Raw genomic sequence first — 70050 nt, 5'->3', positions numbered from 1 at the left:
GGTGTCTGTCAACTGGCTGCTCTCGGGAAGCAATTAACGGCGTACGGCTATAAATCACCGGACTGTCCGGTGGTGCACCGGACTGTCCGGTGAGCCATCAATCGGCCCGGCCAACTATCGGCCGCATAATCCGCGCGCGACGCGTGGCAAGAGCCAACGGTTAGAAGGGGCACCGGACTGTCCGGTGTGCACCGGACAGTGTCTGTGCGCCAACGGCTCAGAATCTGCAACGGTCGGCTTCGCCAAAGAAGGAAAGAAATCCGCACCGGACTGTCCGGTGCGTCAGGCGACAGAAGGCAAGAATTGCCTTCTTGAAATGCTCTCAACGGCTCCTAGCTGCCTTGGGGCTATAAAAGGGACCCCTAGGCGCATGGAGGACAACACCAAGCATTCCTTGAGCATTGTTGATCACTCACACTTCATTCTTGCGCACTTGTTCGACATTCTTAGTGATTTGAGCTCCGTTCTAGTGAGAACCTTGTGATACTCTCTTGAGCTCAAGTCTTGATCTTGTGTGTGCGTATTTGCTGTGGATTTGAGTGTGTTGCTTCCCTCCCTTACTCTAGTGCTTTATTGTGATTCTTATTGTAAGGGCGAGAGACTCCAAGTTGTGGAGATTCCTCGCAAACGGGAAAGAGAAAAGTAAAGAAGAACACCGTGGTATTCAAGTTGATCATTGGATCACTTTAGAGGAGTTGAGTGCAACTCTCGTCTGTTGGGACGCCACAACGTGGAGTAGGCAAGTTTTGTACTTGGCCGAACCACGGGATAAATCCTCGTGTCTCTTGTGCTTGTCCTTATTGTGTCTATTGTGCTTCACAAGAGCTCTCCTCTCTACTCACTTGATTTCATTGTTCTAACTCTTAATCAAGTTTGTGGTGTTAAGTTTTAAGTTTTACAGGATCACCTATTCACCCCCCCTTTAGGTGCTCTCAATTGGTATCAGAGCCGTTCTCTTCAAGTAAGGGACTAATCGCCCGAAGAGATGGATCCTAAGGGCAAGGGGATGGTGGTCAATGATAAGGAGGAGTCCTTCGTCAATGATCCAAAGGATGACAAGCCTACGGACTCAGGCTCGGGCCACAAAAGAAAAGACGGGAGGAAGAAGAAGACAAGGCGCATCAAGGAGATAGTCTACTACGACAGCGACGAATCTTCCTCTTCCCAAAAGGACGACAACAACGAGTACGAGAAAAAGAAGACGGTTAATTCCAACTTTTCCTTTGATTATTCTCGTATTCCGCAAAGTTCCAATGCTCACTTGATTTCCATTCCCCTCGGTAAACCTCCCCACTTTGATGGAAAGGATTACGGATTTTGGAGTCACAAAATGCGTAGTCACTTGTTCTCTCTCCATCCAAGTATATGGGAGATAGTAGAAAATGGAATGCACTTTGATAGTACGGATAGTCCCATGTTCATTAATGAGCAAATTCACAAAAATGCACAAGCTACTACTGTTCTTCTAGCTTCATTATGCAGGGGTGAATACCATAAGGTGAGCGGCTTGGACAACGCCAAGCAGATTTGGGACACCCTCAAAATCTCACATGAGGGGACGATGTCACCATGCTCACCAAGATGGAGTTGGTGGAGGGCAAACTTGGGAGATTCGCAATGATAAGGGGTGAGGAGGCAACCCAAACGTACAACCGGCTCAAGACCCTCGTCAACAAAATAAGGAGCTACGGAAGCACGCGATGGACGGACCACGACGTCGTCCGCCTAATGCTAAGGTCTTTTACTGTCCTTGATCCACATCTTGTGAACAATATTCGTGAGAATCCTAGGTACACCAAGATGACGCCCGAGGAGATACTTGGAAAGTTTGTAAGCGGGCGAATGATGATCAAGGAGGCTAGATACGTTGACGATGCGTTGAATGGCCCAATCCAAGAGCCTCAAACCATTGCTCTCAAAGCAACAAGGAGCAAGGAGGCGCTACCTAGCAAGGTGGCACAAGTTGAGGCGGCCGGGCTTAATGATGAAGAAATGGCACTCATTATTAAGCGTTTCAAGACGGCGCTAAAGGGTCGCAAGGAGCATCCAAACAAGACCAAGACGAAGGGGAAGCGCTCATGCTTCAAATGTGGTAAGATTGGTCATTTTATCGCTAACTGTCCCGATAATGATAGTGACCAGGAACAAGGGAACAAGAGGGAAAAGAAGAAAGCTTACAAGAAGGCTAAGGGCAAGGCACACCTTGGAAAGGAGTGGGACTCGGATTGTTCATCGTCCGACTCCGATAATGAAGGACTCGCCGCCACCGCCTTCAACAAGTCGGCCCTCTTCCCAAACGAGCATCACACCTGCCTCATGGCAAGGGAAAAGAAGGTAAGCACTCGTGATACTAGTACTTACGCTTCCTCAAGTGATGAAGAATCTAGCGATGATGAAATAGACTATTCATGTTTATTCAAGGGCCTAGATAGAACTAAGGTAGATAAGATTAATGAATTAATTGATGCCTTGAATGATAAAAATAGGTTGTTAGAAAAGCAAGAGGATCTTTTGTATGAAGAACATGATAAGTTTGTAGAGGCACAAAAATCCCTTGCTTTAGAAATTAAGAGAAATGAAATGCTTTCGTGTGAATTGTCTACATGTCATGACTCTATTTCTAGCTTAAAGAGCATAAATGATGATTTGAGTGCTAAGTTAGAAATAGCTAATAAATCAACATCTTGTGTAGAATATGTTGTAGTTTGCACTAGGTGTAAAGATTTTAATGTTGATGCTTGTAGTGAACACCTAGTTTCAATTTCTAAATTGAATGATGAAGTGGCTAGTCTTAATGCCCAACTTAAGACTAGCAAGAGTGAATTTGACAAACTAAAATTTGCAAGGGATGCCTACACGATTGGTAGACACCCCTCAATTAAGGATGGTCTTGGCTTCAAGAGGGAAGTCAAGAACTTAACAAGCCATAAGGCTTCCATCTCCACCAAGGAGAAAGGGAAAGCCCCTATGGCTAGTAGAGCTCTAAAGAACCATGCTTTCATGTATCATGATAGGAGACATTCTAGGAATGTTTATAGAAGTTATGATGCTTTTGATTCTCATGCCATGATTGCTTCTAGTTCTTCTATTATGCATGATAGAAATGTGGCTAGGAAAAATGTTGTTCATCATATGCCTAGAAGAAATATTGTTCATGTTCATAGGAAAGTAATAAATGAACCTTCTACAATTTATCATGCTTTAAATGCTTCCTTTGCTATTTGTAGAAAGGATAAGAAGGTGGTTGCTAGAAAATTAGGGGCAAAATGCAAGGGAGATAAAACTTGCATTTGGGTCCCTAAAACTTGCCAGAGCCAACCCATATTAGTCTTAGCAATTAAGCAAGTATCGAGTTCAGCTCTATTAAAATCAACTAAGTATAGCTGACCCTCAAGTACTCCCTTAAATGCTACCGAATCATCACTTCTTCTAAAGACAGTAATACCTATATCCGTAAAAAGACAGTTGTAACCCATTTTGCATAATTGAGAAACTGAAAGCAAGTTATAATCTAAAGAATCTACAAGAAAAACATTGGAAATAGAATGGTCAGGTGATATAGCTATTTTACCAAGTCCTTTGACCAAACCTTGATTTCCATCCCCGAATGTGATAGCTCGTTGGGGATCATCATTTTTCTCGTAGGAGGAGAACATCCTTTTCTCCTCTGTCATGTGGTTTGTGCATCCGCTATCAATGATCCAACTTGAGCCCCCAGACGCATAAACCTGCAAAACAATTTAGGCCTCGTTCTTAGGTACCCAAACAGTCTTGGGTCCTTTGATGTTAGAAACAAGTACCTTGGGTACCCAAACACAAGTCTTGGAGCCCTTGTGTTTGCCCCCAACATATTTGGCAACTACTTTGCCTGATTTGTTAGTTATCACATAAGAAGCATCAAAAGTCTTAAATGAAACATTAGGTTCATTTGATGCAGTAGGAGATTTCTTTTTAGGCATTTTAATGTGAGTGGAATGCCTAGAGCTAGATGCCTCATTCTTGTACATAAAAGCATGATGGAAAACAGAATGAGACTTTCTAGCATGAATTCTCCTAATTTTATGCTCTGGATAACCAACAGGATATAAAATATAGCCCTCGTTATCTTGAGCCATGAGAGCCTTACCCTTAACAAAATTAGACAATTTCTTAGGGGCATTAAGCTTGACATTGTCTCCATGTTGGAAGCCAATGCCAGGGCGTCTCCCATTATAAAGCATGCTTCTAGAAAATTTAAATTTTTCATTTTCTATCTCATGCTCTTCAATTTTAGCAGTTAGTTGAGCTATGTGATCATTTTGTTGTTTAATTAAAGCAAGGTGATCATGGATAGCATCAACATTTACATCTCTACATCTAGTACAAATAGAGACATGAATAACAGTAGATGTAGAGGGTTTGCAAGCATTTAATTCTTCAATCTCAGCATGTAAAATGGCATTCTCATTTCTAAGATTGGAAATAGCATAATTGCAAACATTTAAATATTTATCCTTAGAAATTAAGCTTGCATTCTCAGTTTTAAGGCTAGAAATTGATTCATTTAATTTATCAATCTTAGCAAATAAACTAGCATTTTCATTTCTAAGATTGTCAATTGAATCATGGCAAACTTTTGATTTCTCAACCTTAGCAATTAAACTAGTGTTCTCATCTCTAAGGTTGTAAATGGTGTCATGGCAAATGCTAAGCTCTTTAGTCAAGTTTTCATTTTTCTCAACTTCCTGAGCATAAACATTATTTACCTTAACATGCTTTTTATTTTCTTTAATAAGGAATTCCTCTTGACTATCCAAGAGTTCATCCTTCTCATGAATAACACCTATCAATTCATTTAGTTTTTCCTTTTGTTGCATGTTAAGGTTGGCAAAAAGACTAAGCAAATCATCCTCATCTTCACTAGAGCTACCCTCATCACTAGATGTTGTATATTTAGTGGAGGCTCTAGATTTTACCTTCTTCTTTTTGCCATCCTTTGCCATGAGACACCTGTGGCCGACGTTTGGTAAGAGGAGTCCCTTGTTGACGGCGATGTTGGCGGCATCCTCGTCGGAGGAGGAGTCAGTGGAGCTCTCGTCGGAGTCCCATTCCCGACACACGTGGGCATCGCCGCCCTTCTTCTTGTAGTATTTCTTCTTTTCCTTTCTCTTTCCCTTCTTATCGTCGCCTCTGTCACTATCACTAGACATAGGACATTTAGCAATGAAATGACCGGGCTTACCACACTTGTAGCACACTTTCTTGGAGCGGGGTTTGTAATCCTTCCCCTCCTTTGCTTGAGGATTTGGCGGAAGCTCTTGATTATGAGCGTCAGGCGTCGATGGGGAGCCTACTTGATGTAGACTCTTCTTTCTTTTCTTCCGTCGCTTTGAATGCGACGGGTTGCACCTCGGGCATGGAGGTGCCGCCTTGCTCGACGATTTGTTTGGAGCCTTTGATCATCAACTCAAAGCTCACAAACTTTACTATCACTTCCTCGAGAGACATTAGCTTATATCTAGGATCACCACGTATTAATTGAATTTGAGTAGGATTGCGAAATACGAGGGATCTTAGAATAACCTTGACCATCTCATGGTCATCCCACTTGGTGCTCCCGAGGTTGCGCACTTGGTTGACCAAGGTCTTGAGCCGGTTGTACATGGCTTGTGGCTCCTCTCCTTGGTTGAGGATGAATCGACCGAGCTCTCCCTCATTCGTCTCCCGTTTGGTGATCTTGGTCACCTCGTCCCCTTCGTGCGCCATTTTGAGGACGTTCCAAATTTGTTTGGTCGTCTTTAATCCTTGCACCTTATTATACTCCTCTCGACACAAGGAGGCGAGGAGTATAGTTGTGGCTTGGGAGTTAAAGTGCCAAATTTGGTCGGCCTCGTCCGAATCGTAGTACTTGTCCCCTACCTTCGGTACCTGCGCTCCAAACTCAACAATATTCCATATGCTTTTGTGGAGTGAGGTTAGGTGATGCCTCATTTTATCACTCCACATACAATAATCCTCACCATCAAAAAATGGTGGTTTGCCTAGGGGAACGGAAAGTAATGGAGTGCGTTTTGAAATGCGAGAATAGCGGAGGGGCATCTTACTATACTTCTTGCGCTCATGACGCTTAGAAGTGACAGACGCCGATTCAGAGCCGGAGGTGGAGGGTGACGAAGTGTCGGTCTCGTAGTAGACCACTTTCTTCATCTTCTTCTTCTTGTCACCTCTCCGTTGTGACTTGATGGAGGAAGAGGATTCCTCCTTGTGCTTGTGTCCGGACTCCCTTGAATGGGTTCTCCCCGAGCGTGTGGACTTGTCACCGCCGGTCATGATCTCCCTCTTGGCGTGATCTCCCGACATCACTTCGAGTGGTTAGACTCTAATGAAGCACCGAACTCTGATACCAGTTGAAAGTCACCTAGAGGGGGGTGGATAGGAGGAAACTGAAATTTACAAACTTAAAGCACAACTACAAGCCGGGGTTAGCGTTAGAAATAAATCCGAGTCCGAAAGAGAGGGGAAAACGAATCAACCAAAGAAATAGAGCGGATGACACGGTGATTTGTTTTACCGAGATTCGGTTCCAATGAACCTAGTCCCCGTTGAGGTGGTCACAAAGACCGGGTCTCTTTCAACCCTTTCCCTCTCTCAAACGGTCACCTAGATCGAGTGAGCTTTCTCCTTAATCAAACGGGTCACTTAGATCCCACAAAGACCACCACACAATTGGTGTATCTTGCTTTGATTACAAGTGCTTGAAGAACAAGAATGGGGAAGAAGAAAGCGATCCAAGAACAAGAGCTCAAAGAACACGAGCAAAACTCTCTCTCTAGTCACTAGGTGTTTGGAGTGTATTTGGGACTTGGAGAGTCTTTGATTCTTTTGAATTGTGTCTTGTATTGATTGCACTAGCTCTTGTATTGAATGAGATGTCTGAAAAACTTGGATGCTTGGAGTGGAGGTGGTTGGGGGTATTTATAGCCCCAACCACCAATTCAACAGTTGGGGAGGCTGGCTGTCGATGGGCGCACCGGACATTCCGGTGCGCCACCGGACACTGTCCGGTGCGCCAGCCACGTCACCCAACCGTTAGGGTTCTGACGGTTTCGACCGTTGGATCTCTGACATCTTGGGGCACCGGACAGTCCGGTGTCGCACCGGACAGACACTGTTCACTGTCCGGTGCGCCTTCTGGCGGCTGCTCTGACTCTACGCGAACTATCCTCGCATTGTATCTCTTTTGCAGGTGTTCGTTGGAGTGGACCGTTGCGCTAGAGCCGTTGCTTCGGTGGCACACCGGACAGTCCGGTGAATTATAGCGGAGCGGCTTTCCAGAAATCAGAAGGTGGTAAGTTTGAAGTCATACGACCCTGGGCACCGGACACTGTCCGGTGACACACCGGACAGTCCGGTGCGCCAGACCAAAGTACTCTTCGGGTTTTTTTGCTCATTTCTTTTGAACCCTAACTTGTATATTTTTATTGATTTGTATTGAACCTTTAGCACCTGTAGAATATATAATCTAGAGCAAACTAGTTAGTCCAATTATTTGTGTTGGACATTTCAACCACCAAAATCATTTAGGAAAAGGTTTTACCCTATTTCCCTTTCACATATTCTCCATTCTATGCCGAGATTATCAATCGGCTCAACTGTCTCCTCCAAATAATGCTCCACTCCCTTACCTCCTAGGAGTACACGCACTCTTCTGGACCAGCTTAGATAATTCTTACTACCTTCTAACTTCACATCATTAGGCACAAGTTCCAACTTCAACTCAGACGTACCTATATTGGCCTTAGCACCAATCAGCCCTAACCCCATGAGCTCCTGGATCATACTTGTCATTTCGCTCATCATCTCACTCTTTATAATCTCTCCTGAACCATTACCATCAATTTCTGTCTTCTTTGCAACCTCTTCTGTACTTATTTTCATAGAAGCACACCAATCAGCAGTCACTGAGCCTCTAGCTTCTCCACCAGACGCGAACCACAAACAGAAGCTTGCCCACTGGGCTCACACAGAAATCCTTGCAGCTGGGATTAATATGCCTGCCAGGACGGCTGTATTTTATTCTCTCAGCAAAAGAAGAATAGATGCTGCTCGCCCTCTCCTTCCAGCACGACCTGCCAGCAACCGGCGCGGGCGCAGGCAGCAGCTGAGGAGCAGCAGGAAGGGATTGGCGGCGGCTGGGCGGATGCGGCCGAGCAGCAGCCGGCAGCGGGCAACCAGCAGCAGCCGGCGCGGGCGCAGCTGCGGGCCACGCTGTAGAAGGCAGCCGTGTCAGCTGACGGGCGGCGGTGCCGATCGAGATCCTGCGGGCCAAGGCGGCAGTCCACCAGGCACCAGACGGCATACGCAGGTCCCCGGCAACGGCGCCAGGCGGCGTTCTCCCTCACACGCAGTGACGGCGGCGGCGGTACGAGAGGCCAACCCTAGCTCTGCATACCATGTTGTTTGTGGTGTGTTTCTCACACACAACCCCTTTGTAAGGAAAATGGACCCCGGCCATTTGGCTAATTGAGTTTTGGTGTTTTGATGATCAACACAATCCGTGAACTAATAAGTTTCTCTAGTATTTATGATTGTAGTCACAGGATGCACAAATAACTTGGACTAAGGAATTGAGGAAAGCAACACCTCAAAAGAAGACATTAAGAAGATCCAAGAAAAGTCCAAGTGTGCTGCTGCGGACTGTCTGTGCGAAGGCGCATCGGACTGTCCGGTGGCACACCGGACTGTCCGGTGCCCACACGCCGGACTGTCCGGTGCACTAGGGAACTCCAGCCCAACGGCTAGTTCCAGGTGGCACTCGGAGAAAGACCACCGCACTGTTCGGTGCACGTAACGACTAGCTGTCAGAACTAGCCGTTGGCTGCACACTGTTGGCACACAGTTGGCTCGCCGGTGGTACACAGTTGGCTCACCGTTGGCACACTGTTGGCACACCGGACTGTCCGGTGTGTCAGAACTAGCCGTTGGCTGCACACCGTTGGCACACAGTTGGCGCACCGTTGGCACACAGTTGGCGCACCGTTGGCACACATTTGGCGCACTGTTGGCTGACAGGACTGTCCGGTGTGCCACCCTTGCAGCAGCCTGCTTTTCAACGGCTAGTTGAGTTGGGGCCTATATATACTTCACCCAATCAGCCATTTGAAGGTGTGGGAGCCCAAGCAACATACCAAGGCATATTGTAGACATTTCCAAGTGCTCAAACACCCAAGTGCTTAATAGAATCACTCGGTGATTAGCGTAGGTGCTTTGCGAAGTGCTTAGGCTAGTTAGACCGCTTTAGCACTTGCTCTAGGTGAACCCTAGATTGTTGAGTGGGTTTAGATAAACCTCACAACCCTTTGGCTCTTGCGTGAGCCATTGTAATTGTACCAAGTGGGGCGAGAGTCTTGCGAGACCGTGACAACCGCGTTTGTGTCACGGCCGCCACCGTGTACCGGAGGGAACGAGGCCCACGGCGTTTCGGCCGGAAGCTCGATAGTGGAGACGGCGGGGAGCGTCTGAGAGGAGCCGGAAGCGGAGCACCACTTGCGTGTGGAGAAGGCCCGTGGCTCTCTACGGAGTTACTCGATCGAGGTGCTTGGCCCTCGCGTGGGCTTCCCTTCGCGTAGGGGCACCAACGAGGATTAGTCGGGACCTTGCACGGTTCCGGATACCTCGGTAAAAATACTGGCGTCATCCACGAGAGTTTGCTTCTCTACTTTGCTCTTTAAGTTTCCGCATTTATATTAAGCTTTTAAGTTTCAATCTTGTATTCATACATATCTAGTGTAGATTGAAACTTAGCCTTTGCGGTAGAGATAGCAACACTTAGACAAAACCTAGTTTGCACATTCTAGTTTGACTATTTGCATAGGTTTTGCTCTAGGGATTTAATTGTGGCCTAGTTTAGCGAAAGTTTTAGAAGTTCGAATTCACCCCCCCCCCCCCCTCTTAGGCGTCACCCGTTTCCTACAAGTGGTATCAGAGGCGGTTTGGCTCATTTGAAACGCTTTAGCTTCACCGCTAAAAGAGTCGACGCTTTTTGGAGGAAGGGATGGATACCCATAGGCCACCACACTTCGACGGCACTAACTTCCCATATTATAGTGCTAGAATGGCTTGTTACCTAGAGGCTGTTGATCTAGGTGTTTGGAGAGTCACTCGTGACGGGATGAAACCCCTCAAGAATCCCGAGAAACCCACCACGAGTGAGGAAAAAGAAATTCATTTAAATGCTAGAGCCAAAAAATGCTTGTATGAATCTCTTAGCATGGATATTTTTAATCAAGTATTTACCTTAAAAACTGCTAATGAGATTTGGCTAAAATTGCATGAGCTCCATGACGGCACATCCAATGTCCGTGAGCAAAAACATTGCCTTGTCTTAAATGAGTATAATTCTTTTGCTATGAAAGATGATGAGCTTGTTAGAGACATGTATTCTCGTTTGAATCTAATTATCAATGAGCTCAATTCGATTGGCATTAATAAGCTAGGTGATGCGGACATTGTGAGAAAAATTATCTCCCTGCTACCACAACAAAGATATGGGAGCATCATCACCATCCTTCACAACATGGAGGACTTGAGCAACATGACCCCGACCATTGTGATTGGGAAAATCGCGGCTTTTGAGATGTCGCGAAAAATGAGTCGGGGAGAGGAGCCAACATCCTCAAGACCATATGCTTTTGCATGTGATGAAAGGAAGGGCAAAACGAAGGCTCCCACTCCAAGTTCCTCAAGCGAAGAAGAGGAAGAAGAAGAAAGGGATGATGATGAAGATAATCAGCCATGCACATCATCCTCCGAGGACGAAGAAACAATCCGACGCATCGGAAAGGTAATGAGGATGATCCGCAAGATTAATCTAATGGGTGTGCCCCTGCAGGTCGAGGATCTTCTCTTTAACATTGACAGGAAAAAGCAAAGGAAGAGAGGATGCTTCGCATGTGGGGAGAAGGGCCACTTCAGGGACAACTGTCCAAATATGACCAAACCCAAAAAAGAGAGGAGCAAAGGCAAGGCACTAACAAGTATTAGAACTTGGGATGATTCTTCAAGTGAAGATGAACCTCCAAGGACGCGTAGCCACCGGTCCTCATCACGCTCATCACGGTCATCACACAAATGTCTTATGGCAAGAGGTAACAAAAGCATTCCATCCTCTAGTGATGAAAGTAGTAGTGATGATGAAGGTGAGGGAAAGCCCTCTGTAGATGAGCTTGCAGAAGCCATAGAATTTTTCCAGGATGTTTGCACTAAGCAAAAAGCTCAACTTAAAACTTTGAAAAATAAGTTGATTAGCTCCCAAAATGATTATAAAGGTTTGCTAGAAAAATTTGAAACTTTTGCAAACTTAAATAGTGAGCTGTCAACTAAAATTGAGCTATTAGAATCTAGTGCTCCATCCACTACTACCGATGATAGCCTTGTTAAAAAGAATGAAAAACTTAAGGCTAAGTTAGATAGCTCCCAAGAAGCTATTGAAAATTTGCTAGAGAAAATGGAAATTCTTAGCATACACAATAATGAGCTAACTACTAAGCTAGAAAACATTGGTAGCACCCCAGCAGCATCTTTAGTTGAAATACCTGAAATAATTAAGAAAGATGCTTATACTTCCTGCTTTGATTATTTGATGATTCTAACTCCTGCAACCAAGTCGTTGTTGAGAATATTGTTGTAGAGAAATGTTCGGATGGGGTTGCAAAGGAAAATGAACAATTAAAGCAAGAAGTGGCTCGCCTTGGAAAGGCTTTGTATGACAAGAAAGGCAAAGCCAAACAAATCCGACCTCCACAGGATAACACCACTGCGGGAGTGAACAAGCCTGTAGAGGGAGAAACTGTGATTTGTAGGCTATGCCACATGGAAGGCCACAAGTCTTTCCAATGCAAGGTGATGACCGGGGATAATCGAAGGCAAAAGATCAAGCAAAAGCCATCAAGCAAAATCTCCAGCACCTACATCAAAAAGGTGAACAAAAAGGATGCTACACCATATTTGATCAAGAAGAAAAAGAATGGAAAGGTGATAGCAATCAAGGCCAACAAGCAAGGCAACAAAGGAAAGGGGGCCAAACACATCTGGGTGCCAAAGGAAATAATTACAACCATGAAAAGCACCAAGAAGGTTTGGATCCCGAAAGGGAAGTGAGTAGACCAAAGGAGGAACGGGAAATTTGGAGACTTGGCAAAATTGGGATGTATATCATGGGATACATCATATTGGATCAAGTTTATTGCCAAGTGGGTTAGTGAAAAATTTGGACCCAAATTTCCCACCCATGACTAAGGTAACTAGATTTATTGTATTTCTTGTTCTTTAGATATGCGTATCTAGTTTGTATCTAGTTTACCTTTCATGCCTAGTATTACATTTGGTATTTACTGTTGTTTAAAATCATGCATACTAGGTAAATCTCATGGTAGGATTGCTTGCTTTCAATTCATACACTTAAACAAAACTACATGGCTTAAAATGTTTACTTAAGCACGACATATAGCTTTTATATTGAAAGGGAAATGTGCCTTTGGGCCATTTCTAAGTATTTTGGTAATTGAGTGCCAACACAAGTGCTTAAGTGTAAATCTATGCCCACGGATGAACAAAATGCAAATCAACAGTAAAGGTATGTTTCTAAGCCTTGGTACATTGTTTTGAAGACTAATGTATTGTGTCTAAGTGCTTGAAACAGGAGAAAACGAATAAGAGAAGAGTTGGCTGTGTACAGCCAAAAGACTGTTTCGGTCTGGGGCACCGGACTGTCCGGTGGTGCACCGGACAGTGTCCGGTGCGCCAGGCTGCCTCGGGCGAAGACGCTGCTCTCGGGAATTTGCCGACGGCGTACGGCTAAAATTCACCGGACTGTCCGGTGTGCACCGGACTGTCCGGTGAGCCAACGGTCGGCCGAGCCAACCGTCGGCCGCGGAATCTGCGCGCGACACGTGGCCTGGCCAACGGTCGGAAGGGGGCACCGGACTGTCCGGTGTGCACCGGACATGTCCGGTGCGCCATCGGCTCCCAGATCTCCAACGGTCTGCAACGGTCGACTGAGCTGTTTATGGAAACAAATCGGGCACCGGACAGTGTCCGGTGTGCACCGGACTGTCCGGTGCGCCCGACGACAGAAGGCAAGGATGGCCTTCCAGATTTGTTCTCAACGGCTCCTAGCTGCCTTGGGGCTATAAAAGGGACCCCTAGGCGCATGGAGGAGGACACCAAGCATTCCTACAACCTTTCTAAGCACCAAGACATTGATCTAGCGCATTCGATTCATTGTGATAGCATATAGAGCTCTTGTGGAGTTGTGTACTCCTTGAGTTGTGTTGCGAGCTCTTATTGCTGCTTGTGTGCGTGTTGCTCTGATCTTTTGAAGTCTTGTGTGCGTTGCTCATTCCCTCCCTTGCTCCGTGATTCTCTGTGAACATCTTTTGTAAGGGCGAGAGGCTCCAAGCTGTGGAGATTCCTCGCAAACGGGATTGAGAAAAGAAAAAGAAGAACACCGTGGTATTCAAGTTGATCATTGGATCACTTGAGAGGAGTTGAGTGCAACTCTCGTCCATTGGGACGCCACAACGTGGAGTAGGCAAGTTTTGTACTTGGCCGAACCACGGGATAACCACTGTGTCATCTCTGTGATTGCTTTCTTGTGGTTATTGTGTTTTGGCTCCTCTCTAGCCACTTGGCAATTATTGTGCTAACGCTTAATCAAAGTTTTTGTGGCTATAAGTTTAAGTTTTACAGGATCACCTATTCACCCCCCCCCCCTCTAGGTGCTCTCAATTGGTATCGGAGCCGTTCTCTTCAAGAAAGGGACTAACCGCCCGAAGAGATGGATCCTAAAGGGAAGGGAATCGTGATCAACGATAAGGAGAAGGAGTCCTTCGTCAACGAGCCCAAAGGTGACAAGCCTAACGACTCTGGCTCGGGTCATAGACGGAAGGAAGGGAAGAAGAAGAAGACAAGGCGCATCAAGGAGATCGTCTACTACGACGACAGTGATGAGTCTACTTCTTCCCAAAAGGACGACGACCACAACGACTACGAGCAAAGGAAACCGGTTAATTCTAACTTTTCCTTTGACTACTCTCGCATTCTGCAAAGTTCAAATTCACATTTGCTTTCCATTCCACTCGGCAAGCCCCCACACTTTGATGGAGAGGACTACGGATTTTGGAGCCACAAAATGCGTAGTCACCTATTCTCTCTCCATCCTAGTATATGGGAGATTGTAGATAGTGGAATGCACTTTAATAGTTCGGATAGTACTATATTCATTAATGAGCAAATCCATAAGAATGCACAAGCTACTATTGTTCTTCTAGCTTCATTGTGCAGGGATGAATATAACAAAGTGAGTGGCTTGGATAACGCCAAGCAAATCTGGGATACCCTCAAGATCTCTCATGAGGGGAATGACGCTACCTTGCTCACCAAAATGGAGTTGGTGGAGGGAGAGCTTGGACGGTTCGCGATGATAAGGGGCGAGGAGCCAACTCAAACATACAACCGGCTCAAGACCCTTATCAACAAAATAAGGAGCTACGGAAGCACGCGATGGACGGACCACGACGTCGTCCGACTAATGCTAAGGTCCTTTACCGTTCTTGATCCTCATTTGGTGAATAATATTCGTGAGAATCCCAGGTACACCAAAATGTCGCCCGAAGAAGTCTTAGGAAAATTCGTCAGCGGGCGAATGATGATCAAGGAGGCAAGGTACGTGGACGACGCCTTGAATGGACCGATCGACGAACCACAACCTTTTGCTCTCAAAGCAACAAGAAGCAAGGAGGCGCTACCTAGCAAGGTGGCACAAATTGAGGCGGTCGGACTTAATGATGAAGAGATGGCTCTCATCATCAAACGCTTCAAGATGGTGCTAAAGGGTCACAAGGGGCAGCCAAGCAAGACCAAGACGAAAGGGAAGCGCTCATGCTTCAAGTGCGGTAAGATTGGTCATTTTATCGCTAACTGCCCCGATAATGATAGTGACCAGGAAAAGGGAAACAAGAGGGAAAAGAAGAAGAATTACAAGAAGGCAAAGGGCGAGGCGCATCTAGGCAAAGAGTGGGACTCGGACTGCTCCTCTTCCGACTCCGACAATGAAGGACTCGCCGCCACCGCCTTCAACAAATCAACCCTCTTCCCAAACGAGCGTCACACATGCCTTATGGCAAGGAGAAGAAGGTATGTACTCGGAACTCTACCTATGCTTCTTCAAGTGAGGACGAATCTAGTGATGAGGATGAAGTAGATTACTCATGTTTGTTTAAGGGCCTAGATAGAACCAAGGTAGACAAAATTAATGAATTGATTGATGCCCTGAATGAGAAAAACATACTTTTAGAAAAGCAAGAGGATTTGTTGTATGAAGAACATGATAAATTTGTAGAAGCTCAAAGATCTCATGCTCTAGAAGTTAAAAGAAATGAAATGCTTTCTTGTGAATTATCTTCTTGCCATGATACAATTTCTAAATTAAGGAGCATTAATGATGATTTGAATGCTAAGTTAGAGATTGCTAGTAAATCCACCTCTTGTGTAGAAAATGTTGCAGCATGCACTAGGTGTAAAGATATTAACATTGATGCTTATAGTGAACACCTAGCTTGCATTTCTAAATTAAACGAAGAGGTAGCTAATCTTAATGCTCAACTTAAGACTAGCAAGAGTAATTTTGATAAACTAAAATTTGCTAGGGATGCCTACACGGTTGGTAGACACCCCTCAATTAAGGATGGGCTTGGCTTCAAGAGAGAAGTCAAGAACTTGACAAGCCATAAGGCTCCTATCTCCGCCAAGGAGAAAGGGAAGGCTCCTATGGCTAGTAGCACTAAAAAGAACCATGCTTTTTTGTATCATGATAGAAGACAAACTAGAAGTGCTTATAGGGGTTATAATGCTTATGATGATTTTGATGCTCATGTCATGGTTGCTTCTAGTTCTTCTTATGTGCATAATAGAAATATGCCTAGGAAAAATATACATCATATGCCTAGGAAGAATATTGTTAATGTTCCTAGAAAAGTTATGAATGGTCCTTCTACAATTTACTGTGCTTTGAATGCTTCCTTTGCTATTTGTAGAAAGGATAGAAAAGTGATTGCTAGGAAATTAGGGGCAAAATGCAAGGGAGACAAAACTTGCATTTGGGTCCCTAAGGATATTTGTGCTAACCTTGTAGGACCCAACATGAGTTGGGTACCTAAGACCCAAGCCTAAATTTGCCTTGCAGGTTTATGCATCCGGGGGTTCAAGCTGGATTATCGACAGCGGATGCACAAACCATATGACGGGGGAGAAGAAGATGTTCACCTCCTACGTCAAGAATAAGGATTCCCAAGATTCAATTATATTCGGTGATGGGAATCAAGGCAAGGTAAAAGGGTTAGGTAAAATTGCAATTTCTAATGAGCACTCTATTTCAAATGTGTTTTTAGTAGAGTCTCTTGGATATAATTTGCTATCTGTTAGTCAATTATGCAACATGGGGTATAACTGTCTATTTACGAATGTAGATGTGTCTGTCTTTAGAAGAAGTGATAGTTCACTAGCTTTTAAGGGTGTATTAGACGGCAAACTTTATTTAGTCGATTTTGCAAAAGAAGAGGCCGGTCTAGATGCATGCTTAATAGCTAAGACTAGCATGGGCTGGCTGTGGCATCGCCGCTTAGCACATGTGGGGATGAAGAACCTTCACAAGCTTCTAAAGGGAGAACACGTTATAGGTTTGACTAACGTTAAATTCGAAAAAGATAGACCTTGTGCAGCTTGTCAAGCAGGTAAACAAGTGGGAGGAGCACATCACAGCAAGAATGTGATGACCACTTCAAGACCCCTAGAGCTGCTGCATATGGACCTCTTCGGACCCGTCGCCTATCTGAGCATAGGAGGGAGTAAGTATGGTCTAGTTATTGTTGATGACTTTTCCCGCTTCACTTGGGTGTTCTTTTTGCAGGATAAGTCTGAAACCCAAGGGACCCTCAAGCGCTTCCTCAGGAGAGCTCAAAATGAGTTTGAGCTCAAGGTGAAGAAGATAAGGAGCGACAACGGGTCCGAGTTCAAGAACCTTCAAGTGGAGGAGTTCCTTGAAGAGGAAGGGATCAAGCACGAGTTCTCCGCTCCCTACACACCACAACAAAATGGTGTGGTAGAGAGGAAGAACAGGACGCTCATCGACATGGCGAGGACGATGCTAGGAGAGTTCAAGACCCCCGAGTACTTTTGGACGGAAGCCGTGAACACGGCTTGCCACGCCATCAACAGGGTCTACCTACATCGCCTCCTCAAGAAGATGTCGTATGAGCTACTAACCGGTAACAAACCCAATGTATCCTACTTTCGTGTATTTGGGAGCAAGTGCTACATTCTAGTGAAGAAAGGTAGAAATTCCAAATTTGCTCCCAAAGCTGTAGAAGGGTTTTTGTTAGGTTATGACTCAAATACAAAGGCGTATAGAGTCTTCAACAAATCATCGGGTTTGGTTGAAGTCTCTAGCGACGTTGTATTTGATGAGACTAATGGCTCTCCAAGAGAGCAAGTTGTTGATCTTGATGATGTAGATGAAGAAGATGTTCCGACGGCCGCTATACGAACCATGGCGATTGGAGACGTTCGGCCACAGGAGCAAGATGAACGAGATCAACCTTCTTCCTCAACTATGGTGCATTCCCCAACTCAAGACGATGAACAGGTTCATCAACAGGAGGCGTGTGATCAAGGGGGAGCACAAGATGATTATGTGATGGAGGAAGAAGCGGAACCGGCACCTCCAACCCAAGGTCGAGCGATGATTCAAAGGGATCATCCCGTCGACCAAATTCTGGGTGACATTAGCAAGGGAGTAACTACTCGGTCTCGATTAGTTAATTTTTGTGAACATTACTCCTTTGTCTCTTCTATTGAGCCTTTCAGGGTAGAAGAGGCCTTGCTAGATCCGGACTGGGTGTTGGCCATGCAAGAGGAGCTCAATAACTTCAAGAGGAATGAAGTTTGGACGCTGGTGCCTCGTCCTAAGCAAAATGTTGTGGGAACCAAGTGGGTGTTCCGCAACAAACAGGACGAGCACGGAGTGGTGACAAGGAACAAGGCTCGACTTGTGGCAAAAGGTTATGCCCAAGTCGCAGGTTTGGACTTTGAGGAGACTTTTGCTCCTGTGGCTAGGCTAGAATCAATTCGTATCTTGCTAGCATATGCCGCTCATCATTCTTTCAGGTTGTACCAAATGGATGTGAAGAGCGCTTTCCTCAACGGGCCAATCAAGGAGGAGGTGTACGTGGAGCAACCCCCTGGCTTCGAGGATGAACGGTACCCCGACCATGTGTGTAAGCTCTCTAAGGCGCTCTATGGACTTAAGCAAGCCCCAAGAGCATGGTATGAATGCCTTAGAGACTTTCTAATTGTTAATGCTTTCAAGGTTGGGAAAGCCGATCCAACTCTTTTTACAAAGACATGTGATGGTGATTTGTTTGTGTGCCAAATTTATGTCGATGACATAATATTTGGTTCTACTAACCAAAAGTCTTGTGAAGAGTTTAGCAGGGTGATGACGCAGAAATTCGAGATGTCGATGATGGGCGAGTTGAACTACTTCCTTGGGTTCCAAGTGAAGCAACTCAAGGACGGCACCTTCATCTCCCAAACGAAGTACACGCAAGATCTGCTTAAGCGGTTTGGGATGAAGGACGCCAAGCCCGCAAAGACTCCAATGGGAACCGACGGACACACCGACCTCAACAAAGGAGGTAAGTCCGTTGATCAAAAAGCATACCGGTCCATGATAGGTTCATTACTTTACTTATGTGCTAGTAGACCGGATATTATGCTTAGCGTATGCATGTGTGCTAGATTTCAATCCGATCCTAAGGAGTGTCACTTAGTGGCAGTGAAGCGAATCCTTAGATATTTAGTTGCTACGCCTTGCTTCGGGCTCTGGTATCCAAAGGGGTCTACCTTTGACTTGATTGGATATTCAGATTCCGACTATGCTGGATGTAAGGTCGATAGGAAGAGTACATCGGGGACGTGCCAATTCTTAGGAAGGTCCCTGGTGTCTTGGAACTCTAAGAAACAAACCTCCGTTGCCCTATCCACCGCTGAGACCGAGTATGTTGCCGCAGGACAGTGTTGCGCGCAACTACTTTGGATGAGGCAAACCCTCCGGGACTTTGGCTACAATCTGAGCAAAGTCCCACTCCTATGTGACAATGAGAGTGCTATCCGCATGGCGGAAAATCCTGTTGAGCACAGCCGCACAAAACACATTGACATCCGGCATCACTTTTTGAGAGACCACCAGCAAAAGGGGGATATCGAAGTGTTTCATGTTAGCACCGAGAACCAGCTAGCCGATATCTTTACCAAGCCTCTAGATGAGAAGACCTTTTGCAGGCTGCGTAGTGAGCTAAATGTCTTAGATTCGCGGAACTTGGATTGAATTGTAGCATACATGTGTTTATGCCTTTGATCATGTTCCTTCTGCATTTTGTTGCTTATTGTGGTGCTCAAGTTGTACAAACACTCCCTGGACCTCACAAGTTCGTTGCAAAGTGATGCACATGTTTAGGGGGAGGTGTGTTACAACTTGACCCTTTTGAGACTAACCATATGCTTGAGTTTGCTTGATTTAGTCTCGAAGGAAAATTGAAAGGGAAAAGGTGGACTTGGACCATGAAAGACTTCCACTGCACTCCGATAAGAGGGTAACTTATTCCAAGTCCATCTTGTGATCTCTTGTTGCTATTTGATCTTAATTGAAGATTTTGGTGAGGCAATGGGGTTAAAAGGCCAAAGTTGATCCCGTTTTGGTGCTTGATGCCAAAGGGGGAGAAAATAAAGGCCAAAGCAATAAATGGATCAGCTACCACTTGAGAAATTTTGAAAATAGTAGAATAGAGTTTTTTGGTTTGTCAAAACTCTCTTGTTGTCTCTTTTGTCAAAAGTTGGCTTCTTGTGGGGAGAAATGTTGATTATGGGAAAAAGGGGGAGTTTTTGAAATCTTTGATCAATCTCTGTTGGAATGACTCTCTTTATGCTTCAACATGTGTGTTTGACTGAGAGATAGAGATTTGAGTTTGATTTGCAAAAACAAACCAAGTGGTGGCAAAGCATGATCCATATATGCCAAAATTGAATAAAACTCAAATTTATTTTATTTGAAGTGATTTTGTACTTGTTCTAGTTGCTTTATGTTGTGTTGGCATAAATCACCAAAAAGGGGGAGATTGAAAGGGAAATGTGCCTTTGGGCCATTTCTAAGTATTTTGGTAATTGAGTGCCAACACAAGTGCTTAAGTGTAAATCTATGCCCACGGATGAACAAAATGCAAATCAACAGTAAAGGTATGTTTCTAAGCCTTGGTACATTGTTTTGAAGACTAATGTATTGTGTCTAAGTGCTTGAAACAGGAGAAAACGAATAAGAGAAGAGTTGGCTGTACAGCCAAAAGGCTGTTTCGGTCTGGGGCACCGGACTGTCCGGTGGTGCACCGGACAGTGTCCGGTGCGCCAGGCTGCCTCGGGCGAAGACGCTGCTCTCGGGAATTTGCCGACGGCGTACGGCTAAAATTCACCGGACTGTCTGGTGTGCACCGGACTGTCCGGTGAGCCAACGGTCGGCCGAGCCAACCGTCGGCCGCGGAATCTGCGCGCGACACGTGGCCTGGCCAACGGTCGGAAGGGGGCACCGGACTGTTCGGTGTGCACCGGACATGTCCGGTGCGCCATCGGCTCCCAGATCTCCAACGGTCTGCAACGGTCGACTGAGCTGTTTATGGAAACAAATCGGGCACCGGACAGTGTCCGGTGTGCACCGGACTGTCCGGTGCGCCCGACGACAGAAGGCAAGGATGGCCTTCCAGATTTGTTCTCAACGGCTCCTAGCTGCCTTGGGGCTATAAAAGGGACCCCTAGGCGCATGGAGGAGGACACCAAGCATTCCTACAACCTTTCTAAGCACCAAGACATTGATCTAGCGCATTCGATTCATTGTGATAGCATATAGAGCTCTTGTGGAGTTGTGTACTCCTTGAGTTGTGTTGCGAGCTCTTATTGCTGCTTGTGTGCGTGTTGCTCTGATCTTTTGAAGTCTTGTGTGCGTTGCTCATTCCCTCCCTTGCTCCGTGATTCTCTGTGAACATCTTTTGTAAGGGCGAGAGGCTCCAAGCTGTGGAGATTCCTCGCAAACGGGATTGAGAAAAGAAAAAGAAGAACACCGTGGTATTCAAGTTGATCATTGGATCACTTGAGAGGAGTTGAGTGCAACTCTCGTCCATTGGGACGCCACAACGTGGAGTAGGCAAGTTTTGTACTTGGCCGAACCACGGGATAACCACTGTGTCATCTCTGTGATTGCTTTCTTGTGGTTATTGTGTTTTGGCTCCTCTCTAGCCACTTGGCAATTATTGTGCTAACGCTTAATCAAAGTTTTTGTGGCTATAAGTTTAAGTTTTACAGGATCACCTATTCACCCCCCCCCCTCTAGGTGCTCTCATATATCACTCCATAGTAAATGATGCATCAATTGAAAATTTTGATCTCTACAAGTTGTATCATTTAACTTATATGTGCCAAAGCACGGATTATAGATAGTTTGCCCCTCTTGATATCAAATCAAAGTGCATGTCCCCTACAAGTATTCAAAACTTGTATGCACACTTTTAGGGGGAGATTACTCTATAATCTAAGACTTTGAGACTTACACCTTTTCAAGTCTATTTCATGTGATAGTCTCATTGTAAGAAAAATGAAGTCCCCGGAGAAAGACAACAATCTTCCACTGCAAAATCTCCAAGAACTCTCAAGTATCATTTACATGTCTTCTCCAATATTTGATTAGACTAAATTTTCATATCATATACTTCCATGTTGCTAAAAATGCATAAGTAGTTAACTCATATTCTGTTATCTATGCATAAGGGAAGTTAGTCTTTTCAAATCATGTCTTGCACCTCTCTTTTTCACATACTTTTTCCTAAAAGTAGAAGCTCTCTGTCAGGGGGAGTATTTCTTCGTCTCTAAAGGGGGAGAAACATTCTTTCTAAAAGAGAACACTCATTTTGGGGGAGTAATTCTTTAAGGGCAAGCCTTTTATTTACTTCCTACATGTTTTTAATGTCTTCCTTTTCGGTGGTTGATGCCAAAGGGGGAGAAGTTTAGGGACCAAAGCAATATAAAATGTATCAAACACCAATCACCACCAAATTAAAATTTTAATCTACAAGTGTCTTTTAAAGTGGTTTTGGTTATTTGGTCCAAAATAGGAAGTAAGTGAATTATGGAGTTAGGGGGAGACTTAAGTCCATAATGTCACATTAAGGGGACAATCATGCATCATAGCAAGTAGATTATTAATTTTGATTCAAATACTTATATTATTTGCTTGTTTTGGTTGTGTTGTCATCAATCACCAAAAAGGGGGAGATTGTAAGGAAAATGGACCCCGGCCATTTGGCTAATTGAGTTTTGGTGTTTTGATGATCAACACAATCCGTGAACTAATAAGTTTCTCTAGTGTTTATGATTGTAGTTCACAGGATGCAAAAATAACTTGGACTAAGGAATTGAGGAAAGCAACACCTCAAAACAAGACATTAAGAAGATCCAAGAAAAGTCCAAGTGTGCTGCTGCGGACTGTCTGTGCAAAGGCGCACCGGACTGTCCGGTGGCACACCGGACTGTCCGGTGCCCACACGCCGGACTGTCCGGTGCACCAGGGAACTCCAGCCCAACGGCTAGTTCCAGGTGGCACTCGGAGAAAGACCACCGCACTGTCCGGTGCACGTAACGGCTAGCTGTCAGAACTAGCCGTTGCCTGCACACCGTTGGCACACAGTTGGCTCGCCGGTGGCACACAGTTGGCTCACCGTTGGCACACTGTTGGCACACCGGACTGTCCGGTGTGTCAGAACTAGCCGTTGGCTACACACCGTTGGCACACAGTTGGCTCATCGGTGGCACACAGTTGGCGCACCGTTGGCACACAGTTGGCGCACTGTTGGCTGACAGGACTGTCCGGTGTGCCACCCTTGCAGCAGCCTGCTTTTCAACGGCTAGTTGAGTTGGGGCCTATATATACTTCACCCAATCAGCCATTTGAAGGTGTGGGAGCCCAAGCAACATACCAAGGCATATTGTAGACATTTCCAAGTGCTCAAACACCCAAGTGCTTAATAGAATCACTCGGTGATTAGCGTAGGTGCTTTGCGAAGTGCTTAGGCTAGTTAGACCGCTTTAGCACTTGCTCTAGGTGAACCCTAGATTGTTGAGTGAATTTAGATAAACCTCACAACCCCTTGGCTCTTGCGTGAGCCATTGTAATTGTACCAAGTGGGGCGAGAATCTTGCGAGACCGTGACAACCACGTTTGTGTCACGGCCGCCACCGTGTACCGGAGGGAACGAGGCCCGCGGCGTTTCGGCCGGAAGCTCGATAGTGGAGACGGCGGGGAGCGTCCGAGAGGAGCCGGAAGCGGAGCACCACTTGCGTGTGGAGAAGGCCCGCGGCTCTCTACGGAGTTACTCGACCGAGGTGCTTGGCCCTCGCGTGGGCTTCCCTTCGCGTAGGGGCACCAACGAGGATTAGTCGGGACCTTGCACGGTTCCGGATACCTCGGTAAAAATACCGGCGTCATCTACGAGAGTTTGCTTCTCTACTTTACTCTTTAAGTTTCCGCATTTATATTAAGCTTTTAAGTTTCAATCTTGTATTCATACATATCTAGTGTAGATTGAAACTTAGCCTTTGTGGTAGAGATAGCAACACTTAGACAAAACCTAGTTTGCACATTCTAGTTTGACTATTTGCATAGGTTTTGCTCTAGGGATTTAATTGTGGCCTAGTTTAGCGAAAGTTTTAGAAGTCCTAATTCACCCCCCTCTTAGGCGTCACCCGTTTCCTACACCCTTTTCACTCACATTATACTTCACCACTTTTACAAGGAGACCCTTACACTTGTTCTATTTTCACCAACAGTTCATGTCGTTCTCATTCCTCCATTAGCCCTCATGCAATTTTTTTAGGTCTTATGAAATGTTCTGAATTACATTATTGAAAGAAACCAGGTACGGAGGAAAGATGATCTGTCTACAAATGTTCCTGTTCTATGAAACACCATAACGTGTACGAAATCCTCGTTTTCCAGTTCTCAAGATGCGTGGAAGTTGTACGGGATGTAGGTAGAAGTGACGATGCCTGAAGGTGTTTCGAGTCACAGAGGAACGTTTCTACAAGTTAATAGACATGCATTTTACTATCATGATTGACCATTCCTGTGCATTACAATGGCTTCTAAACAAAATGTATCACTATTTGTCGTAAACATAACTGTCTCACCTGACCTGGAAATGGGTCCTAAGCATCATTCCTACTTCACAATTTGTAATCCGTCGTTTTTCAAATCTGTGTCACAGCTGTTCTTCTAGTTTGCTTGTTTTGCAGTACCATGATTGCACAAACCCTTTTGGTGCTTCAAAAACAGTTTCGTGTAATACTTCTCTAGTGGTGCCGTATAACTGAAACATGTGTTTCAGTTATATCTGAAGGAGAGCATCAGTGTTTTATCTGTCACTTGCGTTCTAGTTATATCCGAAGGAAAGTACATTAGAGCTGGAGACCTCATGCTCGGCAAATTCTAGTCAGTTGGTGACATGCATGACAGAGCATCAAAAGTACAACTACCAAATCATTTAAAAAAAACCCACAGATTATAAATAGGCGACTCATAGCAACCAAAAATAGCCGACTAATAGCAGCTGCATGGCTTGGTCACTTCATGACATGAAGTATGTTTCTCTAAACAGACCCCTCAATTGCTGAATCATGCATCTTGTATTTTTTTCTAACAAAAAGATACGGAATAACTTTCTCTCTTTTCCCCCCTTCTCTGAGAAACGGCACGGACCCAAACACGCACCCCTACAAAGAATACTTCTTTCAATCGACTATGAAGCACCTCTGCTTATCAAAATCTTCATAACCAACGTCTACGAGGCACAGGCCTTCTGGCGGTGCCGGGGGCGCCGTGGCACGCCTGTCCGTGGCTTCCATTAGGTTCAGCAAAGCATCGGCGCCAGCACCGGCAGCAGCCTCTCTTATGGCAGTGGCCACAAGAACCCTGACCATCTGCACGTCGAAAAAAATATATATAGTGAGAACTAGCAGCGTCATATGATGACCAAGAGTTACGCAGTCCGAAGGTCACACCATAGCTTGCTGTATATTACCTTGCGCAGGAACCTGTTTGCGACTAGCTCGACGCACATGACCACCATGCCTCCTTTGTGATCCTGAGCCGAGAGGGGAAACAAAAACATAACATGACATTTTCAGTTGAAAGTGTAAATATGTAGGTGGTATCAAAAGTATTAGATCGAAGTATTCAATAGTGGTAACTAACAATCCAGGTTTAGTCAGATATTCATTTGCTCTGGGATCAGCAAAAAATAAAAATAAAAATTGTCGCACCAGTGTTACACTGCATTACTGCAACACTACACAGCTCTCCAGTTGATAACTGCATTCCATTCAACAATTAGAGACAAAATAATCTGCTCTCACCTCATTAGCAGAATGTAGTTTGGCCACTGCAGCTCGGGAATGGAACATGAAACATTCTGTAGGTGGGCCACTGAAAAAAGGGTAGAACATCGAGAGAAATGGTGACTTCAGTAACCTCCAAAACAAGTGTCACTGCCAACATAGAGACATGGATTCCCACGAAAAAAGGATATGTAATCTCAGAAACATGGGTGTCGGTGTGTGTTTTAAGGGTTATTGTCCCTTTTCTTCTTAATATAAAGATACATAACTCTCACCCGAGATTTTTTTTACAATTTTGAGACGATCCTGATGAACATCTACGTCAGGATCAGGAAATAAAGCCTCTAAGATTAATCTGTAAGAACCCATTTTTGTATGCACATGTTATGAACATGTGATTGGAATTGGATGAAACTTACACACTTCGTGAAGCCTGTGTATCACGTGCAAACATCTTGTAGGATAATGTCTTTCCAGCAAGTGGTTTGAGAATTTCATCAACCTTGGACACATCAAAGCTTTGAGGCTTTATGTTGTGTTCAGAATTCTCTAGTGTTTTTGAGGACTGTGCTTCCCCTAAAATCAAGTCAGCATCCTCATCAAGAGGGAAAATATACATGTACCTCCTCCATTTCGCTGCAAAATTAGGATGAAACTCACGCGAAACCTGCAAATTGTGTCATAAGCCGAGCATGGCATTATTTGCGGTTGAGGTCCTGGCATCCTCAGAACTTTCACCAACAAAAATAAACTGCTCTAATACTGTTGTATGATTAAATGACACAATAGAATGCATCACTAGCAGCAACGATATTAAATGCATTGGTGTATTCGGCCAAAAATGAAAATATACCTCTGACACATGCAGAGGTTTTAGTTTATCTGGAGCAGCCTCATTTATTGCACCTTTTATATCTCCAGATTTCACATCCTTTCTCCAGGTGTCTAATTTTTTTAAAAAAAAAGAAGTGACAAATAAAGAAATGTCAGCCCCTAGATGTTGATATGCTGCACAATAAATTTAATAATGTGACAGAATTAGGAAAAACAACAATGGTAGTGACAGTATGTGTATTCTCAAGGTTAACTAACAAAATGAGCAAACTTGCTGAAGAGCAGTCACCCCTTTGTCAGTGCGTCCAGCAACAATTGCACAGCCTTCTATCGGCAAAGATCTTGCTTCAAGCTGTTTAGCTTTTCGCTCATCAACAAATTGTCCGAGATGTTTCTCCACTAACCTGCAACCAATAAAAAGTTCAAAGAAAAATAGCACCAGTGATTGTATTCCATTACATGTGATTGAAGTGAATAGTAGATTGAACAAAATTACCCTTGAACAGTATTAAGGCCAGGCTGTTTCTGCCAGCCATCGAACGACCCCCCATGGTATGAAATAACAACTTTAAATGTTACTCTTTCCCATCTTCCTCCACGACCTTTGGAGAAGGTAGTTGTCGTTGGTTTTTCTGATGGTGTTAGATAATTTTCTCCAGCAGTATAAAGTGTGTAATCTTTCTGTGAAATAAAATCTAAATGAGTTTCTCAAAATCAATATGAATGATAGACAAACTCTAACATTTTTTCTAGAAAAAACTGGCCTACACATAAACCTAAATCCCAGTTGATCCTGGAGCTTCATTATCTATTCCAGTATAGGTACATCTAGGGTAGCAGGCCATGCATTCAAATTTTAATCGTGCAATACAGGTATGGCTTGATTGTTGATTCAATCATCAGTCTGCCTAAAAATAAGATCTATTTACTGGACGACATTACAATTCGGCACAATATAGATATATGTCAGAAAAAAACGACATTTCTCTTCCTTCATCCCTATGGCCTCGTTCGGTTGTACCCAACCAGTCCGGATTGGGTCTGGATTGGGGGCCAATCCAGGCTGAAATCCAAGCCCAGTAAATTTCTGTGATCCTATTCGTTTTTCTGTTCGGTTAAGCCCACTAGGATTTTTAACCCATGGGCTTGGATTTTTTTTTGACAGAGGAGGTCATGGAACAGAGCCAGGACTCGAAGGGTATGGAAACGAATCCAGAGCGAGCGATAACATGTATACGCGTGACGAGCGACGGCGGCGGCGCAACCGGCCGATGAGCGGCATGCCGGCGTCGTGACGGCTCTCCGCGTCGCCAGCAACTTCTACTGTGTTGGCAACCTTCTCCCTGGTAGGTACCTCTCTCTTTTGTTAGCTAGGGTTTCGAGTCATTTCTTGGTCCCGGTGTTCATGGTAGATGGGCGGTGCCGTGGTTGAGGGAGGGGGTCGGGGGTCGCGGGGCACCGGTCACCGGAGATGGCGGCGAGTGCCATGCTGACTGCCGAGCGTGAGCGATGAAGAGTTGAGTCTCTGGGCCGCTGGCCACCGAGCGAGCCGCATGGTTGTTTCTTCTCATATTTTAAGTAGACCATATTTTGGATGCCCCGTGAACACTGAAGACCGATAGTTGCTCTTGAGTACTGACGATTGTACTGAATATAAACATGATTACAGATCCAATAGCTACCATCTAACCAGAGATAAACTTGTTTATATCTAGTGGCTCTACTTCACTGTTCTGCTGCTACATCAATCTCCTGATGTGATTAATTGAAGAGACGGCATGTATGGCTACCTGTCTTCGTTGGCAGATATTGTTTTTGTTTTGTGTTTAAATGTTTTTTATTATGTTTTCCACTCTTCTATTAATACATAGATCCATAGTTAACCTGTCAACTTCTCTTTTAAAAATGCTTGACTATGATTGTTAGATACATGATTCACTATCGCAGGTGGTGTCATTTTTCCTTGTTCTGGCTAATAGCTAAAAGGTTATACAAAAGAGTAAATTATTTTAGACTTTGTGATCTGTAGCCTAATTTTAGACTTTGTTAGGTTGAAGACTGTAATGTGAAATCCACAAGTGAACACTTATATTATACTTGCAGAGCACTGATGCAGTGACAGTAGCTCGACTTGCTTTGCTGATCGTTGACATGTAACTAAACCAAAACAGCTTCCTGAGAATCTGCAAACAAGCTAGCTGAAAACTTGTACCTGAAAACTTAAAATTGGTATCTCTATATCTAATAGTGCAGACAAATAGGTACAACAATGTCAAATAGTGTAGGCACCTGAAAACTGGTATCTCTTATCTAAAGCTTCGCTTTTGTCCAGTAGCTAGCTTTTTTCTAATTGTAGTTCATTTAATATGGTAGCACATTATTCTGCACTTTTAATTTGATAACAGTTAGCACCATTTGAATTATTTTGGTTTGCTTTCTACATAAATTTCAAATTTTTATCTGTTGATTTCTGCTTTATTCCTTATTTAAACTTTACAGACAGAGAATATTGGTCATATGGAGGCAGAGGCGCAGAGCCTTGCACACCAGTATGAGCTATATATATGTTGCATTTCTCCATGTTTGGGCTCATCATGTAATAGAACCTAAAGGCAGGTTGTTGCAAGACTTGTATGGCATGCTTAAATTTTTGAACAAAATATAGCTCACACAGAGACATTACATGCTTAATTTTTTTGAACAAATTAATATATGTATCGAGAATCGTATGACATGCTTAAATTTCCTGAGAAATGACTTGTTCTATGCTTTAATTTTGTTGGTTTTATTGACTTTTTGTTGGTATTTAAGTTTGGGGTTTAATCCACATGGAATAAACGAACAAACATAGTTGTTTGGGTTTTGGAATATAATTCATATGGACCAAACGAACAAACATTGGTTAATTGAGTTTTGGGATTAAATCCCACAAGGGATTGGGTGAAAGGCTTGGATTCACCCAATCCATGTGGGGTGAAAAACCAATCTGGAAAAATTTCCAGAAGTGCCGAACAAGGCCTCATAGAGCGGCTGGTGGTAATGACAAAATGTTTGTTCTTCTTTGCGCAAGAAAAAAATGTTTGTTTGTACTTGGTCCATTTTGGACCTCTTTTTTTTAAAAAAGCAATTTTTCCATATTATTGATACGTAGTTCTCCAACGTATTCCGGAAAAAAAATGTTTGTTCCTACCTCATCATTCCCAAATAATTTGGCGAGCCCCGCTGCGCCGGCGCCGGCGCGCACGAGCTCGGCATAAAAGTCGACCACCCTGCTCCACGGCCGCGCGTACATGTACTCATAGCTTTCCCTGACAAACCCATCAACCAACAAAGCTCCATGGATCAGGCTCAAAGCCCTAAGCGCTAGAGGAGAAAAACGAGGCGAGATGCAAGAAGAAAGGAGAAAGGAAGGGACCATTACTTGGCTGTCCACCGGAGTTGGTGGCACGCATCAGTGTGCTTGTAGTGCACGTGCTCCTCCAGCTCCACCGCTGCCGCCGCCGCTTTGGAAGCCGTCACGGCCGGCGGAGCCCTTGCCTTCGCCGCCGTCGCCATGAGGGGACGGAACTTGGTGAGCATGTGCTGAAAGTTTGAGCGGATGTGTTCTTTCCTCTCGTAAAAATGGCCCACATGTCAGTATTTTTTTCATTTCACTTTTCCCACCACGCCAAAATAGGACAAAAGAGGAATCGCAGAAAACTTGAGTTCTTTACAATTTTCAAAATCCATCAATAAAATGATAGCTGATCAGGTTACTTTTTATGTAATTGTTTGTCTAGGTTAACGCATCGACTTACAGGACCCTTATATTTTTCATGATTTATATCATGAGCTAACGATGATATTCTTTTACAATAGTCAGACATGTCCATCTATTATAAAGTTGTAGGGATTTTATTAATTTTAAGATCTATCAGCCTAGTTTTTTAAACTTCTCAGATAGTGTATTTATAAAGTATGTGTGTTTATGCATGTATTTTATATCAACCTTGAGATTAAGTTTTAAAACTTCTCAGATATGTACGGATTTATAAAGTAGGATACAGATGCTTTGAACTAATATTCATGAACTTACCACTCTAGTTGTGCGAAAAAAATAAATAGATAAATAAAAACTTCACCGCTTGGAGATTTGAACAAATTGACAACACAGTGACTAATCTATCAATTTCTATGCTGGTGTTGATTTCCCGCAGAACTGAAGATTACAACGAAGAAGCATCTTTACAAGTAAACTCAACACACGGGTAAAACGCACCAATCGTCAGGACACATCTCTCAACTTCCATTTTTGGAGTGGAAATTCCCCAGAAAGAAGTGTATCAGATCTCTACAGCATCGTCATGGCAAGCACACACATGCTTTCCATCACAACTCTCCCTCTACATACAATTGCTAATCGGAAGAATAAGAACCCTAGCGAGGCCGGTGGCTATCAGAGAAAAAATTGTAACTGACCGATCTTTGAGAGCTGGGGTGGCGGCGCAAAAGGCGAGCAACGAGGGCTCATGTTGTTTGAAAAAAAAAAAACTGATCTGATTTTATATCTTGTACAAATCCTCGTCAGGATGGTCCTTCATGCTGCCATTTGGGGACGCCAGTGCCTCCAGGCCGAGCTGCTGTTCGTCAGAGTCTGGTGATGGGATGTACATCTTACACTCCAACGATGGCTCGCTCTTGCTCCGGCCATTCCCAGGCCGCGTTCGCCTGCTCTGGGGGGCCGGCTTTCCGTTCACGGGCGGGATTGCGGCGGTCTTTACTGCCGGTTCCTGCTTGGCCTTCTCCAGCTCAACTCTGTCTGCAGGCTCCTTTGGGACCTCGTAGAGCGTCACGGCACCTGTGATGCCGTTCTGGAGGAGTATGTCCTGGCATTCAGGCATGTTCTGCACGGCCTCAAAGGTCTCAACAACTTGGCTCATGGTTGGTCGTCCTTTGGGGTTCTGGCTCAGGCAGCGGTATGCAAGGCTTGCCACCTCGGTGGCAGCCTTGGTGGAGTACTGCCCTTCCATTCTTGGATCGATTATCCGGAACAGCTTCCTGTTATGGACGAGGAGGGGCCGTGCCCAGTCAACTAGGTTATGCTCACGGCTCGGCCGGCTATCGTCCACAGCCCTTCTTCCAATAATCATCTCTAGAAGCACGACTCCAAAGCCATAAACATCACTTCGTGCTGTCAGATGGCCTGCGTCAAGTTAATTGGTGATTGAGGATTAACATAATTGGACTAGGTCAAGTACCATGAGTGTCTATTCATTCTTGGGGACAAGTTCATTTTTATCCTCGAATTGTTGGCTTGATGATAGGAAATCCTTGCTTACCAGTCATGACATATTCTGGAGCCGCGTATCCATAAGTTCCCATAACACGAGTTGACACGTGGGTTTGGTCTCCACTAGGACCTGTTCTTGCGAGACCAAAGTCTGAAAGCTTAGCATTATAATCCTGCAACAGCGGTAAAGAGTGGCAATGAGAAGCTGTCAGAAGTATATATTAATACATAATAACGTATCAAGATCTGCAGTGCAAAACTTAGATCAGCATTCCTTGTGCAACATTTGGTTGAAAAGCAGAATTCGGAAGTGATTTTTTTTCAAAGCTTTGTATCAACTCAATGTATTGCTCTTGAGAAAGTAATAAAAGCTTCCTTTATAAAAAAATTTGTTTCTACTAAACGGGCAAAGCAAAAGTAAGTGTCTTCACTAGCCTCAAAAAGCATAAATGCATTTTGGAGGCACAGTAAATACAATTACATGTGCGGGGGACTTAGTACAATGTACACACACAGAGTAGTTCCTCTACATGTTGAGATAAACACATTGTGATATATGGCTAGTTGATACGAAAATGACAATTTTTAGGTCATGGCAGACAAGATTCCAGTGTTTCGTCTTTAAGTCCACATGAACCTCATATTTGTCTTTTTTGTATGATTTTTTCTAGTTTAAGTTCACAAATCACATCTCAATTTTTGTGAGCGTACATAAGGATGTGTCAAGTTTCAATTTTTTTTGAATAACTGAACTGTGTTTTTAATTGGTTTTCATGTTTCCTCCTAGTAAGTGGTTCCCACCACATATTTTGCCGTAAAAATATCATGGTTATCAAGGAGGTAAGGCGAGGCACGGTAACTCAATACCGCCTTACCACTTTGGCAAGTGAGGCATGAGGCAAGGAGACACCATACCAAGGAAGGAAAAAAAAAGAAAGGAGTAAGAAGTGGGCTGGCCAACCCGCCAGGCAGCCAATGTGCCCCTCCCCTAGATATACATCACCATCCAGAAGAATATAGTGCCATCACCCTGCTTCCTGCATCTCTCGCTCTCTCAATCTCAGAGCTGTCGTTCCGCCTCCACCCCTGCCCTGCCCCCTGCTTCCCTATCTGTCCTTCTCCAGATGCTCCGCCACGGCTCACAACCTCTCCACTTCCTTTCACTTCCCTTACTGTCCTGCAGCCTCAGATCCACCACTATCACAGTCCCCTTCCTGATTGAGCAATTGGCAAGCAGGGATGGAAGAAATCAAGCAAGCAGCAGTAGAATCAAGTAGAAGGCAGAATCGAGTGGGTGGGGGGGGGGGGGGGGACACAATCAAGAGGGCGGCGGCATGTCTGTAAGCAGGGGCGGACCCAGCGGGTGGTCCATATGGGCCACGGCACACCCTAAGATTATATAATAGTAGTTAGTATAGTGGTGGAAGTCCTATATTTTGAACTTGGTGGTCTAGGTTCGAATCCTGTTGACCCTTGTTTTTTTGTTTGTTTTTTTTTTCTTGCACACCCTAAGCATAGTAGCTGGGTCCGCCACTGTCTGTAAGGTGACAGGGCAACACCTTGCCTCTATGTCGACACCTAAAAGCTTTGGCACTTAAGCGATGCCTTAATAACCTTGGAAAGTATGTTACAAAAAGATAATTTTGTAGGTGATGGAAGAAGTTTTATACAGAAACAACCTTAGGGCTTATTCGGTTAGCTCTCAATCCATGTGGATTGAGTGGGATTGGACGGGTTTAAATTCCAAGCAAGTCAAACTTCTTCTTAATTTTTTTCAATCTCATCCAATCCATGTGTAACGGGATTAACCGAACAAGGTCTTAAGTGTGTAGTTGAAATACAGCAATATTATCAACACATTAAAAATTAACATATGAAACACAAACCGCATCTAGCAAGATGTTTGATGTCTTGAAATCTCGATAAATGATGGATCTCTCAGCTCTGTGAAGGTACTCGAGCCCCCTTGCAGCACCCAATGCAATCTTCATGCGTGTTGACCATGGCATATTAAGGCAAACCCCTGCAATGTTACAGGCAAGATAAAATCAATGGGAAAGCCCCCCAAAAATGGAAATATCTAGATATAATTGACAATCAAATATGTGAAGTTTGATTAGCATATTTTTCCTGTCACTGCTGGAATAAGAACATCTCTTAGGTCTTGTTCGTTTACACCAATCCAACTTCAGATTAGCATGGATTGGAATTAAATCCATGTCACAATCTATGCCCTAAAATAATCCAAGCCTACTCAAATTTTTGTATTCGGTTAAACCCATCATGGATTATAATCCAAAGGTTTGGAAATTTTTTAAACTATAGACGGCATGGATTCTATCCATAGTAAGGCCTTGTTCGGTTATATGGGATGAAATCCCACCATGGATTTAATCCGGGTATGGATTGGGTGAATCCATATCTCACACCCAATCCCATGGTGGGATTAAATCCATCAACTAATCCATGTGTGTTTCAAAGCTAGTTATTCTTTTGATCCATGGATTCTAATGTAAACTTGTGCAATATCTCATGGATTTGTTCCATACCTAATGAGCTATGGATAGAATCCATGTCTTCCATAGTTTAAAAAATTTCCAAACCCTTGGGTTATATTCCATGATGGGTTTAATCAAATAAAAAAATTTGAATAGTCATGGATTATTTTAGGACATGGATTGGAGCATGGATTTAATTCCAATCCATGCTAATCCAGAGCTGGATTGGTGTAAACGAACAAAGCCTAAGCATGCTTTTCAGATCAATCAATGATGTTGAAAATTAAACTCAGCACATACAAGACTACCATCCATTGTAATGTTGGTGCAGTAACTATTGTCATTCATCTACTAATATATATAATTTTATTTTCTTAATAACCAGGTTACCATAAGAACTACAATCACTGAATCACATGTCACCTGTCAACTTTGTTACAGGGTTTAGCACATAAATTGAAGTGCTAGTTGGACCCAAAGACTTCCACAAGTTCACACAAATACTACCCACTATCATTTCAAAACAAGCCCTAGCATTTGGAGATTACATTTGTAGTGTAGATGGCTGGGTTAAGCAACCATGCACAATAGTCACTGATGAGATTAACTGACACTAATACCAATTTCCTTCCTAACAGATTTGTCCGAAGGCAAAAATGGTACACCCCTACGGAACGGTGAATGTTAAAGAGGTAGTGCAAATAGCCGGTTAGAGCTTACGCCGAAAAAGGTGCTTTTCGAGGCTTCCACAAGCCATGTACTCATACACAAGCAGTCTATGTGAACCCTCACAGCAATAGCCAATCAGTTCAACAAGATTTGGATGACTAAGTTGCCCAAGATAGTTGACTTCTGCCTGAAACATATTAGAAAACCATAAGTACGTCAACAATAGCAAGTAGATTGTCAGCCTATTTTTCACTCTTCTACATTTAGTGGGATGTGAACATTATTTCTTGAAAGCTAAGCAAGGAAAATGGCTATCAATACAGATTACAAGAATAATGTTATCACTAAGTAAATCTTCAAAGATACGATCAGCTATCATGAAGATTTCACATGGGTAAGAAATCAAAATGAATTTTTCAATGTACATTACCAAGGTAAAGTTTAGAAACAGGAGCAGAGCAATGAGACTTACCAGCCACTCCTTGTCCCCTTGAAAACCCTCTGGGTTTAGTTCTTTCACAGCAACCTGCCTGGATGGGAAACCTGCTCTAACATTTTCATCAATTACACCTTTGTAAACAACTCCAAACCCACCCTCTCCAAGAATTTGATCTGGTCGGAAGTTTTTTGTGGCTGCGCTCAATTCGTCATATGTGAAAATATTCACATTTCCATATCCTTCCACTTGCAGATCCACCACAGCTTTTGGTGGAGCAAGAACACTTGCTGTAGCTTTAGAATCAGATTTTGACTTCTGCAGTCCGTCTGGTCCAGCAGCTTCAGCTGATAGAAATTTTAGAAGTAATTTCATCATGAGAGGAACAAAGCTTGTCATATAGTCAATGCATTTATTTAAGATGTGATCATCCATCCTTCAGTCTTGTAGACAATTCTTTTTTATTCACATTAGTCCATGACGTGCATGCAAATTAACTGTATTGTGCACCATGCCAATAAGAAGGCATAGGTACAACTGCAGTCATAATGATCTTAAGAGAAGGTTAAAATGGTTTTAAGAGAGCATTTGTGGTCACACGATAGCATAAGCGAGATAGTACACGTCATGTCTTCCCCTGCATTTTCGGACAAAGCAGTTTCTACTAAAACTCTTGAAGATATCAGCACAGCTGCGGAAGTGTCCATTATCAAAGTTTGCTTTATCCATTAATTGCCTTCAGGATTAATTTGAGACACATCTTCGACTAAATTGTCAAGAATCAAATTGCCAGGATTGTTCAAGCACCGTCTGCGCAGGTACCAGAATTTTGCTGTTGTTATTTGTACATATAGTCAATGCATTTATTTAAGATGCGAACTTTTCTGTTGTTATTTGTACATCAAAATATGAGCTGAAGTTGACTTATTCTTCTCCTAGAGTAGGCCTTGTCCCAGAATGCAATTCTATAAGCAACACATGGGTCTATTATGATATCACATGGCTTCGACATGACATCAAAGAGCAAAATTACACCATTCAAAGTTTGCGCGAACAGAAGAAATTGGGCACTATAGAGCACGAAAATACAACACTGGACAGGAAAATTTTGGGCCAAAAAGGCTATGCATGGCACATCTCATCACTTTTTACATGAACTCACAAGCACAAACAGCAACATGCTACAGTCGGCTATTCCAAACAATCAAAATCCATTGTTCCCCCTTGAGGCGACTCAACCAAAATGGGCGGGGGCATCAGGGCGTGTACGACGCCAGCGAGGTCGCACGCTCCTCAAACGCGCGACCCATCGCGCATTGACATGAGAGGGGAGTAGGACAAGCAAAGAGCACGAACCTGGCCTGCTCTGGAGCCGGTGCTCCTCCTGCGAGAAGCATCCGCCCATGGATCACGCCTTTCCCTCCAATCGAGCCCTAGTCCCTCCTTCCCATCGCCCGCCGCCGGCCAGATCCACGCCCCCAACAACACCTTCGCTCACTCAAAACCGGAACCGCCCTACTCGCAAACTCCCGCCGCACCAGCAGGCCACCTCGACTGGCACAATTCCACCGGCGGCGGCCGCCTGAACCGGCGTACTCGGGGCCCGAATTCGCCGCAGGAGCTCCTGTTGCTCTCAGCTCCACCCCGGGTGCGCGTCCTCTACCAACCTTGTCGCTCTCCCCCGCGTGTTTTTACTCCACTTCCGTGAGCGCGTTGGAACGGCGAAGCGAAAGCGAGCAGAAAAGGGCGAAGAGGCGGGCTCGTAGCTTTGCCAGAGGCCAGAGGCCAGAGCCCAGCGAATGCGCGAAAGGAGCCTGCTTGGATTAAAATAAGTCAAACATCTAGTAATAATTTAAATCAAACCTTCATTTTTTTATCTCTACTCGTGCGTATCTTGAGTTTTTGGCTCAATTTTTGATGTGCAATAGTCCGCATGATATCGTATATGTTACAGAAATAAATCAAACTATTTTGAGACGATCCTCAAGCATCTAGTAATAATTTAATAATGGAGATTAAAAAGGCTTATAGATAATCATGAATCTCTCTCAATGATTTTTCTGTTTTTACAAACGACGGTAACCTCTCGCGGGTGACAAAACCGAGAATTCTATCACATGTTTCAACTACTGTTATAGAAAACTGTACAGAAAAAAAGAGTCGCTTAATGTTCTGAAAATTGGACTACAGCATAACAGCAAGCAAGATGGTCAGGATCCCAGTTTGTAAAAGTTGCTTCAGGAAACAGGAAGCCTTGTCACTGCCGTTGTTTTTGGAGCTTCTGCAGGTAGAATCATGCATATATCAAGGCCTAAAGAACAAAAGGAAGGCCTGGAGAAATAATCATGCATATATCAAGGCCTGCCTCATCAGAAGTGCAATCCTACTTCTACCTGCCTTGTAGGCTCAGGACTTCACATGCATTCAGGTCATCCAACTCAGCCATCCATACACGAAAGAATAGTGCCAAAACCGGAGCAAATTATTTATTTATTTTTACTGAATCAATATTAACTAAAAGAGTAGCAGGAAGCTATATTAACTAAAAGAGTAGAATATAATGTAATGGGCTAATACTAAAACGGAGGTACATTAATCCAGTATGGTTCTGTGTGCACGACCTTAGATTCTAGCTGGTCGTGAACCTGGACAGTCTCCATGGACTGCTCCTGGACATCATAGATGTATAGATCCCTGTCGCCAAGTAAGAAGTCTAAGAAGAAATAGAGGGTGCTGCCTTTCAGGTTATTGGTGCTTGCAGAGCACCAAGTTGCCATGTTGGTGCCGGTCAAGAGAAAAGCCCTGTCACCGATATCATCCACCCGGTGCCAGGCCACGGTTTCCTCGCCGCAGGAGTCCTCCATCTTGAAGATTCGAGCGGCACTGACGTTGGTGGGATCAAAACCGACATAGAAGACGCAGACGGCAAAAAGCTCGTCCATGGACTCTACCAAGTGGATGGAGCAGATGCCGTCAGGAAACTTGATGCCGAACTCTGGGGAGACATCAAACTCGTGGAACTCTGCGGTGGGAGGGTGGCCATGATCGGACGGGAAATCTAAGTCAACGACGCACATCTTGTTTTGGTGCGATTCCATGAAGCAAAAATGCAGCTTCCCTTTAAGCGCGGCGACGCTTCCGATGACTTTCTTGGTGGGCGTAGAGGGGGTGCGGAACTCATCGAGGAACTCGTAATCGCCAATGTCGTAGGTGTGCTGTCCCCACCTCCGGTCAGCCCCGCCATTGACACGGCAGAACCACATGAGAGGATCGGCGACGTCGAGGAGCACCACGGCGCAGTCCGGGTGGGCGGCGGAGTTGTGGGTGAGCAGGCACTTGCAGTTGGTGGGGATGTAGTGGTCGTCGTGTATGGGTGGGAGGGTGATGGTCTCCCCGGTGAGCGGATGCCACATGGAGGCCTCCGACGTCACTTGTCCAAGGATGACCAGCCAGCCTTGAGGCGTGCTGAAGAAGTTGCCCTCCATGGCCTGAGGCCTGCTGTCGTGCGTGTAGACGATGCTCCGCTCAGGCAGGCTGTACATGAGCATCTTTGCGGCAGCGGTAGGAGTAGAGCCTGCTGGATGAACAACGGCGGGATCCTCGTACTCGTAGACGAGTAAGGGAACAGAGGAGAGGACCTGCGGTGGTGACTGGATGCTAGTCCTCCTGCCGCCGCGGCCATTGCTGCGGCCGGCGTTCAATAGCATGCCCACCATGATGGTAGGTTGTACCTGCTGCCATGATTCAAATTGCAAGCGTAACTATAAAATCTAAGCAAAACAGGTATGTAGATTGGGGATAGCTCACCAGCAAGATGTCGTCGAATCGATTCGTGGGAGGCAGAGGTGCTACAGCTAATGGATCTCTAATCTTGAGACGCAGAGGTGCTACAGCTAGACGCCGATTGGCTCGCTTTTATATTGTCCTCCTCCGCCGGATCGGATGGGAGGAGTTCCGCTCGAATCGGGGAATTGCACGCCCCGCCCAAACAACCACGCACAAAATCAGGAGGCGATTTCTGCGCGTCCTCTGATGCGGGCTCAGTTGGGCCGACGCCGCCATTAACTGCTGTCGGCTATTTGCCTGGTGATGTTTTACAAATTCAGAGAAATCATCGGTCTGTTTTACAAACTACGGTGCGGCAACCTCGCAAGTGACAATTCTATCATGTTACATATTTGTTTCTGAAAACTCGACTACAGCAAGCAAGACGGTCAGGATCCCAGTTTGTAACATACTTGAGGAAAAAAAACAAAAAGGAAGTCCTGTCACTGCCGTGGCTTTTGGAGCTTCTGCAGGAAGACCTTTGATCTTATATCCGCCTACAAAGAATAAAAGAAAGGCCAGTCTTATTGGCGCCTCAAGAAATAAATGATGCATATACCAAAGGTCTGCTTCTTCAGACCTACCCATACCTGCCTTGTAGGCTCAGGAACACGGTATCTACAGCAAGATTTCACTATCGCCGTGGCTGAATCAAGTGAGATGCGATGCCCAACTGAGACGTAGATTGGCTTCGACGAACCAGGGCAGGAGCGCACCGCCTGGCACAAATGAACTACTCAGTTCTACCGGCGAAGTCGTTTAGGTCTGGTGTGGAATCTCTTACCATGCCCCATTTTGTCCCAGACTGTCCAGTCAACAAAACCAGTTCCCTGTTGCAGTTCTCTTTTGATCCGAGCAGTCTTCTAACTTCTGATTGGTTAAGGCCATCTACGTGATGTAGCTACGCAGTTGAAACGTTGGGATTAGTCTTCTCTGAAAGAAGGGGAACACTGAGAAATTGAATTCGGTGACAATATTCTCAACAGCTGGATATTTATAGATCTACTTGTGAGTTGAAACTGCACTACTGCAGTGAAGTAACCTACATTTTTTCCAACTCCAACAGTAGGAATGTCTGCAAGAACGCCGAGATGACAAGCTAAACCAAAACCTGCTGGATGCATAAGCTAGAGGGTGTGACCCGACGACATATATTAAAAAAAATAATGTAAGGAAGATATAAAGAACATATTATGTTGATTTTACATTCCTGAAGCTTTGTGGGTTATTTTATATGCATACCAGACAAGATGAACCATATCACCAAGTCTTTTTGCTGAGGGTTCACACAGCTATGAGGCATTCTTTTTCTCAAAATAGCATAGAAACAGAAAATGCTCCATTTTCAATGGATACTAATAGCAACAGCCTAGCATAGTTGAGAAAGATTGTCTATTTCACCAGATCTTTCCAATAAGGATTCATATATTGAGGCAGTTTTCTGTTTTCTCTCAATATACCAAATCTTCTGAAGCAACAGAGAAACTATTCTAAAATGAGCACAGGTTTCCTTACCAAAAAAAACTAAGGTTCTTATGAAATCCAATAACATGATGCACATATCATAGATTATTTTACAATCTATCTATAAAATCTAAGTTTACATGTACAAAATGCCAACATTGTCAACTAAAGCATTAAACTAGCTGTCTAGCTATATGCAACAAGTTAGCTACTTGAAACCATTACTGTAAAAATGAGACTGCCAGTATCAGCAAGCGATTAATGTGTTTTACCTCGCGGATGGAGCAATCCATTTCCATCAACCATGAGCAACTGCAGCAGGGCAGAATGGTAAAACCTTAGAAAAGGCAAGGGCAAATACAGTTAAAAGATATATTGATTCAGAAGATGTTATAACCTATGGTGATTATGCAAGACATCTCATAAACTAAAATGATTTGTAGTCATGAAATGTAATCGCTTGAACAGTATAATTCTTCAAATGTGTAGCTCCAGTAGTCAGTGAGTGTATTTACATGATAATAAAGAACAGCATATGCCTTGTTTAATTTCCTATTGGCCCCTTATGCAACCTGAACATTTTAGAAAGTGATGGTATGGTATCACTTACAAGTTACAATTGAAATGCACATGATTTTTTTCCACTAAATTTCTTGTTGCAGCAACCGAATGAATTTTACCTGAGGGCAGAAATGAGGTGCATTGATCTTCACCTTTTCCAAGAGTCCAAGAAGAACTGGAGCCTGTAATGATAGATAGTTTGGTTTGCTTGTTCAACATACATGTTGGTACAGTTTAACAATAACATGAAATTATATATCATACATTTTTATCAGGCAACACAAAAGAAAGAATTTTTGAAAGACATGCACCTATCTCAAGATCTATGATTTTGGATTGATCATACTAGAATCCATTGGCTCTAGACTTTAGAGGCAGTAAGAACGAACAGTTAGCAACAGGGCATGTCACACTTCTTGCAGCAAAGGTAACAACTTAATTATTGGTTGAAAGACAGCAATTTTTCTATGAAAACAATTGCACGCCCAAAAATGCATAATACCTCTCTGAATGCAAGAAAACCAGGAATATATGGCACTTGCAGTCGGACAACATTGAACTCTTCATGGACAACTTCTAAAGTATCGACATTGAGGACTACCACCGCGGCACATGCTGTGGATGGGTCTTCCTTCAAGAAGCTGATGTCAGTCCCACCAATATACTTCAGTTTGCACCACTCAGGTTCATCTAAACCTGAGCCCACCGAAGGTAAACTCCAGGCAAATTCATCTTCAAGAATAAGTTTACTCTTGAGCATGTCTTGTGTTCTGTATGGCCAAACACCAGCAACAGATATGAGTCAACTCCTCTTGGCAGATCGAAGAGATGACTACAAACAGGTGGTAGAAGGGGACCAAGGCATACTTGATCCATTCTTGTTTCTGCAGCACTAAGTCATGATCATCTCCTTCTTGATACCCTTGAGCATCATCCATTCCTATTGTACTCCTCAAAGACAGCTAATTCTCGGTGGTTCTGAACCCTCCAGAGAAGATGACAGACCTAGCTGTCAACGAAATGTAGAAAGCGCAATTCAGCAATAGGACCCATAAGATGCAGATTGATGTTCAAAATAATGAGTAGCATTGTGGCAGGCTCTCGGTGCAGTGATTAAGAGCTCATCGTGCCCCCAACCCCCCACCCCACCCACTCTTTGGACGTTTCCCCTAGGGTCAATGGCTGAGCTGGTTAATTTTCACACCTAGGGCTACCATCAAAGTACACCAACACCTTGTCAAATACCACTCCCACACGGCCACACCGGGTCTAATACAGATAGATAACAAAACTAGCTCATAAATGCATAAGTTTAGATGATATCTCAATTCCATGCTTAAATCCACAGCATGCTTGATGAAAACATGGAAGTGGTAAAACAATGCCTAATTAATGAAGGTTTCGGTTCGCCACTTCGCCATCGCCTTTCATATCTTCATCAAAAATAGAATTTATGTCTTGGTCCTCTTCACTCTGCAAGTGACATGAGATTTCTCGATTGGGGAATTTAACATTGAAATAGAGATTAGGGTTCGGGAATTTACCTTGCCGCTCTCTGGGGACTGAACTTGGGCCTCGCTTGCTGTTGCTATCGGCTTGTCGCGACCGCGTGCCGGCTACCGGCCCGCGGGCGACCACCCTGCTGCTGTGTGCGCGTGCTGGAGTTTTTTGCTATTATGATTCACCCGTCGGACGGCTTCGCTCTCTTGGTATCCCGCAGCGCGCCATCGACAGTTTGGGATGCCCGTGTGCCAGCACTCGCCGCATTGGTACCATTGCCGGTGAAGACTCCATTAACAGCATACGCCGGCTCCTAACAGCGCACGCCGACAGTAAAAAGACATCGCTACCCTCACATTCATTACTCAGCTCCCCGCTCCCCTCGACGTTCGAACAAACCCTAACTTCTCCCTGTTTTTGTCCACCGCCGCCGCCATTGAATGCAGCTTCAGCACTGCAATGGCGTTTCAGGGGAAGAATCGCCAGGTCCTCGAGGTCGATCCGGCGGACGATCCTACAGCTGAGGTGGCCACCGCCTTCGATCGTCTCTCCGTTTCGCCCATCCCCAATCCGTCTGCATCTGCCGCCGTCGTTCAGGTCTGTTCTCCTTACGCCCTCAACAACAGTGGTACCCAGCAGCCTCAGTCGTCGTCCACTCGTGATGCCACCATGGTTCCTTTACCTCCTGCAAGTGTGCTGGTAACAACATCTTTCAACTATATTGGTTCATCTCTGGGATTTTTTGATTGTGTGTAGTAGTAATCGGTTATATAATTTTGTTTTGCAGTCTTACCGGTACCAAGAGGTCCTTAATTGCCTTCACGACGCCATTAACGAGATGCAACAAGTTTCAATGAATTTGAAGTCACTGGCCACTGACCATCTTGTTAGTCAACCTGATTCCGGTGAAGAATTGCTAGTGAACCAATTAATGTGGCGTGTACATGAGCTTGCGCAATCACTTGATAAAGCATCAATTCGTTATCAACTTGTGCACGACAATTCTTCGCCACCCTTGTCGGAGTATTGCTACAACGATGATTCAGATTCAGACCATGAACCTGACTTGATGAGGCATTGGTCACTGGAAGATGTTAGCTGGGAAGAGATTCTGGATCGTCAAATGAAGTAGATTTTCGGGGTTAGTGTTTAGGCACTACATGATGAAGTATGTGTTGGGTTATGATCAAGTATTTGTGTGCTATGATGAATTATGTATGTGTGTGGCTAGACATTAACTTAGTCTGTTGTTATGTAAGGCCTTGGCAGACCTGAGCCATCTATGTATAACTTTGTTGCTGTTATCTATGGAAGACTATGGTATCCTATTGTCTGCATTTTGGCCGAACTGATGGTGTTGTCTGTATTTTTATACTGGTGCCTTTTGGCCGAAATGAAGGTGTTGTCTGCATTTTTAAACAGGGACTGCACCATTTTTAAACATTGTGCCCAGGTTCATACACTGAAGGACATAGTTCATACACTGAAGAACATAGTTCATACACTTGGGCATACACTAAAGAACATAGTTCATACACTTGGGCATACACTAAAGAACATAGTTCATACACTTGGGCATACACTGAAGCGACTCCACTGAACCACATAGTTCATGGAGGCGATGAAGGGCCGACCTCCAAGTCTGCAGTTTTCTTCTTCGGTGTAATCTTGCGTATAACTCTTCTAATAATTCTTGGAGGCGATGAAGGGCCGACCTCCAAGTCTGCACTGGGGATGTAGTCTGAACTGACTGTTTGTTGAATTGACTCAGTCCCAATCACCATATCTGACAGGATGTTTGGTTGGACTAATTCTTTGGGAAACCATTGTTTTGTGGAATTCTTCCTTGGTTTGCGTTTTCTACACAAAAACAATGAAAACATGTTAGTATAAGTAACATATAAAACAGATTACTAAGGTTAAGCTTGTGGCTTGCCTCTTTTTAGTTCCATTTAGGGGGCATTTTGGGCTTGCTTTTCTGTGGCCTAATTGACCACAATTTGGACACTTGATTTTTCCTCTTAGTATCTTCCTTTCAGTGTCATTTTCATTGCTGGAGGGTTTCTTCTTTGCACTTCCACCTTCGAGACAACTTTTAATTCTATTCTTCCTTTGACGACCAACAGGACCTGTCACAAACTAAAATTCGCTCTTCTGGTATAGAATCCCCACAATGTACCACAACTATTTCATCATCAACATCATCGGATCTGCCACGAACATTAAATGCTCTAGATCTACAAGCATCTTGCCTTGCACTTGTTTCGCGATTATCTTCATCCAATAATCCCAACCTGTCATACAACACTAGCTCTGAAGCAACATCCTGTGCTCCTTCTTCTTCCCAATTTTCCTCAACTTGTATGGTGCCCCAATCAATTGCTACATCCTACAACAAATGAAAGGAACAACTACATGCAGTTAGAAAACATGTTCAAATACATCTGAAATCTACAAAACACTGAAGCCACAACTGATATCTACAAAACACTGAAGCCACAAACTTACATCTGAAATAACATCAATTGATGAATTAGCAAAGAAATGATCTGCTGGTGGAGGAAGCAGCCTGAGCATAGAAGCATCGGCTCGGATCTCATGGTGCTCGGCTGCGCTACCGAGTGCTCCTGCTGGACCAGAGTGAATGGATGTCGACGAGGGGGGTGCGAATGAGTCTTCATCCATGGAGGCACGGCGACTACTAAGCCTCTTCCTCCTCTCGCGACCGGCGAGTCTAGCCCCTCATCCGCTCCTCAATGTCGGTCACCGAACGGTGAGGAGGAAACTGGAGCGGGGCGCGAGGCGCAGAGTCACGGGCGAGAAGAGGACGAAGACAGGGGTAAATTAGTCCGATGGAGCACAGTTCAAATGGGCCCGCACTGTTAGGAGCCGGCATACACTGTTAATGGAGTCTTCACCGGCAATGGTACCAATGCGGCGAGTGCTGGCACACGAGCATCCCAAACTGGGGATAGAGCGCTGCGGGATACCAAGAGAGCGAAGCCGTCCGACGGGAGGATCATAATCCCAAAAAACTCCGCGTGCTGACAGCAGCTAGCGGCCGACGCCCCGGCTGCACGCCTACAACTTGAGTACTTGACGACCAGCAGTAGCCCGGCCGCGAGCGGGGGGACGACTGACTGCTCAGATTAGATGCTTCACCGCAAGATGCCCTTGTCCGATGTAACGGCGACTATGGAGCCGCGAGCCCGGGACAAGAAAGAAGAGCGAGAGAGGCGGCTGTGGTGACGTGGTAACGCACTAACGCATGAGACTGTGGCATGTTTGGGACAAATTTAGCTCTTTTACATAACATAACTTCTTAGATGTAATGATTTAACTAAATTCTACCGAAATTAATTATCAATTAATTACTTCTATTATGAATAATGATTTCTTTTAAGTTTTATCTTTTCGTTCTAAAAGAAAATGTCATTATAATAATCAGATATCAAAACATCTAATAATAAATTAAACCACTGTTTAGACTATAATATTTGTATTGTTATGAATTATATACCACTTATTAATTCTATGTTAAGAAAAACTTCTATTATCTATTTAGTGGGTTTAAATGAACCTATGATTATAAACTTCTAGATAAATTCTAAAATTTATCGTAAACAAAATTAACTATGATATTACTTATCTAGTGTTTTTATTACCAACATGTGTCTACCAATTTTGTCATACTTCATTCCAATCCCAAATTCTAAAGAAATCGTAAACCAATATCATGTCTAATAATAATTCACTAATTCATCGCATATATACCAAAAATCAATAGTTCACATACGCATAAATTCTGAATCACAACATTCTCATATTACAATACAATAATTACAAAATTCATAAACTAATTCAAAACATGCTTTGAAAAATAAATCAAAATTTTGGGTTGTCTTCAACCTTGGACGAACAGACGGCGGTGAGGCATGGGGGCACAGTGCGGGGCACGACGCGGTCGACAGCGGACTGCAAGGGCTCCGGCGTGGCTAGGCTCGGCGGGGCTCGGACAGGGCTTGGGCACGGCTCCGGCGACCGAACCACGAACGGCGAGGGCACGGCGGCGAGCTCCGGCGACGAGCTCACGACAAGGGGAGGAAGAGGACGGAGGGGGCTCGCATGCAGGGGAGGGAGAGGAACAGGGGCTCAACCGGCCTTTATTAGGGATGTCAATTTTACCCACAGGTTCTGGTATCCAACGGATATCCGATCCGATGAGTTTGGATTCGGGCACGGAATTTGACCCGCGGGGCTCGCCCATACCCGACCCGCGATAAAATCGGGTCGGGTATGGGTTTTATCTCCTACCCGCGGGTATCCGGTGGATGCCCGAAACTAATGAAACTATTTTTTAGCTTACTAAAAAACGGCCCAACGGCTCATGCTCCATCGTTCATCTAACCAAGCGCAAAATCCACTCCCCTGATCCCCTACTTAGGGGCGGCTACAGCTCCCAGGTAATGTCCACACCCAATCTCCCACCCCTACGAGCCCAGCTCCCACCTCCTAGTCTCCTCGAGACCACCATGTTATCCCACTAGTCACCGACCACATGCCTGGATGTCCCACATGCTAGGAGTTCCGCTCCACTGCTCTATGCATCGACGTAGGCGTGGACCCCGACACGACGGCATCGGTACTAGCCCTCATCGTGGCAGCGTGGGTGCTGGCCTCGTCTCGGCTGTGCGGGCATGTCCCCTGGCGTGGGTGCGGGCCCCTGGTATGGTGGCATAGGCGTTGACCCTCGATGCAGCAATGCAGGTGTGTCCCTTGACGCAGACAGCAAGCTACCGAGACAGCAGGCAACATCACCGAAGCAAGGAAGCTTTGAGCTTCGGAAAAAACTTCAGGTAAGAGAACATGATTCTTTATGTTTGTATCCTCAACCTATTACAATGCGTCATGTACTAAATTTTAACCAGAAATACAGATCGAATGGCAAAATTCATAGGTAGCATGTGTATGAAATCACTATGATAATTAATTTTAGATGGATCAACGTGCTTGTGTTACTACTATTATTTCTATATGAGTTTATTTGTCTAAAGTATAAAGTCTAAACGCTATGTACTCATATATTACTTGCTTCTGTAACAGTAATCAGATTTATTATGTCTTGTTTTTTCGTTCTACCTTGTCATTTGTCAACCATGTGTTTTATTTGTGTGGAGTGTAATTATATCCGTGGGTATCCGATACCCGCCCGATACCCGATGGGTATGGACACGGGTACTAAATTCTACCCGCGGGTATAGTCGCAGGCGAATATGAGTAATACCCGTGGGTATTGTCGCGGGCAGATATTTACTATACCCGATCCGAACTCGACCCATTGTCATCCCTAGCCTTTATAGGGAGGGAGAGGGGAGAGGGGGAGAAAATCCTCCCTGGCGGCGGCGGCTTGATGGGCCTCGGCTGGACCGTTTGGCCTGGCCGAGCGCTAGGGTTTGGTTTTCATTTTTTCTTTTTATTTAAAAAATACAAATATATTTTTAAATAACTCTAAAAATAATAATAACTATTCCAAAATTATTTATAACTCAAATATTTATTTTTGGATCAATATTTCTATATTAATTAATTGGATTTTCCATATGAAAGAAAATTCTACTAAACATCCAAAGATCAAATATGAGCAAACAAAACTACTCTAAATGCGAATAAATATCAAACACTTGAATGAAAATTTCATTACCATTTTTACCATTAATAACTAATTGCATTATTTTTAGTTGATGGTTTTTATAGTGTTACATAGGCTCCAGGACAAGGGATCTTATCCCCGACACCCCTCTCTAGGTGCTCTCGATCCTACGGTCAGATGCAAAATCCACTCTGATGGTTCGTCTAACCCCCTTGCCAGGCTTCACCTCGTTCGACCCCGGACGTGGTGTACGAGGTCATCCGATAGCGGATTCACCTGGACGAGCTTCTCCATATCTGGGCTTGGAGATCCGATCCCCGATATTTCTCTCTAATCCTCATGCAATCAAACAAACCCTAAGCGAACAAAGACACTTACGGGTGAAACCATGGATACCCACTGATAATAATCTTCATTATATTTACATGAGGAGTGTTTATAGAATACTCACATATACATATGCAAGATAATTGTATTTAATTTAGCTAGGTGACCAAGTAAGTTCTAGACAAAACACTTTGAACCAGTACTCTAAAATCAAACATCTGAATCTTGTATTGCATACACCAGATTTAAGCAAACAAGACTTGATTCTCTTGGCCACACACCAGCTAACCAAGCAAACATAACCATGGCGCCGTTTGGTTCAGCTTCTGGGGGGATTCTGGCCGCCAGAAGCTGAAGCGGCTACCAAACGCGCAGCTTCTCCTGCCGCTTCTCCGCGCCGCGCTTGGATGAGAAGTCGCCCGCCTACGCGACGCCAGAAGCGGGGCTCAGATCGCTTCCGCGGAAAGCCAACCTCATTTCGCTAGGGTTTCGCAAGCGCGCCCGTCACGCGTCCCCGTCCCAACTCGCCGCCGCAGCTCTCCTCCCCATCGCATCTCCCGCAACCGCCCTCATTCGCGACGCCCGCGGCGGCGTTCGTGTCCCCCATCGCATCTCCCGCCGCCGCGCTCGTCGTCTTCGCAGAGGTAAGCTTTCTTCCTCTCATCCATGGCGAACTTGACTTGTAGCTCCTCCGCCGTGTCGGTGATTCGATGCATTCGTGACCCTTCCGTTCTCTAGGGGTGTGACCGCGGCTCCGCAACCTCTTCGACAAATCCCACAGGCATCTTGAAGTCGCGACTCGTCCCGCCATCTCATCTTTCGTCTTCCCAGGTATGTTCGTCTCCTCCATCCCGCCCCTCTCCTCGTTTGGATATCTCTCGTATGTACTGATTACGGCCCCTGTATTGACTCGTAGCAACGTGATGAACATATGGTGTTCAACGATTGTTGGTTACGGTTTAGGGGAAAACATTGAACTCTGTGTTCCCTTATAATTTGTTTATGTGGTACTTGAACCCTATTTTTGTTTGTTAGCAGCCGGCCCAATAATACATTTCAATAAGTGCATTCTAGTTCATTCACACCATGTCAAGTTTTTTTGTACATCAGAACGGATTACCATCGACGTACTAACGTTTTTGTTCTTCAGATTTCCCCATCAACTCGGGTTATTCGTCTGAGGATCCAAGATCAACTTCAGGCAAGGTAATGTGAATCTCACAATTCTTGTTCTGGGTGAACGGGATACCATATATGTGTTATAGCATCAGTGTATTTGGTCATGCTTTCTTTGAACGCTTGTCCATGTACTGATTAAGGATTACGTTCACGTTATTGGGTAATCCATACAGTGTGTTAGTACTCTTATTACTACACACGTGCCTATTAAATTGTGGTACTTGTCCCCTACTTTGTTAGCAGCCAAGGCACAGGACATGTGACCACGCCAAATTTTTGTAGATACTCCCCATGTCTGGTATACTAACGACCTAATAAATCCACATCAGATGGATTCAGCAGACTCCATAGCCGACAAGGCAATTGGAAGGATGCAAGAGATTTCGGACAAGATATTTTCCGTAGCGAGGGAAACAATCCGTCCTGGACGCGGGTTGACCTCATTTGATGCTACCAAACTTCGTGTAGCTTTGGAGGAGATAGCTTGCATGCTGGAGCAAGACTCTCTGGTGTTGCAAGAGCATTTGGACATCGTGAACAACGTAAACATCCCGGTTGACAGCAGCTATGAACCTTCTACCTTGTCGTCACCACCCCCATCTGACGACGACCTTACTCCACATTGGGACTTTGCGGAGCATTTCCAAAACTTTTGGGGTGTTGAATATGACTCCGATCAGATGCCTTCGTTTAGTGACAATGATGTTTAAGGTAGAAGGGAGTGAACCTTGGAGTTAGGTGTTTGAATAACAGGGATGAAGTCCATGTGCTTTTGTGTACTAAGGGCGTAGGGAAACAGGGAATCAGTTACTTTTTTTGGTTAATGGGATGCTGTAAATGTGTTCCCTGTCATTTTGTGTCCAGTACCAGTTTATTTAAGGTTGTCGTTGTGTAATTAAGCAAATTGGAATCTTAGTACTTATGGTATTATCTTAACATAACATTAGTATTTATGGTATTATGTGAACATAATATGGCCAGTATATTCTTCATCTTATTTGTTGTTTTTAATCCGATACCACTACTACGTATGTTGAAAACTATATACTTGTTATGCACTAGATGGAGAAGTCCGGCAAAGTGATTGCAAAGTGGGATAGTAGAGCAACAAAAATTTACACAGAAATTTGTGTAGAAGAGGTCAATGCTCGGAACAGGCCACAACAATTTCTAAATGCAGAAGGGTATGCTAACCTCATAAGGAAGTTTAAGGAACGCACTGGTCGCACTTACACCAGGGATCAAATGAAGAATAGGTGGGATTCGTTGAAGAGAATGTTCACCCAGTGGAAAACTCTTAATGAGAGGGCTACAGGTCTTGGTCGAGACCCTCATACTGGTTCAATCAGTGCGCCAGATGAGTGGTGGGCCAAGCAAAATGAAGTAAGTTCCTATTTTGTTTCGTAGACTAACATTAGTATTGGCCATCTAAAAGTAGGAACTACGAATTGGTGCAGGCAATGCCAGGTTGTATTATGTTCAAAACAGCCCCCCTAGAGAATGAGGACGAGCTAAAGGTTATGTTTGGACCCATTGTCTGCACAAATGAAAGAACCCTGGTTCCTGGCGTGGAGGATGCTAATTCATCTTCTGATGATCATTTGGAATACACTTTAGGTGGGGGTGAAAACAGCACACCTGACCCCTGCACAAATGCTACTGGGAAGCGTAAGATGCGCCATGATTCCCCAAAACCAAAGAAGAAAAAAGATTCGAGGGAAGAGTACATGAAAAGACTTGTGGAGGCTTTTGAGTCCCGCTCATTGACCACAAACAAGTCCATTACCTCTTCTGACAATGACCCGGTTCGATTAGAGATTAAAAAGCAGTTGCTACAAGTCAAGGAAGATGGATCACCTGAAGGGAGCGAACTACATTTGTTTGCGACGCATCTTCTGATTCATAAGAAGTATAGAGATGTTTTTGCAAACTTGGAGACAAAAGAAGGAAGAATCGCTTGGCTTCGCAATGCTTACGAGTTAGAAACTAAAAAGAGCACTTAGCTGGTGGACGTCCGACAACAGAGTCGTACATGTTTACTATTATCGTTGGTTGTGTTTTTCATCAGGCATGTCGTTTCATTAGATGTTAAAAAAGTCCACCTACATGCTGCTGGTCGGACAACTGAGGCTTATATGTTCAGTATGTTAGTTGTGTCTGCTTAATGAGTCATGTCGTGTCAGTTTTCGTTAGTATCATTTTCGCTTTCAAACAATTTTCCACAAATTCGAGTTCAACATGTATCAGAATAATCAGAGTTGTAACTTTGTGAACTATGTGAATCTGTGAACTTTTCATATGCCTGTAAACTGTTCGGCTTCTTTAATATGTGTTTTACAAACTGTGGTTGCATATGAAATTGTGGCTCTTGGTTGTCTCCATGCAGATGTGTGACCCTTATGAACACACATATGATGATGAAATGGATGCACACACATCTGATGATGAAATGGATGCACACACATCTAATGACGAAACAGATGGAGAAATGCTTGTTGCTCTTTATGCTGTTGACATTTGGGGCAGGCATTTCAGTCGGGCTCCTAGAAGAACATTGGTCGAATCTGGTATTCAATGGGTTCAAAGAACGTTGGAGATTAGTAACGACTGTTTTGACATGTTTCGGATGCGAAGAACTGTTTTTCGACGATTGCATGACACGTTGGTACAAAATTATGGGCTGCTTCCAAGCAGGGGTGTCAGTACTATGGAAGCTCTTGGCATATTCTTGTGGGCATGCGGGGGTCCACAATCGTTTAGGCAGATCAGAAATAAATTTGGTCACTCATTGGAAACAATTAGCCACAAGTATAGTGATGTCCTTAATGCACTTTATAAGATGTCATCTGACACAATCAAGCCAAAAGACCCACATTTTGTCGAGATTCATCATCGTTTGCGAGAGGCGAGGTTTTGGCCACACTTCAAGGATTGCATAGGCGCAATAGATGGTAGTCACTTCCCAGCGGCAGTCCCGGCTTCAGAACAAGCGAAATATATTGGCCGACACGGTTACACGTCGCAGAATGTAATGACCGTATGTGACTTCGATATGAGGTTCACATTTGTGGTGACAGGATGGCCAGGTTCCGTACATGACACAAGAGTACTACAGGATACTTTAATAACTTATGCGGACAGGTTCCCCCATCCACCGGAAGGTATATAAATATTTTGTTGATTAGTATAATACAGTACTATTTTATGTCATATGTACGTAACATTTGTATTTTGAGTTTGTGCAGGTAAATACTATCTTGTCGATTCGGGTTATCCAAATAGAAAGGGGTACCTTGCACCTTATAAGGGTCAGAAGTACCACATTACGGAATGGCAAAATGCGAGGCAACCTATTGGGAGTAAAGAAGTTTTCAACTATGCGCACTCATCCCTACGAAATGTTATTGAGCGATCATTTGGGGTGCTAAAAATGAAGTGGAGAATTCTATTAAGTCTCCCTTCATTTTCGCTTGAGAAACAATCGAAGATAATTATTGCATGTATGACACTGCATAACTTCATTAGAGATAGTGCTCTACACGATAGAGATTTTGATGAAGTAGGACCTAATAGCCTAAGTCATGATCTACCTGCAGGTGAGAGTAGTACTAGCACATCTGATGAGTTAGACATGAGTGATTTTCGAGATGCAATTGCAAATGCATTAGTGTCGTAGTTAACTTAGTGCAATTGTAACGGTACTTATGATGTAATCAACTCCACTAATTAGTTTGTAATGAACTTTATCTGCGTTATGGGTTTCATTTTATCGTTTGTTCGAACAGAATCTGCAATTTGAGAATCTGTATCCAAACACGTAGATTCTGACGAACAGCTTTTCTGCACAGCTGGCGAACCAAACACCTAAATTCTAACCACCAGCTTTTCCCAACAGCCAGCTTTTCCCCACAGCCAGCTTTTCAGATAAGCTGGCCAGAAAAAAGCCGAACCAAACACGCCCCATATCTTCTAGAAGAAGAATCGAGCGCATAACTTGGGCCTGCTCGCGGTTGGCCCCATGTCCACCCCCCACCCCCCAAACTGTCGACGCCGACTCGACACGAACCCAACCGGCCAACCACCTCCCCTGCTGGTCAGAACTCCGCAAGTCCGCATCAATTCGCACTCCCAGCTTCCTTTACCTTCGCAGCAAGCAAGCCGGTAGCAGCAAGCTAGATCGCGGGGAAGCGACTCGCCTCCACCATCGGCGCTGCTCCGGCGCGGAGAAGCGTCCTCTCGCGGCGGCTGGGAAGACCAGTCTCCGCCAGTCCCGGCGGCTGCTTCCGTGAGGTGCCCTTGGCTCCTGGGCGACGGGCTCGTGGCGGCCGGCGAGATGAACAGCCATGCGGCCGGAACAAGCAACGGGGGACCCGGGGATGCGGCCGCAGCCAGGAGGAACACCAGGATGCCCAAGTGTGAGATCTCGCGCCGAATCTATCCCGTGTGCTCCCCGTATGGCCGTATTGGCAGTTCTCCCGTTTGTTTCTGGCTAAGGCAAGGGACGGCGCGATAATACATGCTGGGGTTAGTGGTTTGCTGTTGATTTGGCCCCCTTTGGGTTTGTAGATGCTGCTAGCTTATGCTCTCCTTTGGCGTTCATATTTTTGTTGCCATGTTGTTAATCGTGGGAGCTTGCGTATTAGTGACTGTAGCAAGTTCAATTCAGAAGAAAAAATATAGACTAGTTAGCACATGATGGTATTATTTACATACTGATTATTGCTAGTTCAATTCAGTACTCAAACAGTAAATCTAGTTATTTCAGTGCATGATAGATTCGTTTTCTTATTGATCATAGGTAGTTCAATACAGAAGAGAAACCATCAATCCAGGTGTTATATGATGGTATTATTTCGTTAGTGATATCCTGTCATATTAAGTACAGAAGGAAACCTGTCAGTCTAGTTGATACACAACAGTATAAGTTTCTTAGTGGTGTAGCTAGTTCAGTAAAGATGAAAAGCGTCAAACTAGTTGTGGAATGGTGGTATTGTTTAGTTGTTTACAGTACATGTGTTTGGACTTTGGACACTGGGTTCCAATGACATTATGAGGTCAGAAATTGTGATCACCTGCTTGACAAATGCTAAGACTGTGATGTGACTTGCATTTGCGGATTGCAAACCTATTCTTACTCAGAAATTCTTGTGTACAGATTCCAAGTTCACACAGCAGGAGTTGCCAGCTTGCAAGCCGATTCTTACTCCAAAATGGGTAGGCTTACGGGTTGTGAAGATTATGATGCTGCTGGTTTTGGAGATTTAGGAAGGTAACATCGGACAAGGTCACAAATGTTTTGAGCTTTAACATATGTTTTGTAGGTTGTCTCTGTTTTCTTCATCGTCGGGGTCATCTTTGTTCCCATTGGTGTTGTTTCACTGCTAGCTGCGAGAGATGTATGCTGCCTTTTGTCTTGTGGCTTCAGTTTTAAGATAGATGTTGTGAGTTGTGGTAGTCTCATATTATTTCTGTTTATACATGTTGACTGATTGCAGGTTGTTGAGATTATTGATCGGTATGATGAGGCATGTGTGCCAGGCAACATGACTGAGAACAAGCTTGCTTACATCCAGAATGAGACCTTATCCAAAGAGTGCATAAGGAATCTTACGGTGATAAGCTTAGACTTATTTACTGTTTGGAATACTACGTGGCATAGGAAAAGCAACAGTGCAATTAAACAGTTTCTTTAAATGACTATAAAGTTTGAACAAACTTGCAGTTGTAACATACATGATACATTTTCTATCACATTTAACACAATTTTCTTTGCTGAAAATTTGAATTAATTTCTTTCCAGGTTACAAAGGATATGAAGCAGCCTATTTTTGTGTATTATGAACTTGGTAACTTCTACCAGAACCATAGGAGGTATGCTGTTTTTTAAGATTTGCACTTTTGCAGGCAACCATTTGAATCTTTATTTCTCTTGCAACAAATGACAGCTATGATATATCGATTTCCTGATATGATGAATTATCATTTGCAATTGTGATGCTATTTTAATTGGAAAACATGATACAACAACTTAACTGCTAGATGTTATCTTACCACCAAAGAAAAACAAGTGAACAGTCTTGCATTGGAGATTTACCGTGCACTTCTCTGATTCAGGTATGTAAAGAGCCGAAACGATGCACAGCTAAGAGATGCTAGTAAAGCTAACCAGACATCCGCTTGTGAACCTGAGAAGACCACAGCTAATGGGCAACCAATTGTTCCTTGCGGCCTCATTGCTTGGAGCTTGTTTAATGATACATATAATTTCACTCGTGGTAATGAGAACTTGACAGTGGACAAGAAAGATATTTCCTGGAAGAGCGATAGGGAACATAAATTTGGTAAAGATGTCTATCCGAGCAACTTCCAGAATGGCGCACTTAAAGGTGGAGCAACACTTGACCCAAAGATCCCGGTATGTGAATTTTTATTCTGTACCATCTTATTGTGTCATATGCTTTTATAGGGAGACTATTGTTCATTGTAGTATACATCTGCAACATCATAATTTCAGCTAATATCCATTGATTTCTTGTTCATGTGGAAAAAAACTGTATGGGTAAGGAATATTTGTGGCAGTTATTCATGTCATTTAAGTGTTATGTGACAGTTGAGTGAGCAAGAGGATCTCATCGTTTGGATGCGGACTGCAGCACTTCCTACATTCAGAAAGTTATATGGGAGAATATACATTGACCTCAAGGAGAATGACACAATAACAGTGACATTGAATAACAACTACAATACATATAGCTTCGGTGGCAAGAAAAAGCTGGTCCTCTCCACTGCAACTTGGCTTGGGGGGAAGAACGATTTTCTTGGCTTTGCATACCTTATAGTTGGCGGGCTCTGCATTTTCCTGGCATTTGCATTCACCTTGCTGTACTTCGTAAAACCAAGGTTAGTGACTTTTGACTGTATGTTGCAATTGCTTGGAAATTAGCCTTGTGCTGGATTTAGTCCATGAACCTGCTATATATATGCGTATTCTATCAACTGTGATAGCCGTACTGTGAATGTGATGCTTGCTGTGAAGTAATCCGGGTTTAGCCTATCAAGTTTATAGAAAACCTGTAGTAAAGTATTCTGATTATGCCTGGTGCAACCCATTTTATCTCAGCATCTTTTATGTCAATTAAAGGTTGAGGCGTCCCTGTGGCTTTAGGTTGTATTGAACACATTTCACAGCACACCACTTTGGCCCTTTTGTTGAAAGTACTTCCATAGGAGCACTTTCTATAAATTTTGGACTAGAACCAGACAACCAGCTGTTCTGTTTTACTTTGCTGACTTTGGTCCTTCACGCTGTTAATTTGCTTATCATGGTATATTGTGTTGCCTATGTTATGCACTGTGTCCTGGCATGGTCAACGCTTGTACCATAAGAATGATTGTTTTAGGGCTTCTCTGTGCTTGTTAAAATGTCTGTCTATCATTATATTTCATTGACACCCTACACGAGTGGAAATGCTAATCCAGTCTGTGCCTTCTGCAGGAAACTGGGAGACCACAACTACTTATCCTGGAACAGACGCCATGCAGGACGCTAAGATGTTTTGGAACCCCAAGTGTCCTAACTACTTAAGTGCAACTTGTATGAAATGAAATGCCCTGAACCAGAAATCTCGTTGGGCACAGACTGGATCAGACTAGAACTTCATGTACATTTTTTTACAAAGGGTCTAGGTGGCTACGTGATTTTGTTTCTTTTGTTCTATAGAGCTGCATGTAGCAGTGATCATGAGAATACATATTGATGTCTAATGGCTTGCTTCGTGGTACGTGCACTCTGAGGGCCTGTTCGGTCCAGTGGATTTGAGCATTCGGAACGACTCCTAGCTGGATTGTTTGTCTAATTTATATAAGGTTTGATCGGTTGGAACGATTTTTAGTGAAATCCGGCGTAAACGAACATGCCACAAACGGTTTCCTCTAATAGTGTTTTGTGTAATGTCCGCAATGGGGGAATATTACAAACTTCTGTATAAATTGACCACTGTATGATGTTTGTTTGTATACTACGATTTCTCTACTACTTATTAATGCGGTAAGGGGTAGACTGCCATTCTCATTCTCTGTTCTGCCTTTTCGATTCCCCATCCCCACACAGTCTATTCTCTGTTCTGCCTTTCCGATGTTCGGTACGATTTCTCTACTACTTATTAAGGCGGTAAGGGGTAGGCATTCTCATGTTCGGTCACCATTCTCTGTTTCCTTTCTCATTCTCCCCTCCCCACAAAGTTTATTCTCATTCCTACGTACATCTCATGCCTAGCTAAAATTAAATTAAAAAAACAAGACTCAAGGGGCTCCCCACAAAGTTTATTCTCATTCCCACGTACATCTCATACCTAGCTAAAATTAAATTAAAAAACAAGACTCAAGGGGATTCAAACCCACAACCCCTCAAGTAAATGTGCTCGTAGCTACCACTGTGTTTATGTTTACATCTATTATATTAAAAACATATACTACATCTCTCCCGAAGCCTACCTGCTACCCTTGCACAATGTGTAGTAGTAGATAAGTATCACCGAGATTATTAAATTATATTTTTGGATTGAGGGAGTAGTATTTAAAGAAGAGCCTTGCATGCAATTTCTTTTGTTTGAATAATGTTTTCAACTTAAATTCTTTTTTTTTGCATGTGTGACATTTATTCTCCGTAATATTTTTCCATGGATCTGACTTATAAGTCATTTTCATAAACCAATGCCAAAGATGAATCCATGTTTCTTACTTGGAAACCCCGAACAAACACCACTAGCACGAGGCACTTGCATTGGCGTTGCTCATCGACGACGAGAAGAAACTTGGCGACTGCCAGTTCGACCTCTGGAAGCAGTCCTACGTGGCCCATGCGCCGCTGTGTATGGCAAGCTCCGGCGCAGCCGCCGCTTGGACGTGGTCCAGAGCGGCTGCACCGCGCTATCCATCGTCAAACATGGGGACCTCATGGTCGTCGCCAATGCCGACGACTCTCGGGTTGTTCTGGGCACCGCAACCGACAACGGCGCCATCATGCCGTCCAGCTCATCATCCACCTGAAGCTCAATCTGCCACGTAAGTCGCTACTGACCGGCCATGAATTCTTGTGCGCTGGGATGACGACCATTGTTGCTGTTGTGTGAGTGTCCTCGAACAAAATGTATGTAGACGAGTAGCACATTCGGTGGTGCAACGATCAGGTGTACTACCTCGCTGATGAGCCCAGGGTGCACTTCATTTGGCAGCCCAGCCAAGAGTCATCGGTACTCACCATGTCGCGCGCGTTCGACGACTACTATATCAAGGATTGGAGGTGAGCAGAGGAGGACCGACAACAATGACCACTCGTCATCGTCGGGGTAGCTTTTGTGCCGGCTTGCCTTTAATTCTCTTCGCAAACACACACTTGAATTTTTTGTTTAAGCTAGCGTGTATGGTGGTGCGTGCCTGATGACTAATGATGTACGATGGAACTTCTACCGGCAGGTGTGGCACGTGCTCTCCAATGATGAGACCATGCAAATCATGACATATATCGAAGTCTGCATGATACTGATGGTTGCAATGTAGTAGTGAAACAACTAAATTAAAATAACAAAATTTATGTATGGCTAGGATCACAAATGGATTATGAAATATTTTCTTATAACAATATAAGACATATTTTGTATATAAGTTATCATGGTATTATATGTTCCCGTTGCAACGCACGGGTACTCACCTAGTTATAGTATACGAGTTGAAAATGCTCAAGAGTAGACAAATGAACTAGTCTAAAGTTTCTTATAACAATTAAATGGATATCTCATTTCATCCCTTGTGCCTAGATTCTTTACTATTCTGTAACAAAAGTTGCATGTTGTGGAGTTGAAAATGTTGGCATTGTCATGACTAAAGTATACCATAGTATTTCAAAAATCGTGCTTTTCAAAAACTTTGTTCCCAAACAGGACCTTTGGATGCGTTTGATTGCAATGACAGGACGGGACGAGATGAGACGATCCCTCAAATAAGGTTGTTTGGTTCATGGTCAAGTACTGGGACATGACTATCTTAGTGTTGTCCCAGTTATACTTCAAAATTGGAGGGACGTGAGAGTACGCCAGGGGACGTCCCTATCCTGTCTGTCCCGCAACCAAACACACCCATAGGTTCTAACTTGGTTCTAACCTTATGAGACATTAGGTTCCAACCCTGTTCTATCTAGTTCTAACCCTATGAGACTTTGACCCTACGAGGCCTTGAAGTTCCAACCCCGCTCACTAGCGGATTCGACGGCTTTGCCGAGTGCCTGAAGCACTCGGCAAAGCCTTAAAAACACTCGGCAGAATCTTTGCCGAGTGTCGCACTCAGCAAAGAGGGCTCGGCACACAGTGCACCGGTAAAGCCTTCTTTGCCGAGTACTTTTTTTCGGACACTCGACACAGACTTTGCCGAGTGCCAGGAAGTACTCGGCAAAAAAAGCAGCCGTCACGGCGCCGGGTGACGGAGACGGTGCCTTTGCCGAGTGTCTTTGGTGACACTCGGCAAAGACGTTACCTTTGCCGAGTGTCTGCTGGCCAGCACTCGGCAAAGAATCCGTCAGCGGGGTCCCCATGTCAGGTTCTTTGTCGAGTGCTTTGTATGACACTCAGCAAAGCGAGCTTCTTTGCTGAGTGCCAGAGCCACTGCACTCGGCGAAGAACCTATACCGGTGCCCAGGTCTTGGTTCTTTGCCGAGTGCTATGGCCCTGACACTCGGCAAAGCCCCTCTTTGCCGAGTGTAACACTCGGCAAAGTGACCAGTACACACCTTTTTATTTGTTTTTCCTATTCCATCCAAACAAACAAAAGATACATCACAGATATCACATATATACATCACATATATCATCACAGACATAAATATCCAACACAAACATTAATATACAAGTTCTCAACACAAACAATATCAACACGAGTTCAGAAGTATCAACACATAAGTTTCAAGCTCTGACATAAGTATTCAACATAAGTTTTGTAGTCTGAACACTAAAAACATAACTCTCATTGAGGTGGGCGGTTGGACTGGTGCTGCGTTGGGCTGGGCACTTCATGAGGGTTGTTGGATGCCGCCCCAGATTGGCCCTGCACACAGAGAAGAGATTGCATGTGTTATACCAGATGCATTACCAACATCTAAATACAATTTTGATACTCACAGGAGTATGGAACAGAGCGGGGTCAACTGCAGGGAACAATGGAGGTGGCAAAGCGAAACCCTGTGCGGCGCCAAACCTCTGCATGCATTGAAACATCTCTGCCATCCTCTGATGATCTGCCTCGCGAGCCACCCGCTCCGCCTCCCGCTCCGCCATCATCCTCGCCTCCATCTCTTCTAGTTGGGTCTGTAATATTACAAGCCAACGTTATAGTAACTCAAAGAGAAGGTATATAACTCAAGTAAGGACGAGTTACAGAAGCACTAACCTCGAGTTGCTGTATGCGATGCTGTGAGCTGTCGTGCCGAGGTCGTATGGCTGGACTCGAGCCCGTGCTCCTTGCTCGCACCTGAGATAGAGTGGGAGTGGAGGACGAGTCGATTGCCCCGCTGGCAATCTAGTACCGCCCATGTCTCTTGCCTCCTCCGACCCTCATGAGCACATCAGGGTCGATCTGCTCGGTGCTCGAATCATATTCTGGGCCATGAACCTCCTGCGCCATGGCGATGACGGCGAGGTTGGTGTAGGCCTCGGGCCTGTCATCCGGGTTGTAGGTGACGTCGGACGTCGCCTTGCCCTTATGGGCCATAGCATAGGCCGAGAAGATGGAGCAATGCCGGCCACCATGTGACGCCGACTGCAAGAAAACCAACGAGATAGTTAGAAATAATATCTAATCCAGTGCTATATACCTAAATAAAAAAGAGGGCTTACCCATGCTTCTGTATATTGGCCTAGGCTCCGGATGCCTTGGTGGTGGGAGGGACCTTGCATCATCATACGTCGTTCCCGGCTAGCGTTGTGCGTCTTGTCCCACTCAGGCGAGCACTACCTATCCACCATCTGCTCCCAGCACAGAGGATGTGCGGCGCACCAATGTGGAATCATCTACAAAGTAAACACGTAAAGTGCATATGAGAAGATAAAATAAAATTCATGCATGGAGTAATGGTAACAAACATGCATGACTTTACCTGCAGGTACTGGTCCCTGGTCAACGACGTGGTTCGGGCTTGCTGCTTGGTCACCTTCTCCCCAAGGACGGAGCCATGGTAGCTGACGATGGCCTGGATTTGGGCCTTATAGTGCATGTCCACGACGAGCTTCTTACAGCTCGTGGTGACCACCACATCTGCCCTAGCCTCGTATCCAGCCTCGCATCTGAAGAAATCCTGCATACAAAAACGATGTATCCATACATTATTTCAAGATTTTGTAACGAATGCGACATATTTTACATTATACTAAGACTTACCCACAGCTCTTGCTTCACCCGTTCCGTCTTGTTATTGAATTCTCGGCCGTCCCGGTCTACTGCATCGGGGGCAACGGTGTAGTGGTCGAAGGTGTAGGGTGGGCCCGTCCCTCCGACGTACTCAACCAGTTTAGGGAAGTGTTCCCTGCACAGCATGACGAGGATGCCATTGGGGAGGCGACGATGACCCCCAACATAATCCACAACCGTCCAAGACCTGTCCAAGTGATAAATAAAAAGTATTAGTTTATATTATGATTTTGAACACATAATATGAACAAGAATGAAGAACATAAAGTTACATGCCTCTCCCCATCCGGTCGAATCAGCGACCGCCTGTCCCGAAGTATGGGACGCTGAGGAAGACTCGCGGGACCTCGCAGGTAGATGCTCCTCGAACCTGAGGCGCCAGAACCTGAGGCGGTCTGCTCAGCTTCGTCGTCGTCCTGCTGCTAGTCGTCGTCGTCCTACTATGCCGCCTTCTGCTGAACAAGGTCGTCATGCTGCGCCGCCTGCTGCTGGACAAGGTCGTCCTGCTGCGCCGCCTGCTGCTGGACAAGGTCATCCTGCTGCGCCGCCTGCTCTGCCTCGTTCGCTGTCCTGCTCCTCCTCCCCCTCCTCCTACTCCTCAACCAATTACCGTCCACCATATTTGTCCAAAAACCTGCAATTAAGAGTAAACAAATAAGCACATATAAAAAGATGTATTTAAAAACAGGTGCGAAATAAAAAGTCATATAGCATTACATCGATTAAAAATAATCTTCATATGTGTTGGGGTTAGCCGGATCATAACTCTCATCATCACTATCAACCGTTTCATAGTCAACACCATCGGAAGACGCAAGTTCGTCATTAATGTCATTGCCTTCAAGGATTACTAAGTCATTATCATTTTGCACCTCATCATTCCATAGGGATTGAACCCATCTATGGCCAACGCAACACGTACATTACGAGCCTCTTCGGCTTTCTCACGATGAATGACATCAAAGTGTTTCCATGCTTCACCATCGGATGCGTGCACCATCTTGTCAGGATTGTATCGTTTTCCATTTTTGTGTCATGTCATCTGTTTCGCGGATTCCTCTATCATGTACAGACGCTGGATCCTCGGTATGAACGGAAGGTGTCGTAGGATTGTCAAGGGGATGTCGAGCTGTCTCTTCTGTCCATCACCAGAGTCTACCTCCATGAACCTAGACGATTTACACTTGGGACAGTACTTTGCCTCCACGTATTCTTTCCTAAATAGCACGCAGCCCTTTGGACAAGCATGAATCTGCTCATACGTCATCTTGAGTGCACGAAGGAGTTTCTGTGCCTCGTACATGCTCTTTGGCAGAACATGATCATTCGGAAGCAGGCTCCCAATAACCGTCAACAAGCCATCAAATGCGTCTCTACTCATGATGTACTTCAACTTGAACGCCATTACACTCCCAATGGCATCCAGTTGAGAAACCTTTGTCTAGCCGTGAAGGGGCTTCTGTGCCGCGTCAAACATGTCGTAGAACGCCTTTGCAGTCGGCTCTGGCTCATCATCCATACATCCTCCCGTGTATTGTGCCTCCTGATAGTCGTTCAACATATTCCCTACCCCCGCATCGACATCATAATCCTCGACGTGTTGTCTCAGCACCTCCTCTCTCGTACGATGCGCTTCACCATGAAAGATCCACCGAGTATAGCCCGGCGTAAATCCATTCTTCCAAATATGTTCTACCATGGCCTTCTTTGGTTTTCTTTTTCGGTTGGCACATTTGGTGCACGGGGATGGGACTAGACTCGCTCCTTTAGCAGCTTCGCCATATGCCCGTTCCACGAAATCATCGGTCTTTCTAATCCATTAAGTGGTGACATCGTTCCTTCCTCTATGGCCCGTGTACATCCACTCACGGTCCTCCATCCTCTAACAGAAGCCTAGCAATAGAAAATTTCGGCAACACCTCCCCTACACGGGGAGGTTTCGAAATCCTGCAAACACAACAAGACTACATATTAACCTAATCATACACGTATATAATTAACTCAATATTAAAACTAATCATTTCATATAAATTATACACGTAGAACATAAAGCTTTTTAATTACAATATCCTAAAACGAAAGCAAGCAATCACCTTGGAGGTTTGGTCGCGGGCAAGACGGCGGGTCGTGGGCGAGACGACGGGGCGCAGGGGTTTGAGGTCGGCCGCGTGCACTTTCCCGGCGTGCACTTTGGCGGCGGGCGGGCGAGTAAGCGGCGGGCGCGCGAGGGCACGGCGGCGCGGTGGGCGGGCGAGGGCAGGGAGGGCACGACGGCGGCCGAGGAAGCGGGTAGGGAGGGCACGACGGCGGGCCGGCGAGGGCGCGGGCGCTTCACTCGGGCTAGCGCGAGGGCGCGGCGGCGCGACGGCGCGACGACGGCGCGGTAAGAAGAGAGAGTGAGAGAGTAAGAGAGAAAGGAGTTACTCAGGCGCTATGTACGCGCTCTTTGCCGAGTGTCCACGATCTGGCACTCGGTAATTTTTTTAAAAAAATTTTAAAATACTCTTTTTGCCGAGTGCCCACGATCCGGCACTCGGCAAAATTCTTTTGCCGAGTGTCCCCTAGGCGACACTTGGCAAAGATTATTTCATTATACTTTGCCGAGTGCCACCCAGTTGACACTCGGCAAAGGCTTCTTTGCCGAGTGTCATCTTTGGACACTCGGCAAAGTACATTTTTATTTTTTTAATTTTGACAACTAAACTTTTTGTGGTATGTTCCTACACTATATAGACCTACATGTACCATTTTGGGACAATTAGAAACGTGTTTTCTATAGCTAGTAGATTTAGTTCGTTTATTTGAATTTCTTCGGAAAATTCACATTTTTACTGCAAGTCACTCGAAACTTGGAAAACCGTGCATGCAAACATAGTATCCATGCTATTTAGCACAAGTTACGACCGATTTCATGAGCGGACCGGAAACTTCGAGCACCATGCTCACTCAACATGGTCGTGAACTTGTCATCAAGTTGTTTAAAAATTGTATAAAACACAAACAAAGTCAAAAAATCATGAAACTTGTCCTCTGGAGATGATATCATATGTAGAGGTTGTGATAAAAATTTGAGAATGTTTCGAGAAAGTTGTGACGTACTATGTGTAGAAACCTAGGAGAACTACATTGAAACTCTATGATTTCATATGTAGTTCTCTTAGGTTTCTACACATAGTACGTCTCAACTTTCTCGAAACTTTCTCAATTTTTTATCACAACATCTATATATGATATCATGACACGTGGACAAGTTTCACGATTTCTAACTTTGTTTGTATTTTATATAATTTTTAAACATGTGGATGGCAAGTTCACAACCATGTTTAGTGAGCATGTTGCTCGAAGTTTCCGGTCCGGTCCTAAAATCGGTCGTAACTTGTGCTAAATAGCATGGATATCATTTTTGCATGCACGGTTTTCAAGTTTCGAGTGACTTGCAGTTCAAATCTGAATTTTCCGAAGAAATTCAAATAAACGAACTAAATCTACTACTGATTGAAAACTCTGTTATAATTGTCCAAAAATGATACATATAGGTCTATATAGTAGAGGAACATACCACAAAAAGTTTGGTTGACAAAATTAAAAAAATAAAAATAAGCTTTGCCGAGTGTCTAAAGAAGACACTCGGTAAAGAGGTCTTTGCCGAGTGCCACATATTTGTCACTCGGCAAAGAAACCTCTTTGCCGAGTGCCGACCCTCGGCCCTCGGCAAAGGCTGAGGGCCATCAGCTTTAGAACGGCCGCTGACGACCCTTTGCCGAGTGTTTGCCACTCGGCAAACATGTCTTTGCCGAGAGTTTTTCTATGTCGAGTGTCCTGCACTCGGTAAACCAGCTCGTTACCGAGAGCAGGACTTTGCCGAGTGCGGCTCTTGGCAAAGGCTGCTTTGCCGAGTGCCCGAGAAAAAGCACTCGGCAAAGAGGCCGACACTCGGCAAAGGCTCGGATTCCGGAGTGGCTCTAAGAGTTCTAGCTCGATTTTAGCATGTCAATTTTAATAGGATAGTCTATTTTACCTTTCATACCTACATGTTTGCTATTCTATTATTAAAGTTCTAATTAGATAGCCTATTTTACCCAATTGAGAAAAAAACAACACCTTAAGAGGACATTGGAAGACCTATCTAAGACGTACCAATATCATGCAAGAGTTCAAGACACAAGATATAAAAAGCCTAATAAAAGGAAATAGAAGAAACAAGCAAATCAGACCGCACAGAGGTGCATCAAATCGGTCCGATGAACACTAGCACCACACCGGACATGTATGCTAGATGAATAGAGGATTGGGTTGAAGACCTGCGTGCACCAGACATAGCACCTGACTCAAAATGTAGAGATGGACCAACACGAAATCCAGGAATATGTGCCACACTAGACCTGGTCTGGTGCATAGGACACACAATGCTCCTATGGTCGACAACTGCTAGCTCTAACGACTAGCTGATGTGGAAGGCACCAGACCCGGTATAATGTACACATATGGCACGCCAGACCGGTCTAGTGACACATAAAAGTATGCTTCCTTTCAGCAGCTACATTAGACTTGGGGCTCTATATATACCCACCCAACCGGTCATTCTCTAGTGTGGAGAGCCAAGAAACACAATGCACGTGTTGTGACACAAATAATTTAGCTCATCCGAGAGAGGCTAGAAGCGGAGAACCACTTGCGCGTGGAGAAGACATGTGTCTATCTACGGAGTTATCTATCCAAATGATTGACACTTGCATGGGGCACCAACGAGGATTAGGAAGAACCTTACGAGCGGTTCTTGATACCTTAGTAAAAATACTGACACGTCAATGGAAGTTTGTATCTCTATCCCATTTAAGCTTTCACATTTATATTGCTTTCTTTGGTTGCGTGTTAAACCTTTCCTAGCTTATATTACAGGCTATTTGGTAGGACTTTGATCTAGGTTGCATAACTCTGTTTTGCAGTAGAGATAGCAACACTTAGTCAAAACCTTAGTTGCACTAGCTTGTTTGTGAAAGTCGCCTAGAGGGGGGTGAATAGGGCGAAACTGAAATTTACAAAGTTAATCACAACTACAAGCCGGGTTAGCGTTAGAAATATAATCGAGTTCGCGAGAGAGGATGCAAAACAAATCACAAGTGAATAAAGAGTGTGACACGCGGATTTGTTTTACCGAGGTTCGGTTCTCTCAAACCTACTCCCCGTTGAGGAGGCCACAAAGGCCGGGTCTTTTTCAACCCCTTCCCTCTCTCAAATGGTCCCTCGGACCGAGTGAGCTTTCTCTTCTCAAATCAATCGGGAACAAAACTTCCCCGCAAGGACCACCACACAATTGGTGTCTCTTGCCTCGGTTACAAGTGAGTATTGATCTCAAGAAAGAATGAGAAAGAAGAAAGCAATCGAAGCGCAAGAGCTCAAAAGAACACAATAAATCACTCTCACTTAACACTAAAGCTTTTGTGGAATTGGGAGAGGATTTGATCACTTGGGTGTGTCTTGTATTGAATGCCTAGCTCTTGTAAGTAGTTGGAAGGTGGAAAACTTGGATGACTTGAATGTGGGGTGGTTGGGGGTATTTATAACCCCTACCACCAAACTAGCCGTTTGGTGGAGGCTGTCTGTCGCATGGTGCACCAGACAGTCCGGTGCACATCAGACAGTGTCCGGTGCGCCAGCCACGTCACCAGGCCGTTGGGTTCCGACCGTTGGAGCTCTGACTGCTGGGCCCGCCTGGATGTCCGGTGGCACACCGGACATGTACTGTAGAGTGTCCGGTGCGCCACTTCGCGCGTGCCTGACTTCTGCGCGCTCTGGCGCGCATTAATTGCTTCTGCAGGTGACCGTTGGCGCGAAGTAGCCGTTGCTCCGCTGGCTCACCGGACAGTCCGGTGAATTATAGCGGAGCGAATTCCCGAAGCTGGCGAGTTCAGAGCCGCTCTCCTCTGGAGCACCGGACATTGTCTGGTGTACACCGGACAGTCCGGTGAATTATAGTGAAGCGCCTCTGGATTTTCCCGAAGGTGAAGAGTTCAGCGTGAAGTCCCCTAGTGCACCGGACACTGTCCGGTGGCACACCTGACAGTCCGGTGCGCCAGACCAGGGCTGCCTTCGGTTATCCCTTGCTCTCTTTGTTGAACCCAATTCTTGGTCTTTTTATTGGCTAAGTGTGAACCTTTGGCACCTGTATAACTTATACACTAGAGCAAGCTAGTTAGTCCAATTATTTGTGTTGGGAAATTCAACCACCAAAATCATTTAGGAAATAGGTGTAAGCCTAATTCCCTTTCAATCTCCCCCCTTTTTGGTGATTGATGCCAACACAAACCAAAGCAAATATAGAAGTGCATAATTGAACTAGCTTGCATAATGTAAGTACAAATGTTGCTTGGAATTTGAGCCAATAAATACTTATAAGATACGCATGGATTATTTCTTCATTTTTAACATTTTGGACCACGCTTGCACCACATGTTTTGTTTTTGCAAATTCTTTTGTAAATCCTTTTCAAAGTTCTTTTGCAAATAGTCAAAGGTAAATGAATAAGATTTTGCGAAGCATTTTCAAGATTTGAATTTTTCTCCCCTTGTTTCAAATGCTTTTCCTTTGACTTAAACAAAACTCCCCCTTGATAAATTCCTCCTCTTATTGTTCAAGAGGGTTTTAAGATATTGATTTTGAAAATACTACTCTCTCCCTTTTTTTGAACACAATGAGATATTAATTTGAAAAATCATACCAATTGAAAAACTCTTTTTAAAGTTAGGTGGTGGTGCGGTCCTTTTGCTTTGGGCTCATGCTCTCTCCCCCTTTGGCATAAATCGCCAAAAACGGAATCATTAGAGCCCTTTGAACTACTTTCCTCCCCTTTGGCAAATAGAACATATGAGTGAAGATTATACCAAAGCCGGAGAGTTGCTCGGAGCGACGGCGAAGGATGAGTTACGGAGTGGAAGCCTTTGTCTTCGCCGAAGACTCCAATTCCCTTTCAATATACCTATGACTTGGTTTGAAATTCACTTGAAAACACATTAGTCATAGCACATGAAAGAGATATGATCAAAGGTATATGAATGAGCTATGTGTGCAAATCAACAAAAGAAGTTCCTAGAATCAAGAATATTTAGCTCATGCCTAAGTTTGTTAAAGGTTTGTTCATCAAGTGGCTTGGTAAAGATATCGGCTAATTGATCTTTAGTGTTAATGTATGTGTCGGCGTTTCGAGACCGGGGGGTCCCTAAGCCGACGAGTGAGTGTGCCGCGTGCCCCAGCCTAGATGGGTCGAGCGCGTGGGCGAGCGCGAAGGGGGGAAGCGAGGTGGCCGGAGACGGGCGTGAGAGAGGTGGAAATCCCGCGGCCTTCGTGTTCGTCCCGCGCCCAGGTCGGGTGCGCTTGCAGTAGGGGGTTACAAGCGTCCACGCGGGTGAGGGAAGCGAGCGGCCCCAAGAGAGCGTCTGTCCCGTCCTCGTCCCCGCGCGGCCAACCCTCTCTAAGAGGGCCCTGGTCCTTCCTTTTATAGGCGTAAGGAGAGGATCCAGGTGTACAATGGGGGTGTAGCAGAGTGCTACGTGTCTAGCGGGGGGAGAGCTAGCGCCCTAAGTACATGCCAATGTGGCAGCCGAAGAGATCTTGGCACCCTGCTGGTGTGATGTCGTGGCTGTCGGAGGAGCAACGGAGCCTGGCGGAGGGACAGCTGTCGGAGCGGTTGGGTCCTTGCTGACGTCCCCCTGCTTCCGTAAGGGAGCTGAGAGCCGCCGTCGTCACAGGGCTTGCGGGGCGCCATCATTGCCTATCTGGCGGAGCTAGCCAGATGGGACACCGGTCTTGTTCTCTGCGGCCCGAGTTGGCTCGGGGTAGGGTGATGATGGCGCTTCCTGTTGAC

The 70050-nt window shown here is 44.6% G+C and overlaps 6 protein-coding genes, 1 long non-coding RNA gene and 1 pseudogene across 8 annotated transcripts; 3 read left to right on the top strand and 5 right to left on the bottom strand.

The window, feature by feature from the left end:
* Positions 1-24668: 24668 nt before the first annotated feature.
* On the bottom strand, positions 24669-29936 carry LOC100193161 (pseudouridylate synthase). The gene is made up of 9 exons (NM_001358672.1): positions 29780-29936; positions 29549-29666; positions 26855-27039; positions 26617-26762; positions 26378-26469; positions 25944-26191; positions 25543-25612; positions 25209-25271; positions 24669-25107 (listed from the first exon to the last, which is right to left on the bottom strand). The coding sequence occupies exons 1-9, from the start codon at positions 29911-29913 to the stop codon at positions 24919-24921; spliced, it is 1245 nt and encodes a 414-aa protein (NP_001345601.1). The 5' UTR covers positions 29914-29936; the 3' UTR covers positions 24669-24918.
* A 581-nt stretch (positions 29937-30517) lies between these two features.
* Positions 30518-36891, bottom strand: LOC100283834 (protein kinase APK1B). Its single transcript, NM_001156732.2, has 6 exons — positions 36587-36891; positions 35267-35577; positions 34846-34981; positions 33514-33650; positions 31677-31800; positions 30518-31540 (listed from the first exon to the last, which is right to left on the bottom strand). Exons 1-6 carry the CDS (start codon positions 36633-36635, stop codon positions 30900-30902), a joined length of 1398 nt encoding a protein of 465 aa, NP_001150204.1. The 5' UTR covers positions 36636-36891; the 3' UTR covers positions 30518-30899.
* Positions 36892-37691: 800 nt separating this feature from the next.
* Positions 37692-39284, bottom strand: LOC114680591 (uncharacterized). Its single transcript, NM_001369831.1, has 2 exons — positions 39038-39284; positions 37692-38964 (listed from the first exon to the last, which is right to left on the bottom strand). The coding sequence occupies exon 2, from the start codon at positions 38944-38946 to the stop codon at positions 37807-37809; it is 1140 nt and encodes a 379-aa protein (NP_001356760.1). The 5' UTR covers positions 38947-38964; positions 39038-39284; the 3' UTR covers positions 37692-37806.
* On the bottom strand, positions 39274-42741 carry LOC100501033 (uncharacterized). Of its 2 annotated transcripts, none has more exons than NM_001401912.1 (9): positions 42625-42741; positions 41948-42089; positions 41583-41850; positions 41200-41262; positions 40792-40831; positions 40102-40166; positions 39840-39956; positions 39646-39774; positions 39274-39552 (listed from the first exon to the last, which is right to left on the bottom strand). In NM_001401912.1, the coding sequence occupies exons 2-9, from the start codon at positions 42016-42018 to the stop codon at positions 39499-39501; spliced, it is 807 nt and encodes a 268-aa protein (NP_001388841.1). In that variant the 5' UTR covers positions 42019-42089; positions 42625-42741; the 3' UTR covers positions 39274-39498. The 2 variants fall into 2 exon arrangements, with proteins under 2 accessions (NP_001388841.1, NP_001182809.1); NM_001195880.2 differs by having other exon boundaries at positions 39334-39552; positions 42625-42729.
* A 201-nt stretch (positions 42742-42942) lies between these two features.
* LOC103629665 (uncharacterized) lies at positions 42943-43908 on the top strand. The gene is made up of 2 exons (NM_001401913.1): positions 42943-43279; positions 43368-43908. Exons 1-2 carry the CDS (start codon positions 43040-43042, stop codon positions 43710-43712), a joined length of 585 nt encoding a protein of 194 aa, NP_001388842.1. The 5' UTR covers positions 42943-43039; the 3' UTR covers positions 43713-43908.
* Positions 43909-47232: 3324 nt separating this feature from the next.
* LOC103631238 (uncharacterized) lies at positions 47233-49407 on the bottom strand (annotated as a pseudogene).
* Positions 49408-52790: 3383 nt separating this feature from the next.
* On the top strand, positions 52791-53389 carry LOC103629663 (uncharacterized). Its single transcript, XR_554558.2, has 2 exons — positions 52791-52897; positions 52982-53389. It is a non-coding gene; the product is annotated as an uncharacterized lncRNA (long non-coding RNA).
* Positions 53390-53842: 453 nt separating this feature from the next.
* Positions 53843-57571, top strand: LOC100282354 (uncharacterized). Its single transcript, NM_001371851.1, has 8 exons — positions 53843-54151; positions 54892-54950; positions 55058-55132; positions 55232-55348; positions 55537-55607; positions 55851-56151; positions 56347-56636; positions 57232-57571. The coding sequence occupies exons 1-8, from the start codon at positions 54070-54072 to the stop codon at positions 57284-57286; spliced, it is 1050 nt and encodes a 349-aa protein (NP_001358780.1). The 5' UTR covers positions 53843-54069; the 3' UTR covers positions 57287-57571.
* Positions 57572-70050: the final 12479 nt, after the last annotated feature.

The sequence above is a fragment of the Zea mays genome, chromosome 6 (genome assembly GCF_902167145.1).
Source record: "Zea mays cultivar B73 chromosome 6, Zm-B73-REFERENCE-NAM-5.0, whole genome shotgun sequence".
NCBI classification, from domain to species: domain Eukaryota; kingdom Viridiplantae; phylum Streptophyta; class Magnoliopsida; order Poales; family Poaceae; genus Zea; species Zea mays.
The sequence above is the reverse complement of the archived record's forward strand: the minus strand, read 5'-3'. Positions and strand labels throughout refer to the sequence as shown.

Excerpts from the sequence above, each read along its gene's own strand:
- LOC100283834 (NM_001156732.2), bottom strand. The coding sequence starts at position 36,635 with ATGGGCGGATGCTTCTCGCAGGAGGAGCACCGGCTCCAGAGCAGGCCA. Across the intron at positions 34,982-35,266 it reads AAGGGGACAAGGAGTGGCTG|GCAGAAGTCAACTATCTTGG; the intron begins GTAAGTCTCATT and ends AATATGTTTCAG. Across the intron at positions 31,801-33,513 it reads CAAACATCTTGCTAGATGCG|GATTATAATGCTAAGCTTTC; the intron begins GTTTGTGTTTCA and ends CCGCTGTTGCAG.
- LOC100282354 (NM_001371851.1), top strand. The coding sequence starts at position 54,070 with ATGAACAGCCATGCGGCCGGAACAAGCAACGGGGGACCCGGGGATGCG. Across the intron at positions 54,951-55,057 it reads CGATTCTTACTCCAAAATGG|GTTGTCTCTGTTTTCTTCAT; the intron begins GTAGGCTTACGG and ends TATGTTTTGTAG. Across the intron at positions 55,608-55,850 it reads TTCTACCAGAACCATAGGAG|GTATGTAAAGAGCCGAAACG; the intron begins GTATGCTGTTTT and ends TCTCTGATTCAG.
- LOC100501033 (NM_001401912.1), bottom strand. The coding sequence starts at position 42,018 with ATGGATGATGCTCAAGGGTATCAAGAAGGAGATGATCATGACTTAGTG. Across the intron at positions 41,263-41,582 it reads GTTTTCTTGCATTCAGAGAG|GCTCCAGTTCTTCTTGGACT; the intron begins GTATTATGCATT and ends CTATCATTACAG. Across the intron at positions 39,553-39,645 it reads TTCCTGAGCCTACAAGGCAG|GCGGATATAAGATCAAAGGT; the intron begins GTATGGGTAGGT and ends TATTCTTTGTAG.
- LOC100193161 (NM_001358672.1), bottom strand. The coding sequence starts at position 29,913 with ATGGCGACGGCGGCGAAGGCAAGGGCTCCGCCGGCCGTGACGGCTTCC. Across the intron at positions 25,613-25,943 it reads ACACAGGCTTCACGAAGTGT|TGGCCCACCTACAGAATGTT; the intron begins GTAAGTTTCATC and ends CCCTTTTTTCAG. Across the intron at positions 25,108-25,208 it reads CAAACAGGTTCCTGCGCAAG|ATGGTCAGGGTTCTTGTGGC; the intron begins GTAATATACAGC and ends TTCGACGTGCAG.
- LOC103629665 (NM_001401913.1), top strand. The coding sequence starts at position 43,040 with ATGGCGTTTCAGGGGAAGAATCGCCAGGTCCTCGAGGTCGATCCGGCG. Across the intron at positions 43,280-43,367 it reads TACCTCCTGCAAGTGTGCTG|TCTTACCGGTACCAAGAGGT; the intron begins GTAACAACATCT and ends TTTGTTTTGCAG.
- LOC114680591 (NM_001369831.1), bottom strand. The coding sequence starts at position 38,946 with ATGGTGGGCATGCTATTGAACGCCGGCCGCAGCAATGGCCGCGGCGGC.